At 49.0% G+C, this 70,293-nt stretch overlaps 1 protein-coding gene across 3 annotated transcripts; it reads left to right on the top strand.

The window, feature by feature from the left end:
* Positions 1 to 21,160: 21,160 nt before the first annotated feature.
* Positions 21,161 to 66,961, top strand: PMEPA1 (prostate transmembrane protein, androgen induced 1). 3 transcript variants are annotated; one of them, XM_054218524.1, is made up of 5 exons: positions 21,161 to 21,548; positions 36,851 to 36,889; positions 59,363 to 59,517; positions 65,851 to 65,904; positions 65,993 to 66,961. In XM_054218524.1, exons 1-5 carry the CDS (start codon positions 21,446 to 21,448, stop codon positions 66,533 to 66,535), a joined length of 894 nt encoding a protein of 297 aa, XP_054074499.1. In that variant the 5' UTR covers positions 21,161 to 21,445; the 3' UTR covers positions 66,536 to 66,961. The 3 variants fall into 3 exon arrangements, with proteins under 3 accessions (XP_054074499.1, XP_054074498.1, XP_054074500.1); XM_054218523.1 differs by having other exon boundaries at positions 21,163 to 21,548; positions 65,990 to 66,961; XM_054218525.1 differs by lacking the exon at positions 36,851 to 36,889 and having other exon boundaries at positions 21,169 to 21,548; positions 65,990 to 66,961.
* The last annotated feature ends 3,332 nt before the right edge of the window (positions 66,962 to 70,293 follow it).

Genomic DNA, 70,293 nt, shown 5'->3' with positions numbered 1-70,293 from the left:
GGGCTGGTAAAAATCCCAGCTATCCACATTTCACAGAGACAGGCTGGCATGGCTCAGAAGTGTTCTGTTACACTACCTGTTACATGGTAAGCCCCAAAATTCGGAGATTGTTTTTTAGAGTAATTTCAGAGCACCTGTTCTTAAAATGAACTGGGTGCCCATGTTGACAAGCGAAAAAGCAAAGCAAAGCAAAGCACATAAGGCAGTAGCTGGGAAGACCTTAAAAGGGTTTCCCTAGGGGAGCCATTGAATCAGGAACCTGCGTATCTCCATTAATGAAAATGATTTTGCTGATACAGGTTTTTCACAATAATTTGTTTGGGTTGGATTGGTATTTAGGAGGGAGAGACCTAAAGAACGTTACTGGAAATGATGCTGGGGAGCCTGCTGAGTCTCAAGGCAATACCAGCCCAGTGTCAGTACATTTTATGGACACTGCTATAGCTCCTCTAGTTATCTTCTGGGTGGGATTTAAGCAGTAGCCTGGAGGGGATTTTACAGACCTCATTGCAGGGGGGGTGGACTAGGTGACCTCTAAAGGTGCCTTCCAACCCAAACTATTGTATGACTCTATGATCTATGTCCCATTGCAGGAACAGATCCAACTGTTAGGAACCAGTGTAAGAAGCAAGCTCTGTTCAGCTGCACAGTCTGCAGGCGTAGCCCAGGCTCAGTTTAGGTCTGTTACCTACAAGTAAGGTGCCATTTCGAACTCACACAAGTAACATAGGGGTTTGTCAGACCAAGCAGCCCATCTGATGTTGGGTTTAGCAGTGAGCCATCGTGCCTTTATTGGGATCCTTTGTTCTTGCAGTACCTTATACCAAAGACATTTTTTGGAAATGCTAAGAATTTGCATGATATTAAAATGCATGTTCCGTTGGGCTTTCCAGTTAATTCTTTCTTTCTTTCTTTTTCTTTTTTTTTTAAACAAATAGTTTTACCATTGTTCAATTTTTTCTTTTATTTAAGCAAAATTTTCAGCCATTCAGTGCCTCTGTCGAGATTTTTTTCTTTCCTTACTTTATGGCAGATGAAAGTTAAGAGGTCCAATTACTAACATTTTATGATAGCACAGAATATTATTAAAGCACTTAAGAGGTTATTAACACCTTTTATGTACCTCATTATTTAAAAGCCTGCCATATTTAATCATTTTAGCACCATTAAATTGGCATTAACAACAACCCTATGACTTACACTCTGAAATGTCACCATTTGACAACACTAATGCAATAAAACATCTCACAGAAACCTGGAGGCACCAGGTGAACTATACTACTTACAAAAATTGGTCTTTTCCATGGCTTTCAACCCCAGAGAGCTGCAAGGAGTGCCAGGGGCGTCCCCACCTCGCCGTACAGGCAGTGCCTGCCGCTGGAGAGCCCGTGGGAGCCAGTACGACGCTTCTGGCAGGAAAGCTGGGCTTGGTGTAGGGACACCTGCAGCGGTGAGGAACACACGGCGCTGACGGGGATCTCCGAGCGCAGAGAAGCAGGAGTTAATTCAGCCCTCTGTGGTGCCTGAGCACGGGTCTCAGGTCTCGCCGGTGCAGTGAGTCCTGGGCACCCTTTTGTCTCCCCGTGGGTGCTGCAGCACCTTTGCTGTCTCCCAGTGTCCATGACAAGTCACGGGCGCAGACTTTGAGGGCCCTTAACCCAGTGACTGTCACACTCCTACCTGTGCCTGATGATGGATGAGTAACTTCGACAGATATACAAGGGAATAGTAGAAAAGCCCTTCATTCCCTGTCCTGCTGGGTCCCTCTCTTCATGGGAGCAGTTACACATGTGCTGCTCCCTCTGGTAAAGCTGTACAATTCCTTATCCCGTGACCCTCCTCTTGGGTCCCTTTCCTTGCTCTTTTTTCTCACTCCCTTTGCTGCGGGGGGCTGAGGCTGACGTACAATCTGGTGGTTAGCACTCACACACTCAGTATCAGCCTCTACCCGTTGATTATCAAGGACAAAGAACAACAGCCACGAGTGGCTAAGTGGAACATCATGTTAATCAAGTCAGAAATATTATTTTTACAACCTCCTGATTATTTCTAACAATCTGCTAAAAGCTAGTGGAACTGGGTGGGTCGGAAAAGCTCTGGCGACTTTGGGACTTTTCCAGCCCCTGGAAAGCTGAAACTCCAGGAGCAAGATTCAATTCATATGGGACTTTTCCCCAGGAAAATATGGGATGAATTGTGTTTTCTCTTTAAGGCTTACAAACAAATCCCTTTCCCATAATCATCATTTTCATAGATGAGCGTTACTAATATATTTTTGCATTTTAAAGCACATCCTTGAATTTAGTCTGGCAACAGTTATACAGCTGAACACGGAATCAGGGAAATGTATTCCACGCCTTATCTGCCCCGACTTCACTAGTCCTCCCTTTCTTTGTGATTGTCTAGCAGAAAAAAATGGAAAGGGTCACAAAAGCCTGAAGTTTGGAGCCATAAAAGGCCTCCTGAGTTGTTTTTCAGATGCTGGCACTCAGACAAGTGACTGTGTCAAAAACCCCAACAGGTCCATGTACAAAACATACCAGTCCCATCTGCTGGAAGGATGCCACCACCACTATCAGTAAATTAGTTCAGCCATTTGGGGAGAGTAAATGTCAGTATTTGTAACTCAGAATGGTCAGGGCATTATGCTGTTAATGAGGCTGCCTGCCCACGGCCAAATTCCCCCGTGTATGCGATCCACGGGCGCTTCCCTGTTTCCATTGCCCTTGGAGGGATGTATTAATATTCCAGGCCAGCCATGCTTGGGTTTGGTTTGCTGTTTGTATTACATCTATATCTGTAGCAGTTAAATGCTAGTAGGTCTTCAGGTCTGTTAAACAAATTACGGAAGCCTTTAAACATCCTGTGCTGGGCTCTAACCCCACAGCCAACTCGCCGATCCTCAGGTGCGAGCAGAAAGAAAAGAATAAGGCTTCCTGCCAATCCCCCTCTCCAGTGAAGCCAACTCCCTCGTTATCTGGAAAGGTGGGGGGGTTAATTAGCATGTATTAGTGTAGGGTTTAACAGCAGTGCTCTGGCCCTGAGGAGCATAACGCTATGTCTTGCTTTCTCCTGCAGGTCTAGTTCCTATCTCCCCAGGTGCCTCCAATCTCTCTGGAGTTCCCTGCCCCTCCTTCCTGCAGCTCCCTCACCTTTTATAAGGCATTCGTTCATTTTTTCTCTTTCGGTTGCTGTAGAACCCTTCACTGGAAGATTTCTGATAATAAATGGGCTGAAGCAAGAGAGGGAGATGTTTTATTTTTCAAAACAGCTTAGAAGTGAGTGCAAATTTTACTTGGATTTGAGCTCTTAACTCATTTGCCCATTCTGAGAAATGTCCCCTTGCTGGCCCTTTGCGCAGCTGAGGGGTTTCTCAAGCCTACTGCAGCGCTGGGTCTGCCGTGACCTTCTTCCCCTGCGCTGTTGCGATGTGGGAGCTGGGACGCGTCCTTGGGACTGCGTCCGCAAGGTGTGCACCCACTGTGCCCACCCCAGGGCCGGGGGGAGGAAGGCCATAGCTGCCTGCGCATCTCGTCCCTCCCCCTGCTCATGCCAGCTGAGGTGGACGGAGCGAGGACGGTCTCTGCGGGGTCAGCAGCAGCCCCCGCTTGCCGGCGTGGGTGGTGTGGCTGTGATGCTCCTCAGTGGCTGCAGCGGCAAAGTGAGTGATCAAAGTGGGCAAGGACGGGGCCCCAGGGGGAGGGAGCCTAGAGGTGAGGAGCTGCTGTATGTTTATATGTATTATGCTATATAATACTATTCTTAAAATGGCAAAACACAGATCCTGTCTATTTGAGAAAGTTTTATCTGTTATATCAATACAGTTGCAGCAACATGTAACTGTCCGTATTCAGTGCTGTAGAATAGCTCCCATGTGGCTCTTCCTGCTAAGCCTTCATTATCAAGAGGCGTAACTTTTATTTTCTGTATGGGCAGATAGCTTATATATGCTAACTGTTTTCCTGTAAAATCTGTAGCGGTGAGACTCAGTACCTAAAGGCAGTGTGGCTAGGTGAGACTATCCACGGGCCACTCAGCATTGCGCAAGTGAAATGGTTTAGTCCCTGTGGTTATTTCAGAGTGACTATTGCTCTTTACCTGCTGAGTTAACTTTAAAACCTGTCTCAGCACTTGTTCTGCGTGTGCAAATGCACTTCACTGGGATGTTCATCCCAGCCCAAGTAGCCAAGCCAGCAGAAGTTTCTAGTTTAGCCTGTCCTTTATCGGTCAAGGGGACTGTCTCCTCGGCAAGCAGAGCTAGGCAATTTGGCTGTGTTTGCACAGTATCAACCCGGGCTGGTGCAGACCCAGGATCATTTATCATCTGGGTGTATGATGGATGAGGTGATATGAATTGATGGCTTTGGTCCATGAGTGTTGGAACCAACTGATCTTCTTATTGGCAGCCTCAGCAGAAAGTCTGGGAGAGACTCTTGGTGCCCAGTGGCACCTTTCCCTCTGTGCGGGGAGGTGAGGGTCTCTGAGCAATCAGCACAGTGACCCCTGAGATTTTACTGCCCCTGCTTTGTGGAGCTCTTTTCCACCCTGCCAGGGCTCAGTGGACACTCTAGATTTCCTGCTGCGAGGCCCAGAAGCCGCCTCCCCGGTGACTTATTGCCCAGGACCCCCAGGCAGGTGATGCAGATCCCACAGATTTCCACCCTGAGATTTGCATGTCTGCTGAGCGGCCGGTTTGAAGCACCGAGGTATTTGCATTTGTGAGTGCATCTCTTTTTCTGCCCTAGATCCCACAGCGAGCTCTGCTCAGAGCTGTGGCGTTGCACGGGCTGGCTCGCTTGTGCAGCTCACTGGGTGCTTGCTGCAGAGTCGGCATTTCAAGTTAGTTAGCCCTGGCTTTTAAGGTCTATTCCAACCCATTTAACTCCTGTGCTTTTGGTGGAAAAAAACAAACAAAAAACCAACACAAAACCAAGATGGGAAATATAAAAGCTTACATCAGCTCCTGTAACTCACACAGTAAAGGGGAAAGCTGCAACAAATTTACAGTCAGAAAAAGAAGAGCTGTGCTTTATGTAAGCTCTCAGTTTGTTCAGAGACAGTTTATTATCAAAGGATAATTTTAGGTGGCAGTTATTGCTGGAGTATTTTGTACTGGTTTTTTAATTACTACTTTTTTGTTATACAGCATGATTCTTGAGCAGATACTCAAACAAGCAAGATTGGCTCATCATTCCTCTTTAATTCCACATCATGTCACTTTGGAAGGGAAATGGCTTGGTAAAAGCCAGAGAGTTCAGATATGATGCTGGCAGATCGTTATGAAATATTCACAAGACATTTAGTTTAACTTGGTGCTAATTGAACACTGACAGCACAAGTTACTCCTGCCTGCAGCAATAGTCTGTCACATTTAGGGAAGTGGCGTTCCTTCCCCTTTGATGCTGTGCTAGCGAGGAGCTGAGGGAGCACAGTTCACAACAGGCAACACCTGGGCGAGCAGCGCTGGAGATGGACCTGATCCTGCGCCCACCGTGCCAGAATCCTCCAGAGCTGGTGAAAGTTTATTTGCATGGGGGCTGTAATGAGACTTCAGCACTCTCTATGAAATACCGTGTTATGTGAGGTGAATTTAAATTGATACAGGTATTTTGGGGGATATCTTCCTTAGTGAAGACACTTGAAAGCAAGGCTGTTTGCAGATTAGCTGTTGTCACTTTCCTGAAGCCTGCCCCAAAAGCCTGCCTTGCCCTGAGATGAGAGGGTTTCCAGGGCAGTTACTGGTGTAACAGTGTGTTCCTTTATGGAGACACGGACTTGTTTACTTCTCTTTCATTTTTATTTCTATAGCTCAACATACTGTTTGCTGATATTGGTGAATTTGTTTCTTATTTGTCAGTCGAGCTTCCCTGTGGACATTTAATAACAGGAATTTTCCTACCATTTAGTTGTCTCCTATTCCAGAGCCAAACAGAGTTTGAAACAGAGTAGTAATGCCATCATTTTAGCCATCAGACATGATGTGTGGTCTAAATAGCTTGGATCAAAACTCAGTACCCAGCTCTGCCTGAAACCCTCTTCGCGTCTGTGATTGAGATGCAGTCATCTGCCTCGGGTGCCTCAGTTTCCCTGCTATGGAGAAAGGCCAAGTTGTTAATCAAGGACTTTTCCCATCTTCCCATGGGGACGGGCATTTGCTCCAGGCTTGTCCTGTGCAGTTGGCAGGGGGATGTGCGGAGGGAGCGTGCAGGGACGGCTGCCTCAGTAGGTGCATGCCAGCCACGCTTTGTCACTCTCGGCATAGTGGAAGGACTAAGAGACTTTACTTGTAGCAACACAGTAAGAAAAGTGACCCAAACATTTTTCATCCACTGGGGGAAGTCTGCCCAGTTTGCCTATTCCAGGCGTTAAACTGGAGATGGAATCACACGTGAGAAGGTGTTAACGTAACTGAATATTGAGGTGACAGTGACTTAGATTACAGGAGTTCATCGAGCAAATGGTGTGGTGCCACTGGGCTCTGACAAGAGCACTCGCTGGCTGTAGAAAGGCAGCCAGTGGTGCAACCACCAGAACTGACTAAAGTAGCAGTGGCACAGCTAGCAGTTACCATTTAAGAGCTCCAGCAGCTCAAAGGAGTGAAGACCCATTGCTCCGTGCTTGTACGAGTGTAGAAAAAACAGGCATCCCCTTCCCTGTAATCTTTATGGGAAGCTGTGGAAGATTAGGAAAACTGAGTAATATTGCATGGGCCGTAGTCACAGCACACACCAGTGCTGAGGCTTTGTTTTTCCATTTTATACAGAAATCATTGAAAGAGGGGAGTGTTAAGAAAGGGTTTAAAGGAGGCAGCTGTTACTTTTTCAAAGCTTGGGGTAGGGTGGAGGGTGAAGGAAAGTTTCTGAGCTGGGCAGATGGGATGCGGCAGCAGCTGAGGACTTATCTTTGGGGTGATCCTATTTCACTTGGCTCCAGCACCAGGACTGGCAGTGGAGGCGAGTGAAATGGGGATCACCCCAATGGAGCTTCTGTCCGAATTGGGGAGCGCCCACCTGGGATTGCAGAGAAGAGTGACCAGGTAAATGCAAGCAGCTGAGAAAAAGATCTTTTCAGTAGTGTTCTGCTGGGCCATGAGGGGGCAAAGGAACAGCTCTCAAAGTAAGAGATACAGATATTTCAATATGAAAAAAGAAAAGGGTGATTTTAACTACATTAACATCTTGGATGCTCTGGAGAATGAATCTGAGATGCCCAAGCAGAATCTAGATGTAAGGGCTGAGCTGAAAGCCCTAGAAACTGAGTATTTCTGCCCTAGAATTTTATATGGAGTGGCTAATAGCTGTAGATACCAATCTGCTGTAAAAACACACCTTGCCTTCAACAGAGACATGATCTTGGACATATTTTCAAAAGCTAAGGATGCAATACCAGACTAAAAGAGCTACCAGGCTTTCTTTTGGTGAATCTCCCACTCTTGGATCGCTGAATATCACTCTCCCAGTAATACTGTCCTTGGGGGGGTCAAGTAAACTTCCAGACCCCTGTGTCTGTATGAAACATCCTCACCAGAAGTGGAGGGAGGGACATGAAGTGTCCCATACTCAGCAGAACCCCGCTCCAACTGGCTTCCATAAGCATCACTCGTCAGGAGGGAAAATAAATGAGGCTTTCAAAATTGTTCTACTTGATTCATTTCATTCTGGGCTAGAGCAAGACAAATAGACGGTGGGAGGACTTCACTGATAAAGTTTTTTGTTTTGTTTTTTTCCAAAGCAGAGAATACCAGAAGATAACGCAACAGCAAATTACTGCATATTTTAAACACTTGTAGCTAAACATTCCCTTTTGGGGCTGCGCCAGGTATCTCGCAGTGCCAGTGAAAATGGGATACAGATGTTCGCTTGTTTGGATGGAGACACTGCAATAATTCATGCCTGCTACAAATGATAGGATGCCTCCTGCTCACAAACGAATACCCTCATCTTTTTGTCAGTAATAAGAAAATATCTTCCCTGTTCCTATACTAAGGAGAATAAGGCCTGTAAAAACTGTGAACGGGGGAAGCATGGGTTTTTTTCAGTTTCCAAAATGTAACTTCTGTTGTAGCGGCGCAGCCTGGGCTGCTAAAAGCGCTGCCACCACGATGCCAGCCCAAGGGTGTCATCGCTCCCAGGGGAGCGAGTTGGTGTGTGGGACAGGTACACGGCGCGTTAAATACCTGCTGCTAAACGTGTATGAACAGAGGCCTTGAGCTCGCGGAACAGTGGAGGTTCGGGATGTTGCGTCTGAGGCTTTTTTTACAACTTTACCTTTGAGTACTTGCTTATTTTTGTAAGATGAACTTAGGTGTTTTTAAAATGTTACCTCTGATTTTGAGCTTGCTTATGGTGAAAATAGTCTCATTGAAGTCCATGGTAACAGTGTTCAGGAATGTCATCTGTCGTTTTAATGGACATTATGGAAATGGGAGCTGACACCCTGAAACCCATAGGGATGGGACAGGGGCAAAGAAGAGCTGGGCCCCTCACGCTGCAACGTAACAGCAGGGCTGACGCTCCACTCGCCTCCTGCTGTTTCGTGTTGCAGACAACTGCAAAACTGGCATCTGCCAAAAGAATTTGTTAGCATACCCGAATACTCGCACCGCTGGTTTCCTGTGCTCCTGTCAGGAGAGGTAGGGACAGGTTCACGCCTGCAGCGTGGCTTCAGGTGGAAGGAATGCATGTGCAAATGGGGCAGGTAGAAATTGCGCTCTTTAAATTAGACTCCACTGCTTGAAATCTGAGCTCTCGGCTTTCCCTGCCCGCTGTCCTATTTTTCGCTTTCTTCTTGCAGTGCTGATATTAAAATGAAGATTTTTTTTTTTTTTTTTTTTAGTCTTTTTAGTTCATTTTCATGATGGAGCTGTAACTGAATCCAAAATCACACTTCTGGGAATCCAGCACCAATGTTGTATGAAGGTTTTAAAGGTGTGCACAGTCTTTTCTCTCGCTCCCCTGAATTTTACTTTCTCAGTAATTTTTATGAAGTGGGTTTGGGCTTGACACAACTGGCACAGTTTGGGATGTAATGACTTATTCTTCTGTTTTATTTGGGAGATGTTTAACCATTTGCTCACCTTTCTCAAGATGTAAGTTGACTTTTAACTGAAAAATCTCATTTTGAAACAAAAAGCCCTGAAAATCTTTTAATTCAGTAGCACTTAAATGCAGTGCTTTATTTCCCTAATTTTTTTCAACTGTTTTTCTTGGCTTACTCACTAGATTTTTTTTTTTCCAATTTAATGAAAAATGTTGGCATTCTGAAATGGCAACTTTTGCAGGACTAAGTGTTAACTGAATGTTTTGCCCTCGTACTGTTTACTACACTGAATTTTTCACATCACAGCAGACCATGGGCAACCTTAGCTAGCCCTGTATATTAGGGTAGTGATTGTTCAGTCCTTGTCAATATACAGACCATTCAAAACTTTTCAGAGGAAATGTGGGTGCCTGGATAGCAAATTTCAGGCTTCTAACAGTCGAATACCTTTTCTTATGTCTCTGTGGACTCCCTGAAGTCCCCAGGCCCCCAGAAGTTCACGGAACAAGCTAGAAACTACTTCAGGTTCGCTTCCGCTTGCTCACATAATGTAGTGGTTTAGCAAATATGCGCTGCCCCACTGGTGTTTCTTCAGTGGAGGTAGTCTCAGCCAGAAATAAAGGCAGGGTCTATTTTTTTCTTCTGTAAGTATGTTCAAAACATGAATTTCCATGAGTTTCCAACATAAGACCTATATCTGTATGGTAAGTAGAGTCACTTTCACTTGCAAATGAGGTTGGATCTGCTAAAAAATCTGCTAATTTGCAATAAAAATAGCATCCATCTTTGCTCTGCAAATATAGCCTATTTGAAAACTGTCCCATTTTCAGAACTGTAGCAGCTTGTAGGATGGGAGAAAGGGGAAGAAGGAAATACCTTGCATTTGAAGTCATTTCATATTTCTCCAGGACTATTTCACACACCTTTAGTCATTATGTTGCATTTTTGTGTTGTCACATTAATTTTCACAGCAACAGACTGATAGAAGCAGTGTGACTGCGCTGCAGAAGCAAGGGAAGCTGCATTGATTGGGAGGGAGAAGGATTTGTTCAGACATAAATATCTCCTGCCATATTGAGGGGAGTTTAAAAAAAAAAAAAAAAGGCCAGCCAAGAAATTGCTTTTTTGTAGGAACGTTCTGTTTCTTTTATCTTTTTTCTTTTTTTTTTTTTTTTTTCTTGTGTGCTTCAGTGTGAGAGACCCAGAATGAGGGGGAACCGAGTGGCTATTTAATGAGTCTGGGATGCTGAATTCGGATGCGCTTTCAGGTGGGTGAAACGGCAAGGAATGGAAGGCAAGGAAGGTGCACGTGTATGCAGAAGATGGTATTAAAGAAGGAGGCCCGGTCATGTAAGGTCTTGTTGGGGAAACTGCTGACTTTCTTGCAGGTTAAATGCTTGAAGGAATTGCAGAGTCGGGCTCCAAGAAAATAAGGGCATACATCAAAAAATCAGCACCTCAGCACACGAACAGGTGAAAATACCAGGTGCAGAGAGGAAAGCCAGTGCAATGCCTTCTATCCCAATCTTCCTGCACCCAGTGAAGGACACAGGGACTGCATAGAGAAGAGCAGGTATTGTTGTACCTATAGGGCAATGCCTGCCTGGCCACTGCTTTTGTTCCTGATTTATTGGGTTGCTGTATGTATGTTTCTAGGGCTCCAGACTTTCCAAAACCTTCCACAAGGGGAGGATGAGATGGATTTCTTGCTATGTAGTTTCCCGTCTCACCTGTTGGTGATGTTTCCCATGAGGAACTTGGAGCTCTGGGGACTGGGAAATGTGTGGCATCAATCTAGGATTTCAGGGTAGCACAGAAAATGTCAGTAGTATCTTCGAAGGTCACATTTGTAGGACTCAGACCTTTCCTGTTCTAGTGCCCAGATCTGCCTGGCTTGGCAATGCCGCTTCTGGCTTGCTGTGGCCAGTGTGATGACACTCAATGCTGGACACATTCCCTGTGCTCCCGCGGCTTTTCCTTTAAGGGAGGGGCTGAGAGATGCCTCAGCGTCGGAGCTGATGATTTGAGTTCTCTGTTGGCACTCATCACTCCTCAAGTATTTTGGGGTAGAGCTTGTGGACTGGTGCAAGAAAATAAGTCCGCCATTAAAGAGGTGTGAGGAAAAGTCCCAGTATCAGAGCAGAGGTTTTGCCAATAAGGATGGGGGTTTGCAGCTCTGAATGCCTTATTCTTCCCCCTTCTCCTGTGCTAAGGCCAGCTGTGGTGGGTGACACCGTGCCTCACACAGCATCTGAGTCTTGAACTGAGCTTTCTACTTGGTATGTCCAAGTTCCTGACGCCAAAAACATTGGGTGGAAACTTGTTTATGTCCGGATGGCTTGCAGCAGGCAAAGCTCTTAAGAGAAGAACAGCTAATTGCATATTCATAATGGCACATCCAGTACTTGAGAGGTGGCCTTAATTTCTACTGTGGTGGATCTGGAAATTTACCTCTGGCCATGCTCAGCAGCATCTATCCCCAGTCTCTGAAGAGCATGGATCAAGAGGAGCTTTTTGGCCCTTTTCCTCTGAGAAAGAACCACTAATTTCTTCCATTTGAGCACATTATTATTTTTTTAACAGCAGTGTAGATACAGCTCCATATACCAGTTGGAAGAAACGTGATGTGTGTCATGAATACTAATATGCATTTGACAGTATCCTATAAATTCAACACATTTTGAAGAGCGTTAACAAGAGTTGTAGGAACCATACTTAAATTCTTCCCCTATTTTTTTTTTTCAATTAAAAGAAAAGGAAGCTAGTGAGAGTCTGTATTTGTATCCAAAACAAATATGGCTTGGGTCACGGCAAGACTTCTGCACGCCGTGCTAGACCTGGGTCTACGGCAAATTCATTGATTTTTGTCTCCATGAATCACCCTAAAGCTATAGGCAACAAAAGCTGAAGCTATGTAGATGTGATTTCTAGTTCATTTGTTGTTCATTAGAAAGATTTTCTCCCTTTTATTTGCGGCACCCCTGCTGCTGCTTGTTCATTAGGAGAATGGAATGTATTCCAAATATTTCCTAGCTCTGGCAGGGCAGATGGTGGAAAGTAATTTTCCAAACTCTTCTGGAAAAGGGGGAGGGGGGAAACCCACTCAAATAACCCCAAGCCACCCCCTGCACACCGGAAGAATCCAGTATTTCTGAGTGCAGACGTGCTGTGCGCTTTCTGTCTCTTTGGTTGTACAGTGCTGTGCGTCGGAGCGGTGGGAAGTGTATGAATGGGAATGCATCACAGTACATGTGGGATGTTAGCAAGGGTGGGGTGTTTTTTCACAGGAAACTGCATTCGCAAAGAGCACATGGCAACATGCAGTACCCTAAAAGATGTGTGTGAAGGAGTGAGATCAATTTCCCTAAATCTTCTGGGTAACCCAATGCCTAAGGTAACCCCGAGGAGGGAAGACAGAGCCTGGGCCATGCTGCAGTTTCACCATCCGGCCCTGCACAGAGGCGTGAGGCAAACTGGAAGCTCCTCAGACATGCCGTCCCCATCCCCTGCCCGTCACCAGCGTGGGCAGAAGGATGTCCAAGTGCACAGACAATGGCGGAGGAAGCAGCTCTGGCTGCATTTCCCTTCTGCTCCCTGGGGAGCCGGGAGAGCACGCAAGCCAGGGCCAGATTTAGCTCTTGGATCCACATGAAACACCTCTGTGCCGGCTGCTCCCTTTCTTCGTGCTCAGCCTCTCGTCACGGGAGTGGAAGTCGCGCACACACACAAGGGGAACAGAAGAGCCGAGTCAATATTCAGCAGGCAGAGCCAGGAACACAATGCAGGGGAACAAAGAGCGGGGGCTGCATTGACTGCCTTCCCGGTGGCATTCACCCCTCCTGCCTGGAGCTGGTTCCCTCTTTTCATGAGCCTCTTGACCCGCAGATCCCTCTCATCGGCAGACAGACCCCGAAGCCCCGCAGCTGGGTCCTTATGCCTCTTCAGATCAAACCACCAAAACGCTTTGGACACAGAGCCTGAACTGCATGTTTGCATCGAGGCTTTAAGCTCCTTTGCGCTGGCACCCGGGGCTCCCGTTTGTTTTGCAGCTCCTGAGGACAGCAATGGTGCTCTCTAAGTCAATACAAACAAACCCAGGAAGGCCTGAGGCAGCACGGCGGAGCTGACTGAGCGCTGCTGGCCCCGGACTGTGCCGGGCTCCAGCCCTGGAAGATGCCTCTGGTGCCAATTTCGGCTGTCAGCTCAGGCCAGCGCCCCCAAAATCTCACACGCAGAAACCTGGCAGAACAAGAAACTTCCTCAAAAGCAGGGCATCAGCTGCCTCGTCTGTACCACTGAGACACCCAGCTTCGGAGGGAGGCACTTTGGCTGTAAAACCCCATCCGATTTTCAAAGCCTGCCATTAGTGATGGGTTGCCAAACCCCCTCTTCCTGCAGGCCCTCCAGCGTCGCAGAGTGCGTGGGGCATGTGGAGGGGTTGGGGCCTCTCCCTTGATCGTTCCCACAGCTGGGCCTTCGGTGCAGGTATGTGAATCAGCGGTTGAAGGCTGGGAGCGGGGTGTCCCTGCCAAGCAGGAGGCAGGAGCCCCCTCAGCCTGCGTCCAGCTTTGGGCCAGCTCTGTCCCGTGGCTCCCGGCCTTTCTGTGGGCTCGTGAAGCATTAGTGCGGTCGGGATGTGCAGTTGCGCAACGGCTCTGCGGAAGCAGCATTGTGAAACGGATGCTTTCTGTAGCTGCCGTGACCTTAAAACCCATTGCTTGGTCACCCAGCGGAAAAAATCAGGAGAATTCCTTCCGAAGAGCTGGTGCCGTGTCACCGACCGTGTTGCTGCCACTGGGAGCTGGCTTTTCTTCTTTGTCGAGCCGGAGCTGCCGCCAGCCGGGACCGTCTCACCACACCAAGTCAGCTGAGATTCAGGAATTTGTCTAAGCTACATGTAATACCTAAATACACATTTTTCACAGCCTGACAGAGTATTAAACTCCTCTCCGTCAGCTATGGCCGGCAGCCTTCAGAGATGAGCAGTGGCTATAATTGATTCATCAAGACTCCTGTTAATTTGTTTTTGCTCAATCGTAGCAATGTATTTGAGTCCCAGTTATTATGCTCTGGAGTCAAGCTTCCTTTAGGTAATTTACAATGTAGCCTACATATGTGTAAAAAAATTTATCGCAATCGTGTTTTTAATTACAGTGCATACGATAATATCAAAAGGAGAGAGGGGGAGGAAGGCAGGGAACCCAGACTAAGTTTTTAATTGTTTTAATAGTGAGATTTGGTTCAGTGAGAACAGGGCATATTGGTTTCCTTGGAAACACTGGCGATGTATTAACTGCATAAAATCTAGCATAAAAGACTTGCAAAAGTGAAGCCTTTACGTTTTAACTGATATTATAACTCTTTGCATTTGGAAAATCAGATTCACCCGTGGCCCCTGGAGTCCCAAAAATGTATATTTTTTGTTTTCTCTCTTAAGACTTAAATTAATAATTTCACAGATTATTAGAATCATTAGAAATCTAAAACTGCAATAACAACAATAAAAAAACCCAACACTTCAAAAACACAGTATCCCTGATTCATATGATTTAATTAGATGTGCCTGTAAATTCCCTTTGTGCCAAGCAGTACCAGACTCAGGCAAGACTCCATGTGATTTGAGAAAGAAGTGCAAAAATTTGGCTTTTTAAACATTCCAATTAAACTAGAGCTTATTGGCAATGGATGGGGAATGGGGGTTGTGGTCACTTCATCACACGTTGTCTCTGCTGCTCCTTCCCCCTCAGGGGGGGACTCCTCACGCTCTTCCCTGCTCCAGAGTGGGCTCCTCTCTCCATGGGGCCACAGGTCCTGCCAGGAGCCTTCTCCAGAGTGGGCTCTCCATGGGGTCACAGCCCCCTTCAGACATCTGGCATGGGGTCCTCCAGGGGCTGCAGGGGGATATCTGCTCCACCGTGGACCTCCAGGGGCTGCAGGGGGATATCTGCTCTGGTGTCTGGAGCGTCTCTTCCCCTCCTTCTTCACTGACCTTGGTTTTCTACATAGTTGTTTCTCTCCTGGTTGTTGTCACGTGATTTTTTTCCCCCCTTCTTAAACATGTTATCCCAGAGGTGCTGCCGCTGTCACTGATGGGCTTGGCGGTGCCCATCGGTGGGTCCATCTTGGAGCTGGTGGTGTTGGCTCTATCAGGCACAGGGGAAGCTTCTGGCAGCTTCTCACAGAAGCCACCCACGTAGCCACCCTCCCCCCGCACACTCCACTACCAAACCCCTGCCACACAGACCCAGTACATGAAGTCTTCGATGCCGCTATTTTTCCTGGCATATGTGTTAGGAAACAGAGTATCCCCAGAGAGCCTCTTCCCCTGAGGCAGCGTGTTGGGTTTGGGGCTACAGCACCCCAAGGCACCAGGTAAGGTCAAATGTACATTTTAAGGTTCTCATCTGAAGTTAAAACATTTTCTTTTCATTCTCTTTGAAAATAAGGCTCTCAAATTACCAACTTTGCCTTTTTTGTGTTACAAAACAAAGTCTTGTGAGGGAGGATTCGGCTTTCTGCAGTCAAGTGGGATTGAAACACCCGATTTTAGTATCTGTGATTCACCTCTGAGCCCAACCTGTGCATATATATATATATATATGCATATATATAGTGCATCTGGGGATCGAATACTACAGAAATTCTCTGTTAAACAAAAGGGAGAAAAAAGACTGCAGATAAAGTACCAGATGTAGGATTTTGAACTATCAGAGATGAGAATGGATGGCTTGGTTTTAGCACGTAAGACTAATCACTCAGTTGAAATCATCTCAGCAGCTGAGTAAATAGACTTACGGAAAACGCATTTATGGGAGCATTTGTGTTCCAGGATCCTCCCTCTTCCCCAGTCCTGTTTCTTTTCCTGTCTCTCGGGTGTTGAAGCTTCCCAGTTAACAGGTTTATTAGGCAGCGATGACGATGTCAAATGTGCCGCCAGGCCCGCGGCGGCTCCGCCGGGGCCGAGCCGGTGGAGCCCGGGTTCAGCGGCACCTTGTCCGTGGGCAGCGGCCCCGCCGCGGCCGTGGGGGGCTCAGCCGCGCCGAGCGCCCACCGCCGGACGCCGCGGGCACGGCCTCGGCGTGTACCGTCCGTGTACGGACGGACCGACAGGCGCCCACCCTCGCGCGTTCCTGTGGGTGTTCTCCCGGGCGCCGCGGAGCAGCACGTCCGGGGTGTGCAATACCCGGGGTCTAAAGGAACAGGGGCTCCGGGGCTCCGGGGCTCGGAGCGGGCAGCGCGGCCGCTGCCCCGCGCAGGGAACGGCCGAGTTCACGGGCGCAGGCCGGGCCCAGCCGCGGTTCCGAAGCGCCTGAGCGGCGAGGCGGTGCGATGGTGCCCGGGCCGGCACCCCTGGACCCCGCCGGGCGCACGCTGCCCCAGGCCTGGCCCTTTAAGGCGGCGGCGCGGGAGGGCGCGAGCTGCGCCTTTGTCGTGGCACAGGGTCACGGCGCGGTCACGGCCCCGCCCCACGTGGAGTTGGAGCCCACGCGGCCGGGCGCGCCTCGCCTCCCTGCGCTGATTGGCTGCTCCGCGCCCGGGGGGCGGGTTCCCCCGCCTCTGATTGTCGTTTACAGGCCGGGGGGCGGGGTAACGCCGCTCCGCGACACCGGGCACCTCCCGCGGGGATTTAAAGGGCCAGAGCCCTCCCCGCCGCCCGCCCGATTGCGGCGCGTTCGCGGTGGGTGACCCCCCCGGCCCCGCTTGTGCGCACGTGCTCACATGTGCGTCCGCGGGTGTGCGCGGCATCGCGTAAGTGCGAGGCGACGCGCGCGCCCGGGGCGGCCCGAACGGCGGTGCTGCGGGCTCGGTGCCGTTTCGCGTTCGTGCGGGTTCAAGCCCTTCCCCGGGCGCTGCCGCGTCCCCACGCGCCGCCCCGGTCTGCCGGCCCGGGACCGCGGCGGTTCCCCGCGGGGGGGGCCGGGGTCGGGCGGCTCCGGCAAGGTGGCACCAGCGGGGCCGTATCGGCCCCCGAACGGGCTGGAATGGGCTGCAGTGACGTGCTGGTGGCTTCGGTAAAAATATTCATGGGAAACAAACGCTCGCTGACTTTTCAGCCGTCCCGGCTGGGGAGAAACCCCCCCCGAATGGGGCAGAAGGCGGCGCTGGGCAGAGGTGGTGGGAAGCACCTGGTAGGCGGCGGGCAGGGATGGGGGTTCCAGAGCCTTTTGGGTGGGATGTTGGTTGAGGCTGTTGGTCGCTGGGTGACTCTTAGCAGATGGGATGAGGTCTCGGAAGGAAGATGCTTCTGCCGTTCCAAACAAGGGTGAGGGCTCGTCTGCCGAAGACTTAATCCGCAATATCTCACAGACTTTAAATCACGCCTGAGACGTAGCTGTAGTGACTTTCAAAGGCAAACAAGCCCTTAGCTAAAGCTGGTGAGCATCCGCCTCCCTGCCCAGCGTTGTTCTCCTGCTGCAGCAGAGGTTGGGCTCCAATTGTCTGGGAGAAAACTCGCATTTCTGGTACCAAACAGTTAAAAAAAATAAACTTAACCTAAGAGGTTAGTCACCAGAAAGTGGAAACCATGTCTGGAATTGTTAGAAATAAGTCTTGCTTGAAAATAAATATAGAATTATTCACCATGGTAACTATTGCCCTATTGTGTTAGTGCATATCGATTTAACATTAATCCAAAGACTAATGCTGTGAAATATTTGGTCTCTTTAATGGACAACTGTTTAGTTAATAAAGCTTGGGGGAGTTGTGGAGCGTTTTGTTTTGGTTTTCCTTAGATTGCCTCAACCACTTTTGGAAGAAAATGATTTGACTCTTAGGGTTACTTATTTCTCATGTTGTTCTCTCTTTCCAATTACATTTTATGAATTTACTCTTAGTGCTGCACTATAATGATTATGCGGGGTTGTTCAAATCTTTAACTAATGTGAATTGTTGCAGTGAGGAATAAAAGGAAAGATTGAAATGTGACTGCAAAGGGAAAGCCTGACTTCTGGTCTGGCAACGAGGGAAAGAAATTACATTATAGTCTGAAATCAGCCAGAGCAGACGGAGTTGTCCACGTCATTCCGTTTGTCCAATACCTCAGGTGTTGAAGCTCCCGTTGGCCCGAGGCCCCATGAGCAGCCCCGGTCACCCTGGAATTTTGTGGCAAAACCAGGAAGTGAAGGGAGATCTGGCAGTGCCAGACTCATCTTGGAGCCGTCAGAGGTGTCCCTAGGGAGAATGTAAAAAGCAACTGAAAAAAGCTGATCAGTGATAGAATAGAGGAGCCAAAATCAACAAAAGTGTGTTCTGGGAGTATCCCGGGAGCTGGGCTGTACTCGCAGCTGGTAGAGAAGAAACTCTGACAAACAGCAGTGGGCTGGAGGGTGGATAGTGTTATTACAAAGAACAGGGTGAAGCATTTAAGTTAGCTGATGTACTTTTAATTTTTACAAGCCCATCTGGGATGACTTTAATTATTTGTTCTTAAATCATGGTGGAAAAATGCTGATTGTTCTTAAAGCCACATGAGTCGTTCAGATGAAATCAGAATGGTGGTAAACAGTGCATTTTTAAACCAGCATCGACTTGCAAACAGTATTTTTCTTTTTCTTGTTTTTTTAAGGAAGGTTAGGAAGATGTGCAAACTTGCAGCAGCCTGCATCTGGAACTGGAGCCTTTATCCACCAAAGCTTTGTAACACCACCCCCCCACCCCCCCCCCCGAAGAAGTTGCTGATTCACGGGATGAGGGTGGACGCTCTCCCACGGCTCAGGCACAACCTGGGCCCCAGTTGCCCGGCCTGGGCCTGCGCGGCCACCGGTGCTGTTGGGCTCTGCCGGACGCCTCCTCTGCCCCGGCACCCATCCCCAGCACCTCCTGCCTGTGCCCCGGCCCCAGCCGGCACTGTGCCCGATGGCGAGAGGCTGCGGCAGCGAGTGTGGAGACTGTCACCCACCAGTCAGGGAATGGACCAGCCACAGAAGAACAATGTGTTACTTAAAGCTGCATCTACTAGCTTGAAGACCATTTAAGGATGTTCCATGTCTTAAAATACAAGAATTCCGAATCGCACATGAACTGCGGCTGCCCGGGGCTGGCAGCGGTGGCGGGGCGGCTGCTGGCAGGTGCCTCGTGTGACAGGGGGAAGCGCGTAGTGTCACTGCGACTCGTTTGTGGTGGCGCTGCCTGGTCCAAGTGCGAAGGAGTGTCAGTGGTGAGCTGGTGGCTCCCCTCCGCTCACAGCCACCTTTGCTGGCAATGCCTACTGGGAGAGGGTCTCTGATACTCACCTCCAAGTGTCTTAAAAAGAAAAAAGTATATTTGCAGCTAAATAATAATAAAAGTGTGCTGATTGATAAATCTCTATCTGAACTAGCATTTGTCTTCAGAGTTTTGACTGTGCGTATGCCTTGCTTTAACTTTCGGGCTGACCTTTCTGGGGCTTGTGGGCTCCCACTCACCCCAGCCCATGTCCTTGTAACAGGTAACGCTGCTCCATGTTTTCATTTACAGAAATTTGACTGTCACAAAAGAAACAGACTTCAGGACCAACATGAAGGAATGGGCCAGGAGGCAGGTAAGAATTTCCCCTCCCACACTACCCGTGAGGAAACTGAGGCTGGGATCAAAATATAAAAAAAGGACTGGAAATGCTTTATTTCCAGTTCTAGTGTAGATTTTTTTTTCCAGGTAATTGTCCTCTCCCGGGCCTGCGCACCATCCCCCGCTCCCCCCTGCGTTCAGGGAACGGCACTTGTACAATAACTCATGTCTGCTCAGTGCTGGGGAGCCCAAACTTTTCAAAGCTCATTTCTGTCCCAGCTGCGAGATCCTCTTCCGTGTTTCCTTTGGATTAGTAATTGTTGGGAGTCACCATCTGTCAAGTGGCAAAGAGTAAACGACTAAACAACCCAGCAATTCCTCCTTCCTTCTCTTTGGGCATTTTCACAGGACTGCATGGCTCCACAGGAGTAAAGCGCTGGCACATATTTAACATTAGTTTGTAAGTGGTCAGGTAAAAATAAATTCCATTTTTGGGGGGGGGAAATAAAGGCTAAACCTTACTCAGTGAGTGCCACCATGACCGGACCTGACCCTCGACATGATCCGTCCTGTGTGATTTCTGCAGCTTTGTACAAGATTTGGGTTGGTGGCCAGTGCCACTCTTGGTGCAATCTTCCCAGCACCATCTCTCAGGAGCTGGGAACTCTGGATCCTTCCAAATCCTGAATCAGAGCTATCAGGAACTATGGAAAAATAGGCTTTCTTAGAAGATAACTGAAGTTGTCTATCTCCCAGTAACAGGATTCACCAAGTATTATAGCAGCCACTTCACACCACTATAGTTAAGCTTGTTTCAGCATTTTCCATTATAAACCTCTGTTTTCACAGGTTTATTTCCCAAGGAAAATAAAATAAAAAATCTGTCTTGACTAAAACTTGGCACACTGAGCACTCGGGGAAGAGGTTTTTTCCCTTTTACCTGTCTAGAAAGTGAACGGGGTCGCTCTGTTTTAAAGTGGGTGGTTTGAAACAAAACCGGGAAATAGTTTCTGCGCGTGGCGGCGGGGCTCCCGGCGGCGTTTGCACCGGGTCAGCCGCGGCCAAAGCGCCACTTGCAGGTTCTCCGCCCCCGTTTCTTTTCCAATCGTTCTTGTCTTTTCTTTGAAACGCTGCGTTTGGGAACGCTCCGTGCGAAGAAAGCCCGAAGCTCGGCGGCTCTCGTGCCGGGGCGGGGGGGGGGGGGGGGGACGGGGACGACTCGGCAGCCGCCGGCCGGGGCGGGGCGGGCGCCGCGGGACCGACCCCACCCGGCGAGAGCCCTTCCCGCAGAACGGGCAAATCCGGGCGCTTTTGGGGCTGTTTGCGGGGCCGGGCCGGGCCGGGACCGGGGGCTGCGGCGATCCCGACGCCCTCCCGTGCCCCCCCCACGGCGCGGGCGGCCCGCGGCGCGCGCCCGCCGGCCCCGCCCCCGCCTGGCGGCGGCGCGAGGACAGGGCAGTCCCCGTCTGGCGCTGACGTCACGAAGCCCGCCCGCGGCGGGCGGCGGCGCGCGGCCGCGTCCCCGTGGCCGTGAATGAGCGCGGGGGGCGGGAGCGGAGCGGGCGGGCGGGCACCGCGCTCCCTCCGCGCTCCTCCGCGCTCCCGCAGCGCCGCGCCCCACAAAAGTGCGGGGCCGCCGCGGCCCGCCCCAGCCCAGCCGCCTCCCGGGCCGAGGGGGCGCGGAGCAGCCGCCGAGCCCCGCCGCCCCGCTGCGGGGGGCGCTGCGCCGCGCCGGGCTGGGGTTTTTATTTCCAATTTTTGATCGCAGCTGCATTTCCCTCCCCCCGCCCCCCCGCGCCGAGGAGGAGCCCCGGCTTTATGTGGTGCTGCCCGGAGAGCGCTCGGCGGCCGTGAAGTTCTTTGTGTCGCCGTCGCCGCCTTCTTTTTTTTCTTCTCATTTTCTTTTTTTTTTTTTTTTTAAATGTATAACTTCATGGGTCTGAACAGCACGGCCGTAGCTATTCAGCCCAATGTGTCCTGCACATGCAACTGCAAAAGGTCTTTGTTCCAGAGCATGGAGATCAGTAAGTACTTGTCCTGCCGCGGGCCGGCCCGACGCCGCGGGTGCGGGAGCGGGGGGTGCGGCGGCGCTCCGCCGTGGGCGGGGAAGTTCCTGGGGGCGCTGTGGCCAGCGCCGGGACCCTTCGCCGCGATGCGCCTTCGCCGAGCGACTGGGGTTGGGTTTTTCCCCCCGCCGTGCGAGCTCTGCCCGCTCATCTGTTGCTGTCGCGGTGTCCGGAGCGGGTGTGACGCGGAGCGACGGAGCCCGGGCCGGGCCGGCGGCTCCCGCGCTCTCCGCCCCCCCCGCGCCCTCCCGGCTTCGCTGCCTGAAATCCCGGCTCGGCCCCGTCGCCTCCCGCATCTTGCCCCTCCAGCCTCCGCGACGCTGCGGCCGCCCCTGCCCCGCGCCCCCCCCCCCCCCCGCGTGGTGATGCGGGGGGGCCCCGACCCCCGGCTCCTCCGGGGTCTCCACCAGCCCCGTGTGAATCCCCCTCCTCGCCTTACCGGGGGCTGGGGCGGGAGCACTGCGGTCCTGACACCCGAGTAGGGCTTATATTTGGGAACCTGTCCCATCCCCCCCCCGCCTCTCCAGCCCCTGTGGGCTTCTTGTTATGAAGGGCTGTTTGCCTTTTTTTATTAACATTTTTCAGCCCTTGCAGAGTAGCAGTGAGTTCGATGCCTGACCTAAATACCCACTACTTTTGTATGTGCTCTTTCGCTCTTGGAAATGAAGTGCATGGAGGTGAGAGAGAAAGAGTATTATTGCTGAGGAAAGAGAAATGAATTGGTTTCTCTGTCAATTTAAAGCAAGTGGTATTTTCTGTAATGGGAAGATTTTCAAGGCATGCTGGGCTGGGTGGGTTGTCAGGACTGTGCCCAGCTCAATGCCTTGTTCTGTGCCGTGAAATCTAAACCCTACACAGACTAATGCAAAATGGCCCAGAATGAAAACTTGGGAAAGAGTCTCGATTTTGCATATATTCCTGGCACTGTGGTGGGGCAGGCTCACGCTTGGTGCAGCAGGGGAAAGTCAGCTGGGCTGTGCCTGTTTCTGCTAGCACAGGATCAGCCCCGTTACCTCCAGCGGGGCTGCAGAGCGGTACTTTAGAGCCAGCATCTGTCCCTTGGTATTTTGGATGGCTTTTGTCCAGTGTCGTCTGCCTTCGCCTTCTCCAGTTTCATCGTTGTTTAAGTCAGGTGTCTTAAGTCCCGGGGAAGGTCTGTAGGCATTTGTATACTGAGTACTAAAAAGTCTTCATTCTGAATTTTAGCATAAACCATACCCTTTGTCCTGTATGCACATTTAATCTTGATTTAATCTCATTCGTGTTCAGACAAAACTAAGCTGGATTTGCCTGATTTTATTAACACTACCAGTACTGAATAGACTATTATTCTTTGCTGACTTTAACAGGCCGGGTTAGATGCGCATACCAATAGCAGTGTATAAATAATGAAGATACAGTTCTTCTTTGTGTCAGCCAGTTGGTGAACATAAACCGTGTCCCAGAGAATTGCAAGGATGAGAGACTTTACTTTGTGTCTGATCAAGGCTCATGGTTATGATAAAAGTTGTGAATTGAAATGTGTAATGTCTTTTGAAGAAAAAGCTTCTTTTCCAGTCTAACTCTTGGCATGAGGTTTTGTTGGAACAACTCAGGCTTTTAATTTTATTCTTTGACTTCTTAGAAGTAGCATATTTTGTAATTTTTTCCTATTTTTTTCAGCGTATGAAAGGCTTGGTAGGAGGCAGGTGCCAGTTATGGATGGGGGGCTGTGAGAGGCTGGGGACAGTGAAGTGCACGGGGGGACACCGCGCCCGTCCCCTGTGTCAGCTCTGGGGTCCCAGCACGCGGGCGCTGAGTTCCTATTAGCTCCCGGGAACCTTGGATCGGGCTTCCTTAATGCTGCCCTTCCTTATTTCGTTTTCGTCTGGGTTTCTTTATCACCGATGTTATTTATTTATTTCGCGCTGCGTTGGCAGTGTTGGCTCGCCTCCGTGGTGCAGGAGGGCTTTGGTTGCACTGCAGGAGCTGCTTCCTCCGCCTGGGGTTGGTGGAAAGGACGGTGTTCAGCCTCCCTGAGATAAATTATACAGTTTTTTTCCCCCTCCAGTCGCTTGATTTTATTTATCTTTCTAATATGACTCTGAGGGAACCTCAGAGCAGCTACCACCAGATGCTATTTAATTTTCTACCCAAAAGTTACCATGCAGGAATGCTTCAGGAAAATGGCATAACTGTAAACTCTTTAATTTAACCCTCTACTTAGGTTAACTGTACAAGTGATCCCCAAAAATATTTCTTTGCAGGCTTTATCCTGTGTGGCAGGCTGCGGCGCTGCGGTGGAGGAAGCAGCTGGTTTCTGTGTGTGGCGCTCCCAGATTAGGATTATGAAAGGGCTTTTTGGGGGCGGGGGTGTGGAGTCTCGCCCGCTGGGGCTGCAGTGCCGGTATGCCGGGCAGTGTGAAGCAGCCAGACGTCTGCGGCAGTGGTCTCCAAGCGCTGCGGCCGGGTGAGAGAGGTCAGGGGTGGCTGTCGTGGTGGAAGAGCCTGTAAATAACTAATTATTTGGTGCAGGGAGCAGAGTGAGGCTGCGTGCCCGGCTTCCCCACTGGCTGGCCCAGGGAGCTGGGCTCCTGCTGCCGGCTGGGCTGGTGCCTGCCACAGTGCCTGCTGCCCGCCCCGGTGCCACTGCAGCCACCGTGGCCTTGTGCTCGCTGTGTACCCACAGGGGCTCCTCCCCGGGCTTCGGGTGCCAGGGCTGGGACCCTGCCTCTGCCAGGCACCGGGTGTCTCCGCGAGGGGTGGCTCTGAGGGCAGGAGGCTCTCGGTGGCTCTGCGCACGGTGATGCCGGACGAAGCGCTGGGGAGGTGCAAGGTGTCATTACCTTGAGGCGAGGCAGGGAGGCCGATCCCTCGCTGGCAGCCATTCCCTGAGGCCAGTGTTGGAGCAGGGTCCCCGGGCTGGGCCGAGCCGGCCATGAGAGTGGGTGTCTGCCCAAGCGAGGACTTCTAGGTTTTCACATTCTTTGGTTTAATAACAAACCAAACGCAGATGGCTCAACCAGGGATCACATCTCCTTTCCACTTCAGAGTGCTTTTTTGGCAAATACTTTCTTTCCTGACACTGTGTCAGCAGCAGTGGTGGTGTTTTCCGGGGCAGAGTAGGTAATAGCCAGGTACTTCTTGCTTGCCCCCCCGTTTTCCTCCAGGAGGCAGGGGCACGGAGGGAAGCCAGAACTGCTACCAGTGTCTCGGCAAGCCGGAAAGTGTTTGCACAGAGTATATCCAGTTTGTGGCGTCTCCGTTTGACCTCCGCCATGCTGGGGAGGTCCCCATGTACAGCTCTGGACATGTCTCCGTGACAAGTGCTGCTTTTTGCCATGATCAGTGTCCCAAGGTACGACCCAGGGGAGCAGAGCACAGGTGACTTCTTCTTACAGTGGCCTGAGGACCATCTGTGGGTGCCCTTGGCCATCCTGGGAACCTTTGCAGTCCATGGTCCCAGCTCTGCACGTCCCACCTCTCGTACCGAGGGCAGGGGAAGTCCTACTTCCCTGAGCCTGAGAGCATGGGGGTCTTAAAATTACAGTTTATTTTGTGCCCTCAGGCAGTGATTTTAATCTTAGTGTTTTATAATCAGTGTTAAATGGGAGAATGAAAAGACACAGAGGAGGAAATGGGAGGAAAATAGTCAAACTTTTTTTTTTTCTCCTCTGGGTGAACACCTGGATTGCGTTGTGCTGCACAGCGGGACCGGCACACACACGCGGCACCAGAGGTGATCCTGTAGAATCGGAGGTGATCATATATAATGCAAAGTGGAGACAAGATACGGCTAATTCTTTTTCAGTCGGTAGCAGGGTATATTCAGAGGAGAATGTCTGACCTTCTGCCATGGAGGCATCCTCTGCCCCCTGAATAAGTCATTGGTTTGCCTTCGTTTTATTTAGTAGTATGTTTTCAGATCCTGGTTGTGAGAGGTCCATCACTGAAGGGTGTGTGGGAAACAGCAACCATATTCCTTTCCTTAAAGCCAGGAATTCCCAAGGTAGGGGCTGGGATCACCTGTAAATTTTCAGGATGTTGAATTAGCTGAACTACGGCTGCTTCCTTTGCAGGTGGAGAGAAGAGTAACAACAAATATATGTTCTTACTTATTTTTATTGGCTGTTGTTCACCAAGTATACTAATATTTTTGGATTTCCCAGGCTGAGAGTTGCTGGCTAGATAAATCCAATTTTAGAATGCATTTGTAAACCTAAATTATAAATGGATAGACATAAGGAGACCTTTCCAAGGGAAGTACAAAAATACACGGTGTCACTACTAGTAATTACAATCCAGCTTCTTTCCTGAGTAACTCATTGTACAGTCATGTCTGTTGGGCTTGTTTCAGGTAATAGTAACCGTCAAAATTTGGTAACCCTAATTAGCTAAAAAAGGTCATTTATTTGCAATGGTGTTTCATGTGAAAACTGACTACCAGTTTGCTTCCTGGAAGGAGATTCCATGTGTGGTGTGTGGTTTGTCTTACCAGATCCCTCACGTTCTCTGATACATGATGGCTCTGTTGTTGGCGTGTTTCATCAAAGTAATAAAGCCTGTCTGGAAAGCTTGCAAGGAGAGAGGTACGAGGGCCACTTTGCTGCAATTACATGGAAACTTGGTTCACACCATGAGCACACTCCCAGACATCCATAAAGCAAAGGAATCATTAATGTCAATGGGGATGCTTTACGCGGTGTTCTTCCCGTCTGTGTGGCGAAATTACTGGATGATTATTTTATAATTACTTTGGGTGGCAGATGGGCACTTGGGCAGATCCCAGGTGAGGAGACACATCAGAGACCTGCTCTGGGTGTGAGCAGCGCGGCCGAGTCCATCCTGGAGAGGAACAGGGAGGATTTCGGCACAAGGGTCCCCTCCCTGAGGGCAGGACCTGAGCCATCATCCGTCCTTCAGAGCTGAGGGTGTGGGGCTGCTGCGTTGCCGCTTCCTCGCTGTGCTGGATGCGGTGGCGGTGGTGGAGCTCCTGGAGGAGCGAGGGGCGAGCGCAGGGTGCGGTGCAGCGGGATCACGGCAGTGCTGGCCTCGGGCACAGTGCCGCCGCGGCAGGAACGGCCACCTGAGCCCGTGGCACCGCAGTGCTGCGGGATGCGGCCATAGGTGTCCGCACCTCGGAGAGCTGACGAGTTTTCAATACCCGAAAAAGTATCAGAGTGCTCTGTATGTGTACAGGTATAAACACATTTGGGAAAGTTAATTGATTGAGTAATACAAGAAAGTAGTTCAAAATGAACTGGTTAACGAAGCAGTCAGTAACCAGAGAGAGGAGTTGTGGAGTTTGGGTTTTTTTGGTTTGGTTTTGTTTTGTTGTTTTTTTTAAAGCAGATAAATTTCAGCTGTAGGAGTTTATCATCCAAATCAGAGGATTTGGGGAGCTATTCAGAGTAAAGAGAGCTTTGATGATTTGGCAAGGAATACAGCTTCTAAGGCAGCACTTTGATCTGTGTTTTAAATGCTTCTTTGTAATGACAGTTTCACAATTTCTTTTCTCGTTTTAAGTCAGTTTTGCAGAGGTATGTTTTGAGAGAAAATAGTAACAGCACACATTATTCTTGCTGGCTTTGGAGCCAGCTAGAACTTGTAGCTCATCCCAGATCTTTTGCCTACTATGTTAATTTTATGATTACACCAAAAAGGAAATTAGTAGAGATGTTAAATATTATCAAAGCTTTGCAAATCTTTTGAAATATCTCCAGTGTGAAACCTAAATTTGCATTAGCATTTTTGCTGCAGTATGTTGTACAGTGTTTATCTAAGTAGCCACCTAATATTGCAGGTTCCTTATATATCTTTTTTTTTTTCCCTTCTAAAAGACATGTTACTGTTTAGCATGTGCATCCTTTTAGTCTTGCGTTGCACCTGAAGACCTTGATTCTAGTGACTCGAGCTTTCTGAAGATAACCCGCTGCTGCTGTAGTGGTGCTGTTGGGAACCTTTTTCTTCCCCTTCTGGCTACGGCACAGATCAACTCTCGTTGGAGGGAGAAGGTTGTTGTCACCTACATATTCTTGTACGAGAGAGCTTGTTGCATTAATTTATTTAGTATGGGTAGAGTAGGAGAGAGAGTAGGAACTGGAAATCCTGCTTTAGCAGGGGAGTTGGACTAGATGATCTCTAGAGATCTCTTCCAACTCTGAAATTCTGTGATTCCATGATTAAGATTTTCATTTAAATCTTGTGTAGCATCTTTCCTTCTTGTAGCCAGTTTGGGGTAGAGTTTATACCTCCCTTGGGAAATGAGCAGCCTTAAGCCTGAGGGAAAACTAAGGAAGTTTTCCCAAAATGATATAGAGCTCTGTGTTAGCTCTTCAGGTGCTGTTTTTCACCTCTGTTGAGCTGTGACTCTAAGCTGTACAAGGCTGGCAGCTCTCTGCTTGTGGACCAGGTTCAGCTGGTGTGTAGAAGAGGGCACACATGTCATTTGCAAGCTAAATTAGCCCGTGAAGTTGGGTCTTCAGTGACGTGTAGAGGGTGGCATTGCTGGAAGGCCTTAAACAAATAGCATCATGTATACATTTAACTTACCTCCTTTTCCAAAATGTCAGTGACTTTGTTCAGTTGGACTTTATCCTTGTTATTCTGCGTATCTCTGTGGTATGGGATGCTGATGTGGAGCGTGTGAGGCTGCGTTGTCATGAGACTTGTAAATTCAGCCGTTACACTCAGGGATGCAACCAATGCACCGATACATATCTCAGGCTCAGGTTGGCACCAAGTCCCCCATCACCTTTTGATTTTTTTTTAATTTTTTTTTCCACCGCATACAGCATTGCTGTGGTTGTAGTTGATACGGTATCTCTTTTTTTCTCCCAGTGTTCAGACTTCCAGTTTCTCCTTGCTACAAGAGGAGGCTTATGCTCCACCTAGAAGAGGGTGTGTTTTTCTCTGTGCGTGATGTGTGTTGGTGTTGTCACAGGCTGTGGCGTTATACAGAGGTACCTGGCACATCTTTTGAAACTTGCCTCACAAGTTGTCGGTGTTAGTGGATGTCCACAGTGCTTTGAAATGGTTCACACAGTTGTGTTCAGTGTATTCAGTCTCACACTTATCTTCAGTAAAATGCCTCAGACTGGCTAATCTTTTCATTTGCAGTATACATTCAAAATGTGCATTTAGAAGGGCAGGTGCTTTTGCCCATGGCAGTTCTCTGCTCCGCTCGCGAGCCCCAACTCGTGCCCGTGGGGATTTGCTGGCACGAGGTGCGCGCTCCAGCAGGGGCAAGAGCATTTCCCACGTTCGCAAACTTGGCCCAAGCAACTCAGCAAAGCAGAATTCAGCCTTGGAGAATCAAAGTTGATTAACCCTCAGGCTTGGAGCATACTAAGAATGAAAAGAGGTACTTGCACAAAAATCAATAGTACTTTTAAAGAATATATGCAGGACGTGGTTTGGGGATTTTTTTTGATCTCTTCATTCTGTCCAATATGTTAAGTAGCTGGTTTGTTACTCTAACCCCCTACAAATGTTTGTCAGTAATAATTCTGTAAAACTATGAATCAACTCTGCATGACTTTGTGCAAATAGACTGAGTAATTTCTTTGTTCTTTTCTTCTTACTTTGTAATTGGATTCTGTAAAAGCCCAAAGGTTTGGTCTTGTGGAAAGCATGATTCATTTATTGGTGTCTGTGCCGACTAGTTATCTTTCAGTAATTCCAGAGTGCTGCTACAAGCCAAGAGTGATTCATACATGGCTAAGTGCACAAACAAATGGGGTCATGGCCATCTGCAGAAACTTTTCTAATCTATTTATGGTATCGGAGAAAGAAGTGGGTGTATTAAGGATGATGGAATAGGTGTCAATTACATTAGTGAATATAACCGGTTAAGTAACACTAACCATTACTCAAAACCACATCTGCTCATTGCTAAAGATCACAACAGTAGGTCCTATTTAAACGTTAACATAGGTCTGATATGAGAGATGGATTGAGCTTCTAGCTTGCCTCCTGAGGAACTCACCATCATAACTGCTATGGTAGTCTCTTCTAAATTCCTTAAAATTTAGACATTAACTTGCAGTATGAGTATTTGTAGTAGCAAAGTCGAGCTCTTTGATGTTGCAGGCCTCAGACATTATATACTTTACATGCAGAATTTGGCCTAATACTTAATTAACTTGCCGTTGATGATCAGTGGTAGGATTTTTCCTTTGTATATTGGGCAGGATGGCAGTGCACCATCTTAGTAGAGACAGCGGTGGTCAGCTGAGTCGGTTTTCCTTCCAAATGCATCTTCAGTGCTTTAAAATCCCAGGCGTAAGGTGACCTTCATCTTATGAGGTAGCCTCCCTCTATCTCCGTTCCATTTCGCTAGTGTGAGAATTCATTTTCCTCTTGGTAACTCCGCTAACAAAAGCAGCCCTGGCTGCAGCCGCCTCAGAAGTGCTTTGTTCAGGTTTTAGTCTTTTGCTCTGGGGGGAGGCAGTTTGCCCCTGCCCTGCTGGCTACGGGGCGGGGGGAGCTGGGGCCCCAGGGCTGGCGCTTGGGTTCCCCGGTGGGTGGTGAAGAGGAGGGGGTTTGGGACTAGCGGGAGGGGGTTTGGGACTAGCGATGGAGAAGAGCCGGGGCCTGCAGCACTGCCAGGGCGCAGGGTGGTGGACCCGGGGATGGCTCCATCCCGCTGCCACCTCCGCACCTCGTGCTGCAGCTGGGCTTCGCCTGTGGGAGAGGGGGATCCTGCCAGGTCTTGCAGAGCGCAGGGCTTCAGAAACAGCCCGCATCCACCCGATGGATGAGCGTCACTCTGGGGGTGAGCTGGGGCGGTGCCACGAGGTTTGGGGTGGCTGTGGCCCCGTCCCCCGAGCCCGGCAGACTCGTGTGGTCACTGCTTGTTTGCGTTTCATTTCTAAAGGGCTCGACTGGAGCACAGAGCTCATGGACTCAAATTTCTGTAAATTAAATTTGAGCATTGGCACTGGCAGAAAATATGGAAGAATTTGGCAACATGTTGTCGTCCTGCTCCTGACACTGTGAAGGCTGTGGCCATCCCCACTGCCCTCTCGCTGGGGTGCTCCCACGGAGGGGGACGGGCCCTGGCCAGCGCACCGAGCACACGACGTGGGGGAGGACGTGACCCAGACTTCTGCCCAAAGGACTGATGAGCCTCTCCTGATGTCTGAACAGGTTTCTTCGTATGCCCTTGCTTTATTTAAGTCAACAGATTGTGTAAGCCACATGCTAGATTTACCTGCAGGGCAAGTGGGAAGGAAACAGTGCCATTTGGATGAATTCCCAAAAGACATCTAACTGCTCGGCATTAAAACTTAACATTTCCAAGCCCGAGTCTCTACAGCTGTCCTGCTGAATCTGCTGTCTGCCTCCTCCATCCTTGTGCGACACATCCGTGGCTCCAGCTGCCGAGGACAGTCCTGGGGAAGCTGCCTGGGGGTCTGCTGTGGGCCGGGCTCTGTGCCGGGCCAGCTTGGAAATTTTTCCTCTTAGTGGTTTCTGTTTAATATTGTGATTAATACTGTTATTTCTAATAACACAAAAAGCACCGCCCCCACAGCGAAGCTGTGCCCCGAGCCTCCCACACCTTCCCATGCTGTTTCTCACCCTGCTGAGGGCAGTGGCCGGCTGTTGGAGCCCGGAGGATGAAATCCACAGCTCAGTAGCTTACGTGACCCAAGGTGGGACTGGTCACCTTGAAACCAGGATGGATTTCCTTGTGCTCTTCACAGGTATGGGTGTGATGAGACCCGGTTCCTCGAGGGTCGGAGAGCATCGATGTCCCCAGCGCTGGCCTGGGCGGCAGGGGCTCAGCTTTGCTGAAGGCAGACATCTCTGATGCTTTCCTGGAGGAGCAGGTCCTGCTCTTTCTATGATTTTTTTCATTCTTTCCATCGGTATTCCACCTTACCAAGGGTGGTCTCTTGACTTCAGTAACTTAGACCAGCATATGCAGATTAGGCTCTTTAGGACTGAGCTTTGAAAGTACCTTGGCCTGTTAGGTGCTTCCTTCAGGACACTTCAGGGACAACATGATTTATGGACATTTGCTTCACACAATTCAAAGTAAAATTACCTTAATTTGCAATAATTTCCCGTATAATAACAGGAATCTCACTTCTGTTGTTTCATTTATATTACTGTAATGGGACTTTGCTTGAATGGGAAGATGCGCTCTCGCGTTCAGTGTCTTCTCTCCAGCATGCTCAGACACACACATGGGGTGTGTAGCGCTTAATGATACCGATCACTGGCGTGTCGTGCAGTTAACATTTTATATTTGTCTAGTGTGAGTTATTCATAGCAGTATGTACAAATTGCACCTTTTTCAGCTTTTGCAGGGAATGCAGGTGATGGCTGTGCTGTCAACTGATGTGCCAGAGATGGGCTCAGGAACTGGGGGTGCAGAGGTTTCTGGGGGATCCTGCGTGCTCCCAGCAAGGCGCAGAGCAAACTATGGGGTTACATACGCATCTGGTCTTGCTGATAGCTTTTAATCTTCATAATTCTCATGGGTTTTCTTGATAAATACTTCTCAACATCCATTGACTTGCCATCCAGGCCTGAATTGTAAGGAACAATAAACATAATGGACAGCCTCAATTTAATAGATTCACTATGAGCTTTTTATTAGTGCAGCTTTTTTTTTTTAAAAAAAAAAAAAGCAAAGATGACTGCATTTATTTAATTTAGGTTCAGAAAGTAGCTCTTTGAAATCCGAGGGAGGCACGCCTGCGTGGGCTGGGTTGTGCAGCACGGGAAGGGTCTGTCCTGCGGGCGCTGACTGCTCTCGGCTGGGTTAACGGCTGCCTGCGGATGTTCAGGAATTTCTCTTTTGAGTTGACCGCGGGGTTTTGCTGCTGTTCAGACCACAAGTGCACTCCAGTCTCAGCAGGTTCATGGCTTTGGGAATGCTTTTCATCCCCTCCTCTTCTTTCTGTTTGCTCGGGATCACACTGTATCTTGCAGCCATGTGTCTTCCTTGGTTACGCTTCCAGAGATTTGCAGACCCACATTAACCATCTATTAAATTAAGCAAAATGGCCTTTAGAAAGCTACATTTCAAGTGGAAGAAATGCTTTATGTAATATAGGGGTATGTGAGGGGACCTAAATACAAGCTTAAATTGGCTGTTACGAAAATAGGTATAATTGGTTTTTTGCACAATGATTTTACATCTTCTGAGTTTAATGTCCTGATGAAATCCTGCATCCAGTCCACCGGCAGCCGAGATGGGAGTTGGGGAGCCTGAGTAATGGTTCTAGGAACAGCCTTGCCCTCGTTTGCAAAGTCAGACCTAGCTGCTGTTTGGGGCTCTGTGTGGTGAGGAGGGGGTTTGCCCCGCGATCGCCCTGTGGTCTCCCCCTGTGGCCACCCAGGGCTGGGCTGGGCACGGGACCGGGCATCCCTTACTGGGGTTGTAACTGCTGTCAGGCAGAAGATGCAGAACTCTTGCAGACGTCCTGTCCTAACTGTGCACGTGCCAAGGACTGCAGCTTTGTTTTCCAGCCCGGTCAATGCAGTTAGGTGAAGTCGTTGGGTCATTTAGTAGCTGGAGGCACTTCTGTGGGCTTGGCCTGAATGACTGTGTCGCTTCCCTCTGGGAGGCTTTCCCCCGAACCAAGGCTTCCCCGGTCGCGACTGGGGCCAGGGGATGCTGTGGGGGCTGTCACCCAGCTGCTCAGGGATCGGGAGCGTGAGGAAGTGCAGGATATCACGTTTTGACCTTGCATCCTCGTATTAATCCAAATAGTCTTTCCTGTTTCTATATTTAAAGCCTTTCCATTCTTCTGTTTGGAGAGGTAGAGCACTGGCTCTCTTGGGTAAAGACTGACCTGTCTTCTTTTGGAAAGCTGGTCCCCAAAGCGCTTTTCTCCACAGAAAACCTCTCCTGCTCATTGCAGGGGGTTTGGACTAGATGACCTTTAAAAGTCCCTTCCAACCCAAACCATTCTGTGCTTCTGTGAAAACAAGGCTCCTCCAAATCTTCTTGGCAGGAACTGAAAGAATATTTTTTTTTTTATTTGGTGTATCTTCCACCAGTTAGGACTTAGAGCTGGTTTTTATTCTAGCTTAGTAAAGGTCTTGCAAGGATAAAAAAAACTCTGTTGCTTTCCTAAGAGTGTCTTAGCCAGCACATGGGAGGAAGGCCTGGCACTGTGAGACAGGGCAGAAAAAGCTGAGATAGGGTTTGTTGCTTCTTTGAAACTGTCCTTTTTTCAATTGTCCAAACAGCATTTCAAAGAAAATCTCAGCTCTCCTCTACCTTCTTCCAGCATTATAATTCTATATAATCACTTTTCTGTCTCAAAAAGAATAGGGAGTGATTTCCACCCCCCCACCCCCCCCCCCCCCCCAGAAGAAGGGAGGGATAAATTCCAGATGTTGCTAGGATACACTTTTTGCCTCCATTTAATGTTTAGTGGCTTTTGGTAAATAGGCTGCAAGAGATGGGGCTGATGTTTTATGCCAGGACAAATCATCTATGATAAATCCCATCTGCCGATGGGGAGCATATCTTGGGTGTGACTTGGTGTGGTTTGGAGCTGGTCCTGGCGTTCCTGCCTTGCAGAAAGGCTGCAACTGGCCTGGGTCCTTTGGGATCTTCGCCCTTGGTCCTTCGGGGTGTTCGCCCTCCCCTGGCACCTCGCTGCCCAGCTCCGGATCCATGGTTGGGAAATGCGGCACGAGAGTCCCTGCCCGCAGAGACCCTGGCATGCGGCGCGGTGGGAGCGAGCGTTTCTGCTCTCAACTGGCGTTTCAGGGAGCAGCTCTGATGGGCAGCTGGCCCTGCGAGCCGCCCTGGGTGGGATGCCTGGTCCGGCAGGATTCCTGGCCACGCTGCTGGTGGGCCAGGCTCTGTTGGTGCTGGTGCTGCCACCCAGCAAAGAGCATCCCTGGACCCTGCCCTGTGTGAGGCCAGTTCCAAGAGCTGGGCTCTGGGGACGGGCAGTCCTCTGCCCTCCTCCCACAGCAAAGACTTGTCTTTTTGGTGCATGCAATGCTTTTACTTGCTTTTGGAGACTTCTTGCAGGCTAAACCAAAAATCATTTTCCAGCACGTGTTGCACAGGTGTCGTGGGACAAACATGGCATCTCCATTCCCTGTTTCATGTTTTCACCTGTTTAGACTAAGTACATCTTTGTTTTGTTGGCAGACTCTTTGGTTGCACAAACAGTGTAAGACAAAACCACTGACAGGTGTTGGTCCAGCCAGTATAATTACTGGTTCCTCGCTGCTGCTGGTGGGCAGGCAGCATGAGCCACCCTTCTCTCGGAGACGTCTGGCGGGACAGGGCTGCAGCAGGGCTCCGGGCACTCATCTGCAGGGAACACACGCCCGCTGCTCAGACACTCCTGTGCCTCTTCCCTGCTGCTGATGGCATTAAAACAAATGTTACACATATGGAGGAAGGGAGGAGGACCGAGCGTCAAGTTTAAAGCACTGACTTCAAGTGCAAATTCTTGTGTGCATTTTAAAGTTGGCAAGATTCATGGCTAAACCAAAAGGGCAAACGTGAGCAGGTGAGAGCCAGGCGAGCCCTGAGAGGCGAGCAGCAGCATCCTCGAATCCTGCCTGGCTTCAGGGGGTTCAGGCTCAGTTCTCCCGTGCATCCCGGGCTGTTGCCAGAACGTCCTGGGTGAGACGTGGCATGAGGGGAGGATGTGCCCACGTGGGCATTCCCTGTGCTGCGCAGCAGGGTGTTGGGAGAGATGGTGCCTTCTGGAAATTTAACCAGAGAACAGCCGATCTTGATCCAGTCAGCGGTAGGCACGGAGGGTTTTTCTCCACCTCTGACTTTCATTTGGATTCCCACACCTTTGGGGCCTCCCAGAACTTTTTGGGCCTCCGCTTTTTCTCAGCCTCTACTTTTCCCTTGACCTCCTGCCCCTTTTTCGGTCTCCGTTCTTCTTTTGGCCTCCCACCCCTTTTCGGGCTCTGCAGCAAGCCGGCTGCGGAGGAGGAGGAGGTCACAGCTTGTTGCTGCCCATTGGCGTGTGGCTCATCAGAATTCCTTTCTTTCCTGTTCTGTGAGGCTTGGTGCTGGCAGTGCACAGGCCTGCGGAGGCCTTTGGCTCCCGTGTGAGTGCAAGCAATGCCACACGTTTGCACCATCGCTTTGGGACTTAAAATCAGCGAGCTGACTCCGAGCCTATGGAGCCCGAATTATTTAGCTGCTGCCGTAATTTACAGCCGCTCTCTGGCTCTTAATCTTTTCCTGGGGTGAAAAATTTTCTCATCTCTGTCCTCTCAGGTGCAGGAAGTAACTTCCTAAAGCTTTATTTGAGAGGAATGATGTGTTCCTGTGGCCCCTCGAGCCTCCCGGCTGCTCTCCTGCACTGTGAGGTGAGGAGCAGGCAGCATGTGAGCACCCAGGACTCAGTGTCTTGAGAGCCTCCCCCTCCCTGGGTAAAGGACACTTTTATGGGCCAGTAGGGCTCCTTTGGCATCACGCTGTGGCAGGTGCTAATCAGTACCAATTAACTGTTATCAGTGACAGACAGTTCTTATGGGCTTCATAAAAGAGCCCCGTACACAGGTTTTCTCTGGTGAAATCCTTGTGGGACTGCAGAGTGCTGGCCTGGCCTGCGGTGGTGCTGGGAGGGTCCATGTCCCGTCACCCCACCTGTTTTGCAGCTAGTAATGCCCTGCTTACTGATGGGCCAGAGAGTAGCCATGAGCTTTCCTCACTTGAAAATGCATCTGCTTGGCATTGCATCTGGGGTTTTGAACTAGATTTTGCTTTGGGTCTTCCCTTCCAGCACCCCCCAGCCTCTGCCCCCCACTGGGGACTGGGTGTCAGGAAACCCTGAGCGTTTGCCAGGGCTCAGCTGCATGTGTCTGCAGAGGAGATGGCACAGGACATGTTACCCATGGCACAGTGTTGCCGGCCACGCACAGGTGGTCTGGCACTACGGAGGGAAGGTCTTGGGGTGGGCTGAGTCATCCCAAACTCTTTAGAAACCTTCATAAGGCTTCAGCGTGTCATTGGGCAAGTTGGCCACAAGTGCTGCAGGACAGTGGTCCCGGGGAAGTGAAGAGGCACAGATGGGGAGGAACGGGACCTCGTGCCGCAGCTTCCGGTGTGGGAAAAGCATGTGGGGTTGTTACTGGCAGTGGTGAGACCCAGCTCACAGCGTGTTGGGTACTCCTGGCCACTGCGGAGGTTATAGGTTTGGGCGCAGGTGCCAGCCACGGTTGGCTACAGGGGGGCTCGTGGAGGGTGAGTCCCCCAGAGGGGAGCTGGGGGGATGTGGCTCGCATCACTGACGGATGCTTTCTGTTTTTCTTTCAAATGTCTCCAGGCACTGAATGTTTAGGTCGCACCTTTCCAGGTAAACTGGGTAAGTGAAGTATTTCAAGAGTTGCCAAGATCTAATTATGAAGGCTGATTGCATGATTGCAGCTGCTGTACTATAAACACCCTGGTTACTCAGTTGACGAAATGGGTGGTTCATTGCCTTGCCCCAAGAGCGGCGGTACCCGCTCTTTGGAGCACAGAGGGGGATGCAGTGGTGCCTTCAGAGGCTGATTTTGCAAACCTGATGGTTTTTGTCTACCGATAGCTGGCTACATTTTGGTAATCCTGAATGGGATTTTTTCTTCCACTGTTCAATATAGAAGCATCTTCAGAAGCTCTAGGTCTTTTTAAGCGCAAGAACTTTTCCATTTGCTGTTACTCTGGCAAACTAATGAGCAGCATTACGTTGAGGAAAAAAGCTTTCACTGTATTTTGTGAAAGTAGTTTGACAATCTGAAGCTTTTTAAGTCATGTTATGTTAGACTCCTGTTAAGCATGGCAGGAGCTGCTCGTGTTCAGGATGGACAAAACCAGGCATCAGGAGCCCTGGTGAACCAGTCTGCTGGATTTGAGCTGAACATGTCTGCAAAAGAGCCTTTGCTGGTTTAAAAGACATTTTCGTAATGTGTATGGGTCTCTCTCTCAATTTAGAATTGAGTTTATGAGAGTACCTCAAAAGTAAGGCGTCTTTGCTCAGATGTGGTGTCCTGAGCCTGCTGGGGAAAAAACAACTAAATAAAGTGTTAACAAGTGGTGAATAAATGATTTTAATAAATGGCTAATCAGTTGTTACAGAGCCTGGGAAGTCAACAGAGCTTATGGCCTTGGCTTATAACCACACTCAGATCTTTAACATGCTCATAATACCTACAAGTCATTCGTTAGACCTTTATTAAGTCTCTATCAGTAAAAGTCATGATCTAAATTAAGACAAGAAATAATTATTTCAGTTGCTTTATTTTGAGCCTGATGGCACAGTCTGGTTGTACAGCAAGATAGTCCTCGCTTATGCACGAAAGCTGTGGGGCCCCTGCCATCCCCCCGGCAGCGTTGCTGTGGTGGGAGCAGCTCCAGGCTGGGAGCAGCCGGGGCGTGCGGGGCCAGTGCAGCCCTGCTGCCGGAGCGCTGGCGCAGGCCGCAGGGGAACCGTCCCGCAGCACCAATGACTTGTTTATATTTATTTTATATTAATGCCTTAAACAACAGATTTCAGCAGATAAGCCAGGTGGGCAGAGGGAGCCCAGTATCACGCTCCTCTGAGCAGCATAGCTTGGAGCGTTTTCACTCTGGCAAAAGATGTTTGCTGTTGCTCGACTGTTGTAAAACTTGTACCCATTTTTTTGTCCTGTGATTTAGGAAAGCATGTGCGCAGGGATGTGTTCTAGCTGTGCTGCTCTTCCTGCTTTTCCTGGTCTTCCCTGTCCCATTTTGTGTGTATGTTTGTGCCTCAGGGGGGAGGCAAAGATGCAAGTGAAAACACGTGGTTTTCTTAGAATATGAATAACAGAAAATGAAATATAAATATTTTTTTGTTGCAGAGTTGTTCCCTGCAGTCTCCAGTTGCTTGCTCCTTTGCCACACTTCTACTCTTTCGGGTTTTTTTATTCTCATTAGATGGATAGTATTTGGAGTATGGTGTAGGACACTTTAGCGATCTTGCTGTTAGCTTAATTGTGCACCCAGCGAGGAGCGGTGTTTGCAGACATCAGGGCATGCCTAGAAAGTCTCCTTGCTTCTGAAAGCCGTGGTCTGCCAGACATGTCTGCCTCTATCTGATGGCGTTTTGCCTCGGCTTTGTTGTCTGGGTCCTTGTCTGCTGCTACAGCCTGGGCTGCTGTTGCCAGACATCGCCACCTTCGATGGCCGCATCCTCCCAGAGCGCCCAGTCCTGGCTGCAGAGCTGGGACCCCCGGGGAGAGATGCTCCTGCCCATCCCCATGGTGTCTGGGCTAAAGCCCTGCACATGTGGGGACGTCAAAGCACAAACCCTGAGCAGGGAGCACCACTGCACCCGAGACCAACCCAAGGGAGATTTGTCTTTCATTGGGTTTTTTTCTTACGTTTTTAGACTCTTCTACTGTCTTATGGTAACTCCTGGATGTCTCCGGTGTGGATGCCAGACCCTTAATTTTTGTTGTGGAACTCTCTCACCTGCTGCGGGGAGGTCAGTTCAGCTGAGCCCCAGCCCCTGCCCAGAGCTGTGCGCTGGGGCCACGTCAGGCACCGCCATCTGCCCACAGGGAGAGAAAAGGGGTGCAGTTCCCATGGGTCTTGTGCGGGCTCTCTGCTCCTCACAGAGTGCGGAGGGTAAAGAGGAGGAGCCTTCACCAGGGAGCCACTCATCTGGTTTAGGAGGGGATGCAGTCCTTGAACTCTTTAAAATCAAAGAGCAGGGTGAAGGGTTTGCACAAAACAAAATTCACAAGGCAAAATACGTAACTAGATGAAAATGTGTGGTCTACTGATTTCTCAGAAGTTTGAATAAATTCTGAGTGGACACACAAACCTCCTCTGCTTCTTAGAACCTGGGTCATGCTCTGTATTTGCTGCCATGCTCCCCTGTATTGTTCTTTAGTTTATTGTTGTGGGTTTGGGCATTTTGTTGTGGTAGTCTAAAAGGATTTGTTCCCATAACTGCATACTGCTGATAAAATCCCAGTGTAGGATCTGTCAGTCTTCCTGTGCCTGTGTACCAAAGATAAATCGCAGGCAGTTGTCAGAAGATGAGCTGCTGCTGTGGCCGGTGCCCGGCTGCAAGGACGTTTGGGCTGGACCTTGCCGAGAGCGCGGGTGCACGCCACCAGTGCCACCAGTGCATCCTGCTGCAGCTCCCTGCTCCGCAGGCAGCGTCAGCCTGGAGCACCTGGGGAGGGAGTTGCTGCAGGAGGGATGATGTTTTGGAAATGGGGTAGGAAGCGATGGAGGCAGGGGGAGAAGAAACTCCCCGTTCTCTTTTCTCTGAGTAGAAAGGTATGGATGTGGTGCACAGTGTTCTGGGGAAGGATTGGCATCAGGTGACTGCCAGGGTAACAGAAATTCAGCTGTTTGTATTTTACCTCCAATCAGAAGGGGATGGGCTTTTAATGGCTACATAAACTGTCTCAGCTGCTGGGGGTGCCTTTGCTTGTCTTCAGGCAATAATTCTGAAGGTCCAGCCTGGGAGCAGACACCTGCACTGGCCGAGGTCCCACATGAGCAGCGCTCCCATGCCAGCAGGCACTGCCGATGCCTGGGGTGGTGCCACCAGCTCTGCACGGGCCAGTCCCTCTGGTGTCAGTGTCTGTACGGCTGATGTGGAACACGTCTTCTGGCAGAAAACACGGCTTCTGAGAGGTAGTCTTTCCTTCGGGAAGAGTGAAACTAACAGCTTTTGTTTCATGTCAGTTTTGCCAAAAGTTCTCATCCCTGGATTGTTGGCGATGGTGCTTTTTGGTGCAGGACCAGCCCCACCGTCTGCCGGGAGTGCTGGGGGCAGGGGCTGTTCTCGCCCCCCATGGTAGCATGGCCAAGGGCACAGCGGGGGCCTGGCACTGCCCCATCCTGGGGTGTGTGGGGTGGCTGGCCAGGGGCTCCCTGCTCTGCTGGGGCATCCCTGCACCCCCAGCTGCTCTCCTTTAATGTGTCTTTTTAAGTACTGGGTAATAGTGTTTTCCTTCTGGCAGAGATGAAGGAGGGCTTTTAATAGGTCTTTTGTCTTCTCTTCATGCTTAGCTATAGCATTTTTAGGGTATTTGTATTTTTATATGCAGGGACCTACAACGCAGAGAAGCCAAGGGGCTTGCCCAGGGTCACACACGCAATACATGTTGGAGCTGGGTCTCAAATTTGGCTTTTCTGAATGCTGAGCTGGTCTCCAGGCTTGGTGGAGACAGAAAACCTTGGTTCATCTGTTTTTAACTGAGATGGACAGGGAAAGCAAAATGTAAAGGCTCTGTGGAAGGAAGCACGTCTTTTATTGTTTCCTCCTGTGGTTGAGCTGGAAGACGGAATGGCTGTGTTTAGGAGAGTGAAGATAGTACATGTGAAATACATGGAGGCGTAAGGAGACTCGGGGATGGTCAGGATGGAAATCCGTGATCTCCTCCATTTGCGTGGGGAGCGGGAGCTGCCCCAACAGCCACAGCCTTCCTGTGCTGGCGACGAGGGGTGGGCTGCCTGGCTCCCTCCCCTCCCTGATGACCCGGTGCCTTTTGGGGTGAAACCTGTGGGTTCTGCAGCTGGGGCTTGCGTTGCTGACCTGTCCCGCGGTGCGCCAGTGCCTCCCTGCTGGAGGCACACAATGCTTGCCTTCACCCGCCAGCAGACTGTGGGTCTAGATGCTCTCCCTGCCTTTTGTTAGGGGGGTCACAGGTTACGGAGCCTTCCTAGCTCCTTTCCCCCCACTGGTCAGGAATGCTTCCCAGAACTGGGTGCTCTGCTTGGGTTGGCAGCAGGGACCCTCTGGAGGGAGTCCCCCCTGCTACCCAGACACACTTAGATTTAAAATTCTTGTGGCAGCTCCCAAAAAGAAATGTGCTTTTGAAATGCAGTCAGGATCACCCCCACTCCAGTTCTTGCAGGCGCAGATGCTCAGCTGACACCAGCTAAATAGAATTCTTTTAGCCCTTGCCAGTAAGTCTAGAGCAAACTGCCAAAAAGCATCGAGGACCAAGATAGGAAACGAAGTCAGGCCTGAGCGAAGTACTTAGAAATGAAGGATGGAACGGATGTGTTCTGTCTCTTGATTTCTAGCACATGAGATGCTTCAGTTTCAGGGTTTTCTTAAAATACAATGGTGGAATTTTAAAGGTTTTCAGCAGATACAAAGCAAGTAAGTCCCCTAGCAACAAAGGAAAGTTTTGATTCCCCCCCCCCTTAATATAGACTTTTTTGACATGAAGCATTTGTGAAATCCCCACCTCCCTTCCCCTCCCCCTTCCTTAAATCAAAGATGAGTTTTGCTGGAGGAGACATTTTTAATGGCGTTTAGACATATTCAGAGATAGGACTTGAGCTCTTGGTGTGCATCTGCCTGTCCCCCCTGTCCTAGGTGATGCTCCCGCAGCCTTCACCCAGCCCTTGTGCTGCGGCCCCAGAGAGCAGCCCCTGCCTGGGCTGGCAGGTAAGGGGGTAGAACTGTGCGATAAGGAAGTTGGTAGCAAGTTTCTTGTATGATTTTTTCTTTTTTTTTTTTCCTGGCAATAAGATGTAACAAAAAAATTGGCAGATTCATACTTTTTGTTACAGAATTAAAATCTATTAAATAGTAACAGGGACCCAAACCCTGAAATAGCTACCAGGCAGTGCTCTTGATGAAGTGAAATGCAGCAGGGAGCCAGATCCAGAAGCATTTTGTGTGTATGTGCACATGTATTATGTGTGAAGAATGAGTGTATGAAGCTCAAATAGAGATTTTTAAATAGAAATAACATGGCAGCTCTTTCTCTGTGAATCCAAGGCTATTATGTGTCTGGCTCTCGCCAGCATGAATTGCAGAGGAAGTTCATGTGAACTCCATGGCTGATTTGACAGCTGTGCAGCCATGGTGGGTTCGTAGCCTGGACACTGTTGAGCAGAAGCAATGACATTTCTCTGTGTCTGGTGGTTTCCCTCTTTGCAGAGGGTGAGGGGGCACCGGAGGAGCCTGTTCCCCACCTGGTGTGGGGATGAGCAGTGGTGGCATTGCCTCCTGCCCTGCCAGGGTTTGGTGCTCCCACATCTTGCCAAGGGACATGGTTCTGGAGTTGCTGAAAGCCATGACGATGCAAGCACGCAGGGTGGCTGCAGCCAGGAGTTCACTGGGGATCTTTTCTATCCTTACAGCAAAACCCACAAGTTACAGTCGGGTCGAGGCAGTACAGCAGCATGAACTTCTTCCCTAAAGCTTTGTTGGTGGTCTTGGTTACTTCCCCTCTCAGGGGAATGTCACCAGCTTGCACTGCCTGGGGGACACAGGCCATCCTGCCATGCGGTGGGGACATGTCACTGGGCAGGGTGTCAGCCACCGGCTCCTCTCCTGGGACAAGGGGCTGCTGCGGGGCTCTGCTCCGGCACCTGTGGAGGGGCCATGCTCTGCAGTCCAGTGGGTTGGTGGCCTCAGGCCCCCCGGCCCTAGTCTGCTGCCTCCAGAGCCAAACCTGGCTTTTTTGCCCCTGGGGAAGCCCTGGTGCCGTGTGGGGAGCAGGGCACACCTCGGCAGCGGGAACAATCCGGGTTAATTCCTCTGTGAACCCATGATGCACTGAATGATGCTGCTTTTACAGGGTATGGGGGGAAATAATGTTAAATTAAACTCTGCATAAGGGAAGAAAGGCATCCAGCCCCATTCTTCACTGCTCATTTTAGTAATTTTTTTCCAGATAACCTACACATCTGTGTCAGTGCAATTAAAGCAGAAATTCTGTCTAATGAACAGTTGTAGCCCTTGGGATATTGCGGAATGAGCAGTGAAGTTAGAAACAGTCTTACTAAAATAATAATTAAGAAAGAAGGGTGGGGAGAGAGAGGGAGGTGCAGGCGAGGCGGTGGTGGGATGCCTGTGGGACGAGGAGCAGAGAGGAGCAGCAGTCAGCCTGGTTTTGGACTTCCAGGGGTGACTCTCCCCACCGTCCCCCCGAGAAGCAGCCGTATGGTGCGGTTGGACCCAGGGCTGGGCACGTCCCAGCCCCCTCCCTCGCCGGGGGCTTCTGGTCATGCCATGTCACAACAAAATAAAGTCTTTAGAAATCTGTCTTGCACTTTGTTAGAAATGGATGGCTGTAGACCTGCGGGGCACTTGCTCCATTGTGGGCAGCGCCTGCTGTCCTGCCAAGCCAGATCAGCTGTTCTGCATATAAACATTTTTTGAGATTTCAGTTCTCCAACAGCTGATAAAGCTCAGGAAGGGAGGAGAATGTTTCTTGTGTTAGACAGGATTATATCTGCCCTTGCTTTTCCTGCTAAATGGTCCTTTTTCAGTAAAAAAACACGCTGTGCACACCCACGTAGTTTGCTTTAACTTTTCTTTCTCTCACTCTCCTGGGGACAGCGACTGCCCAGGCTGAACCGTATCAGTGATGGAGACTGGTTGCTTTCTCTCATGTGAGATGGTTTGTTCTTTTGCTTTTAAGTAAATTAAAAAAAAATACATCCTTTTCAATTTTAACCCTTGGAGTTTTAATACTGTCTCTCCACAAGTCATTATTTTATATCAATAAATCAATTAATACGTGGATCTGGCCCTTTCAGACCTAATACACTCCTATTTAGAAATGCATGTGCTGCAGAAAGCTAGTGATAGCTCAGATTAACAAAATAAAAAAAAATAAGCAAATGCGATTTAAGAAAAAAAAAAAGGCCAAACAAATTCCACTGGTATGATACACTGGAATGATTTTAGTGGAATTTATATCTATGAGCTGTGGGGTTTTTGTGGTTTTTTTTTCTTTTGAAATGGTTGTGAACCAGAGTGATTACTTATCATTTTCATTTTAACTCCATCTGACAAATCGTTTTAGATGGAGAAAGCAATACTGCATCTTTAAATGGCTACTCTGTCAGCGCATCTTGCAGGGCTTTAAATGCCCTTTGTTATCGCAGTCTAGACAGGACGCAGGCGGAATATTTGATATGTTATAAGGCAAAGATTTGACAAGGTTGAATTAATTTACTGGCTTACTTAAAACTGAATTTCAAAACATTTTTCCTTATAAACTTGACTTTCTCTCTTTATCCTATATGGGTTTTTTCTAACTTAGTACAGTGTGTTTCAACTGTTTAGACTGGGAAAGGAGACATTAGCTTAACTGCAGCCTGCAGTACTTTAATTGCCCTTTTTATGACTGTCTAGACATCATGCAGATGCATGTTTGTGGTGAAAAGACATTTCCCCCTCTGGTTATACGATAGTCTGAAACCTTTACGTTGCCTATCTCCTTACCCCCTCTGCCTTGGAATGTGCTTTACTTCCTCCATTTCTGAAAATCACTTTTTCCTCTGTTTTATTTTTTGGACGCTTCAGTCCCCCTTTTTCTGTTCTTTTCCATGTGCTTATTTGCAAATGCTAATGGTTTCTGGGGGAATAAAGGTATGTGGAGCAAATCGCTCTTGGAGCCTCGCCGGCAGGTCACGCCGCAGAAGCCGCAGCTGAGGGGTGGCTTTGTGCACGGTTTCTGTGCGATGTCCTGCGTGTACCTGCATCTCTCTGCAAGTGGAGCAGTACGTGTGGATGGCTGTGTTTGTTTGAGTTCCCCTTGCCATAAGAGCACAGCCTTGTAGGCCAGGTTTAAGAATGAAAATATCAGCAAGGTTTGAATGGGTTCAGAGTTTTAGTTATGCAAATCGGATGCATTAATTAACGCTGTTGCTATAGCTACTGCTTTATTGTTAAATGCAGTGAAAAGGGCAAGCTGTGTCCATTGATAATCTTCCCCCCTTCCCTGTCCTCCCGACGTCACCCTCCGCACGGGTGCAAGGGCAGCTGCCGCTCTCCTCCTGCTGGCTGGGGGGCAGCCCGAGCATCCTTGTCCCCGGGGGCCTGCCAGAGCATCCGCATCCTCGTCCCCAGGAGGCCGCCCAAGCATCCTCATCCTTGGGGTACCACTCAAGCATCCTCATCCCTGGGGGCTGGGGGGCTGCCCACCACTGGAGCATCCTTGTCCCTGGGGGCAGGTGGCCCACAGAGGTGGCATGAAAAACCAGGCTAGAGATCACCTCTGTGGAGGGAGTGGGCGAGCTGGGGGCCTCTCCCTTCCAACTGCCTCCAAAACCTATTGTTGGGACTGACCTCGCGGGTCAGCTCTCCACTGCCATTCAGTGTCATCAGTCTGCTGTGTGGGGACAGGATGGGGGTGCTGGGGACAATGGGGTGGGCTTGAGAGATGCAGATGTGCCAGGTGATGGGGATTGGGATGGGGAGGCTTGGCTTGTCCTGCCATGGCCGGGCAAGGGGAGGGCATGGGAACCCAGCCCTGTTCACAGCTCCAAAAACTATCTCTGCTGAGCAAACGCTGCTGGGCTTTACATGGGAGAGCAGCTTCTCTTTTTGTGCATGCTTAAAAACTCACAAATTGCAAAACACTACAATAAAACTTAGATTTTTCCAGCATATCTGCTGTAGGAGTTAAACCCTTTCTCAGGCTGTTGCTACAGCTGAGGTCAAAGTAAATTTATTACCTTTAATTTTGTCAGCTTTGGGGTGTTTTTACTCACCTCCCCCATTTGCTCTGGTGTGTGTATATATAAAATATTTTTCACATGTCTGTGTGAGAGTACGTGCAGGCATTTGCTCCCATCTGGTGGTGGTCAGACCAGTTCAAGAGCTGAACTTGACTATTGCAGTGACCAAACAGCAGTGTGTGTGTCTGGGCATTTGCATGCTTTTTTGCATATTTTGTTCTGCAGTGCATAATTATGTCTAACTTAAGATTGTCCTTGTTCCATGGGAGTGCCTTACCTTGTGGAAGGTCGCTCCTTTTGTAAGCAAAAGCTGCAAAACAATATAGATGATAACAGCGCTTGAGGAGAGGGGGAGAAGGGAGAAGTGTCCTGCTGGACGGCCTTGGACAGGGCTGAGGAAATCTGGTCGCAGTTGCAGCCCTGCCGTGACCCGTGTGGCTTTGGCCAACTTGCTCAACCCGTGATTTCAACACTCGTCTGTGGGGCGGCTGGTGCGGCACCATGGCCTGGAGCCTCGGGATGGGGCACGGGGCATCCCCAGCACTGCTCCAGGTGCTGATGGGCTCCTTGGGGCTGCGCCGGGAGGGTGAGCAAGGCTGTGCTGATTCACGTGGGGAAGGTGCCGGAGGAGCGGAGGTTCCCTGGGCACAGCTCCTTGTTTTTTCCGGCTTCTCCACACCACAGCCCTGGGCCAGTGCTGGGCACCGGTCAGTGGGTGTTGTGCTCAGCACAGGTGTTGGTCCTCATGCCCATGTCCCTCTCAGGGTGCCCATGCTCCAGCGCTGGTCCTACAGGACCAAAGCCTGTTGGGAATTTGCTACGGAACAGTTTTCCCAGGAATAAGTGGAAATGGAAACTTTCTAGAAGACAGCTGGGGTGGAGGGAAGTGGAAAGGGAGGGCACTACGGAGGGAGACTTGGTAAAACCTGGTATATTCAGCATTCAGCTGGGAGTGGCTGTGGTCTGTGCTGATGACAGCCATAAACCTTCACCTTGACACCCATGCACCGTCACCGCTGGCTGTTCTGCAGCGGGGTGTCCCGCGTGGAGCAGGAAAGCCTGTGACATCTTGCTGCCTTGCAGTGAGGAGAATGCTTTGCTGCTGCTTCCTTTCTGTGCATAGAACAAGTACAGCATCACGGATCCTCGTGACCTGCAGAATTAAAGTTTCCTTGTTTTGATGGGCCTGGAGACTAATGAAGTGCCTGTTCCTGGGTGCCTCCACGGAGCTGGAGGGGAGCCGGCTGCGGTGGTGCCAGTGGCAGTGGGTGTGGTGCTGGCGGTGCGGCCGAGTGTGGAGCTGCAGGTGCCCCGTCAGTGTGAGGCAGCTCCGCTGCAGCAGGAGACGAGTCTCACATGAAGCTGGAATCAGAAACCCAATCCCTGCAATTGCTGTGAGCTTTCTGGAGAGGTGGCAAAGCCCTTCCTGGATGGAGCACTTGCTCTCCTCGGAGTGTCCGTGACTGGCAATTTGTCTGTTGGAACAGATGTGGGCAGCAACAGACATCTATTTCTATAACTAGAAACAAATTTGGTAATTGCCTCTTTCAACAGGACTTGCTCAAGCAGGAAATGAAATTCCTAAATGGCAGTTAGCAGAAGTATTTATAGCTAAGTTCATAAATGAGATGTGCTTTCCTTTGTCATGAGTTTCTGCTGGGTGGAAGGAAAGTGGTACCAAGCCACATATTGATTGGGAGTGTTTCCAGGGTGTACAAAAATACTTATTTATTAATGTGTTTATTTTTACTAGCTGTAGAAATACCCCTGACAAATAAAACCTCTTTGGTCTTTCGGGGTGGGCTGGCAGGGTTTGATCCAGATGTTGCATACTGTGTTTTTTCACTCATTCTTTGGTAGGTCTTTTTTCTGGTTCATGCTATTTATGATTGCAAACTGTAAACTGTCATTCCCATGTCCCTCTCTGGATGCTCCTGTTCAAGGGGCGGGTAATGCACTGCCCTTGCTCCTGTCCCGGTCATTGTCCAGGCTGGTGCTGTCATGCCACCTCTCAGGGAGCAGGAGATGCTCTGGTTGTTCTCAGCTTGGTGGGGGCCATCAGCCTTGCTCAGCATTTTCTAGTGAGTGAGCAAATTTACCTGTCCTTTAAGCGCAGAATCAAAATTACTTTTTTCCTTTAATCTAGTTTAGCTGTCCTTACCCTTGGGAGTGACTTCAAAAGCAATGTACTCCCAGTCATCTCAGTAGACTGTGATCGGGCTTACTGTGCACAAAATACATTGTCTCAAAATCCTTGAAATGGGGAGGGTGAGAGAAATAGGCACAAAAAGGGAGGGAAGTGGTTGGCATATGCAAGATTTTAGAGAGTTTGAATGTCCCGAAGAACCTGGTTAGTTCTCATTGCTCTGAGGGAGCTTTGGGAGTCTTTAGGAGTTTCTCTAAACGAGTCTCCAGCTGACAGGTCTCTCCCCAGAGCTGGGGGTGTCCCAGCAGAAAGAGTGGATTACCCCAGCTCTCAGGTTGGCAATTCCCATGTGAAAGCCATGCTGATCCTGCCTTCCTGGCCCTTGAGTGCAGGTCCCACTCCCCGTAACCATGGCCATGCTAGTTTGGGAAGGTCACCTTTTAAAAACAGTTACTGTGTTTTAAGGACTAAAAAAATTTCTGAGGCCCAACCAGTCTGATATTTCTATGGCTATAAGCATGGAATGTGGTCATTTCCTTTAAAACAAACAAAAAAAGGGGGTGGGCGTGCAGAATGAGGCCATTATTTGCCAGTGACTCAGAGGATGTGATGCTTGATTACCCGGGGTGACAAATGAAGAAAATGAACTAAATTAAATGCATAGTGATGGCCCAAGGATTGACACTGTGAACATGACTTCTTGGGGCCCCATCACCCTTTTTCCAGCAATGTTTTTTCTTAAACTGATTCCTTTTCTGAGTCCCACTTGCTCTCTGCCCTCCTGCCCCACTCTTAGCATGCCATGACCAGCTTGCACAGCGTTATTTCTGCTTGCTACCTCAGAACTGGCCATATTGAATCTGGAAATGCAATTTAGCTCTTAACTGTACTGATGATGCATGAAGCGGGACCAAATCCAACGGACTCTTCCCAGCTGTCCTGCCTGTTGTCATGGGCCAGATCCTGCTGTCTTTGATGCCTCAATGTTGCTGCTGCAGGTCCAAGATGCTGCTGATTAGTGCCCACAGTAGCAATATCAAGATCGTATTCTGTGTCTGTTTCCAGTACTGCCCATGCTGCCTTGTAAACAAATACAATCGTTAGCAGTATGATGGGGCCTTTGTATGTGGTTTTATGGAGGTATTATTTAGAAGATAAATATAGCAGATGCTAATACACGAATATTGCAGTACTGACTTTGCCTGGTCTGATTGTTTCTAAGATGACCTAACAGATGAGTGGCGGAAGGCGAGTAATCTGCCATCTGAAGTTCTTTGTTCTTTTCATCTCTTCTTCCCTGTCCACAGTCTCCAAGAGGGAGAACGTTGGTCTCTTTAACAAGTGGAGCTCGGCATCTGGTGGATGAAATGGCCTCTGTAAACCAGGAGCAGTGTTCAGTGCTGCACCCTCTCTGGCAGCCTTTGGATTCCAGCTGTTGCCTGGAGCTGTTTTGGTTCTTGCTCAAATTAGAGCAGTTCAAATGTAATGTTTAGCATAATGGGCATGTCCCTTTTCCAAGCAGGGCTGGGAAGGTTGGGCTGGGGCAGAGCTGCTTGCACCAGGCTGTGCTGCTGCTGTTCCAGGGTATTTTCCTCCGTGGCGTATGTATGGACAGGGGAGGGCAAGGGACTGTGGCCAGACATGGTCCCAGCACTGACCCCATAGGATGCTGCAGAGTCTGGGTCCCTGCAGCTGCTTACTGAAGAGTTGTGAGTTTATTCTTTCCTAAAATCACAGCTCAGAAGGGTGACTAGATTTAGATGGCTCTTCTCAAGTTCATGTTCTTTAGCCCTGAGCAGCAAAAATGAAGTCCACTCTTTGGCTACCTTGCTTAACCCACATCCTTTTACAGAGGCTTTGATGAGCATCTGGCATAACAACAGCACTTTGGCTGGACTAGATTCTGCTGCGTTTACCCTCGGGTCCTTCCAGGGAGCCACATGCTGCTCCAAAGTGTGCCCAAATTTTGCTGTAACATCTGTCTCCTGCTCTCCAAAAGTGTGCTCGCCCAGCAGGCACCAGTGCAAGCTCTTGGGGCAGGCAGGGCGCTAAACCGAGCACAAGGACTGGGCAGACCTCAGGCCAGCTCTACAGACCCCACTTTGGTCCAGGCCTGCTGCAGGCTAGTTCAGTAATGTCAGCTTCTGGTTCTCTGCTTGCAAAGGACAGCTTGTCGGTACGCATAAGGCAGGGTGGTGTACAGGGTGTCCTCAGCTTTCATTTTCCAAAAGTGATTAGGACTTGTTTTGTGCCCTAATTATTGGGTCATGCAAAGTAGTGGTAGGCTCTCAGCTGTTCGTGGCAAGGACGGTCCTTGTGTGTCTCTTTGCTCTCAATGGTGCCTCTGGGCACTGCCAAAGCTGTGGTGCTCTGAAATGTCAGTGCAGACTGGGGAGGGGAGAGGGTCAGGCTGTCAAGCAGCAGGCAGAATGGATAAGGGATGCCTCTCCTCCTCCTCTGCATCCTGCTGGTGCCCAAGTCCCTGCCCTTGCTGCTGCCTTCAGCCAGAGATGTGGGTGTTGAGAACGGCTGAAAGTCAGACCCATCACTTCTAGTTTAGGGCAGTGTCTCTGCCTACCTGTTGGCAGTAAGTTTTGCGTGAAGAAGGCAGCCCATGTCTATTGGAGAAAATGGTGGGTTGTATCTTTCTTCTGTCTGTCAAAGGCCCGGGGTGGGTAGGGGAGCAGGCAGGGACCTCTGGACCAGCGGCTGAGAGAATGCTCGTATAGGATGCTAATGAAGCAGCCCAGATTTTGGGTGCTGACAGACACCTACTGATGTAAGGCCCGCCCCTATTCCAAGAATTGTTTTCCATTTGCTCTTTGGGGAGCTGCACAGGCTTGCTGAGAAGACTTTAAGGTTACTGGCCTGAAACCGTTCTGGGCTGAAATCTTTGAGCGTCCCTGCTTGGCATCCCACAGAGCTCGTAAGTGCAGAATGTGGGGAATCATGGACAGGGAGGAAGGATGCATGGACGCTTTTCAGCTCCAAGCTTCAAGTTATTGCCCGTACCAGTGTGATTTGGACTTCCATTTCTCCCTGCCACCTTCCTGATTACTCTTGAATAGCCTCCTCTGCACATGCTCAGTCGAAAAGTATCTGTACCCTTATTTGTGTCTTTTACATGCTTTTTTTGTGTAACTAGAGCACTGCGATGAAGGGCTGCAAGGAACCTGTTTAAACAGAAGAAGCCCAAGGGTGGCAGTGGATGAAAAGATGAGAAAATTGGGAGGAGAGGGACCTGCAGTCAGAGCCGTGCGCATCTGTGCTGCATCTTGCTCTGAGTCATGCAGCCAGGGCAGCTCTGTGGATATTGGAGGTGTTAATGGAAAATCAGGGATGAAAGTGATGGCTGCAGGTTTGTGAACGCTTTTCATTAATTCATCCGGTTAATTTTGCCATGCCTGGAAAGACTCGGGGGGGGAGGGGTGTGTGTGTAGAGACCCTCCTTTCCGGGGTGTGTGGGGGGTGTGCTTGGAGGACAGAGTGTTGCAGTCAGTTGAATTTAGCCTAAATCCCCAAGGATTATGTAAGAAGCTGGGACATGTGGTGTGACATTACAGTGCCACCATATTTAGCTGAGGGTAGGCAGCAATTCACTTACGGGTTTCATAAGCTTCAGGATGGGATGTGGCCCGGCTGTCCCCAGTCCCTGGGGCCGTGCCGGGGGCTGCTGTGGGACCGTCCCACCAAGATACCCAGTCCACGTCATTGCAGACTCTCGGCCAGGATCTGTTGAATCCTGGTGCTGAGTCACTGGTGTGAGCCAGGCTTCCCAGATAACTGTGAAGCGGAAAGGGGTGGAAAGTGCTGCTTCATCATTGGAGCAAGGGCCCTGAGAGCAGACAGCAAGGTGCTTTTCTCAGCCTTACTTTCTCTAACCATCACCTACCTCTGTGCATGGTGCCGACAGGTATCCTGCTGCTCCCCCACCCCCCCAGGAGGCACATGTTCACCCAAGGGCCGGTTGCTAGCAGAGGGCTCGGGTGCCCTGTGCGATGGGTTCGTTGTTCATGACAGTAGGTTTGTGCCCAGTAGTTGCGTCCCATTGCTCGTGAGCTCTTTGGCTCCATGCTTGTGCCAAGGGCTGTGCCCCTCCTGTGGTCGCAGGAGGGACGGGGTTCCTTGGTGAGGCCAAGTTGGTGGTGGGTCTTGTCCTGGGCTGAGTGACCTGGGGAAAGACTTTGTCCCTCTGCGGTGGATGGGCTGGGAGCCTGGGCTGATCTAGGTGCCTGGAGACAGCACTCCTCCGCTTGCCGTGCTGTGTCTCCCATGCCAAGCATTGCTCCAGCTATTTGCCCTCTTTGGTTTCCCTGGGACCTTAATTCCGTCGTTGCCCACTGCCAGCCTCCACTGTCTGCATCAGCGTCATCCACAGGCTGTGGCTCTGCCACCTGAGCAGGGCAGGAGGCTGCGGTGGGCCCATGATGTGGGCGAACCTGTGCTCTGAAACCCTGTGTGGGCATCTGCGGGCCCTGCTGGGGTGGTCAGGGGTGCTGCAGGGGCAGGACGGAACCAGGGAGTTCAAACTGCCTGCCATCTTTAGCCTTTGTTCTCTGGAGGGTAGAGAGGTGCTGCCCAGGTTTGTATGAGACCTGATTGCATCTCCTTGTACTTCAACAGGAAAGTTAGAAAAGTCTCAGTCTGTTTCTGTGCATTTTATTGAGGCTTGTTAGGCAGCAGGAGGAATCTCTGTACAAAACTATCCTGTTCAGTCTTGGTGTAAAAGTTGTAGTGTGTCAGAGAAAGCGAAGGCCAGAGGTGAAGGCACAGTACGTGGTGGGATTCCTTGACTCTTGCATTCAGCACTTACAGGATGTTGCTCTGGGAACATAAGTGACGTCTAATTAACAGTAGTCCCTATGTATGGTGGAAAATGGCCAGCCTGGAAACTTCCATATGGCTGGGGTGCGGAGTAACATCCCAGCATAGACAAGGGCTCTGTTCTGTCAGATCGCAGGTGTTTGTGGAGGGTCTTCAACAAGATGGTCCTTGCGCTGCAGTGGGCTAGAACCAGTGGCCAGCCGAAACACCCCTCTGCCCAGCCAGGAGCTGGCTGCTGGCGAGCGCCCGCGTGGGCAGCGGTGGCACAGCAGTGCTGTTTCCACAGTTCTCTGAAAAGTCCTGAAATAGCAAAATCTGCATTGTTCTCAGCTTCTTTTTATTCTCCCTGACTCTTGTTTACTTTTAGATTTTTCTGTTACCCAAATTCACGTCAGTTTCTAGATGAGGGGAAACCACTGGAGTTCAGTTTTCATTTTAAAGCCACTTTTTTGTCTTTTCTGTGACCTGTGCTATTGCAGATGTTGGAGCAATGTTGGAAGTTTCCCTGTAGCGGTGAGGCTGTGCCCAACACTCCCAAAACCTGATGAAGGCTTTGCCTGCCTCTGTTACTAGATTTCCCCTCTGTTAGGTGCACGGAACAACCTTAAAACAGGGTTTTAGATGTATTTTTCCAAAGAATACTAATAAAATGAGTGATAATGGGGCTCTGATGCTGAGGGACAGTCATGTCAGTATCCAGAAGCTGAGGTGCATATACCGTCCATCCTGGCTAAAATTTAACTGATGGCTCATTAACTTTCAAGAGCGAGGCTTGCTCGGGAGGTCTCCTGTCCTGACTGGGGTGCAGCAGGGAGTTGGGTTGCCTCACACCAGGCTGATGTCCGCCAGAAGATGAAATCAGCAGCAGGAGTTTGTTTTTAATCTGTACCCTTAGGAGCATATTTTTGATAGTCTGTGTGAGCTTGTGACTGGACTGATCGTGCTTGAACTGTCCCAGCAATCTGTTTCAAGTCAGAACTAAGGGGTTTTTAATGATAAAAATACCCAGAGGAAGTGAAAGTGAACATAGGAGAAGCAAAGTATTCTGCAGGGGATTCTCTGCTTGCTTTAATTTTGTCTCAGCAGAACAGACTTGGGTTTTAGCACAGTGCACCACAACATTTATGATGACTGGCATATTTTTTAAAACTTTTTTTCTTAGGAATTGTGGCTAGTGCAACTACATTTGTTCAGCTTAGCCATTATCTCCTGAGTAATTTCACTTCTTCTCATCACTTCTCTCACGATATGCAATTCCAATATACATAGAAATTATAATTGAAGCTTACAGATAACTGTTTTGACCTGCAGATGTGTATTATAGGTGGCTGAACGCAAAGGTCATCTTGGCTGACACCCTGTCTGAAAGCTGTTCTGTCCACTTGTAAATGATAGCTGGAGTACCTGTAATTACTGCAGCAAAATGCAGGTGTATATATATATTTTTTTCCTCCTCTTTATACTTGCCAGCGCTTTGGATCATTTGTCTTCAGTGGTGATACTCTTATGTGGAAGGAAGAGCATTAATAATGTTTATAGTAAGCATTTTATGAGCTGTAGTATAGCTGTAAAAAGTAAGGAAATGCATTTAAAGAATATCATAGCCTCGCCTCCCCTGCAGCTGTTGTGAACTGTGTGTGTGTGTGCAGAGGCTCAGCGCTCCATTGACTCAAATAGCTCTGCCTCCATGCAAAAATATGTATAAATTTTTAAACCAGTGGGTGCTGAGCATTTTGTTCATAGGCAGTTGAAGAAGCTCTGAGATATACCTTTCTGCAGCTGCTCTTATCGAGCTGTGAATGTGGTGCTGGTGGGAGGAATGGGGCTGGGTGCCACATTGGCCGTGCCGGTGCGGTGCCTCCACATGGGCACCACCTGCAGCCACCTTCCATTTTCATATGTTTCTGACACTTCAGAGCCGTAACGTCATGGTGGCTGGGCAGCAAAGGCATGTGCCGCTTTCCTCCAGCGAGCCTTCTGAGCAGAGAGCAGCCTGCGTGCTGCGGAGTCTGCTGGTGTTGGGAAGCGATGGAGTCTCCTGGCATTCCCTCACAGAAATCTGCTATGAAACACTTAGGGCCCTGCGTGGTTTAAAGTGGCAAGCGAGTCACAAACTCGAAGAATGGGACATGACAAGTGATTTTACTTGGTCACGAATATCCAGTTTCAGGATTGTGAGAATCTGGGGGAAAAATGCTTAGTTGCAAAACAGTTGCATGTGTGCTGATCGACTCCCAGAGCTGCCGCGTCTAGACAGAAAACACAGAAAAGCAGGTTGTGTCACTTCAATGTGATGTCTGAACCTGTTAGTTTGAAACGTATTCTGGAGTAAAAATTATGCAAAATCAAATTATTGTGACCTTACTTTGCATTTGCAGGCTGAATGTGCCCGTGTTGTAAAGCTGAGTGCATTTATAATGCTTCCCTTGGGGAAAATTACAGAGAGAAATGGAATGAGGTCCCTTCTAATTGAAAAGTGGCAATGATTAGGAAGACAAATACAGAATGTGTTGAGTATTTTTTTTTCTTGTTTTTTTGTATGTGTGTTTTTAAGAATACCAGTGGAATTATAAATTATGTGCTTTGCAGTTTGTCTTGTTTTTCATTCCCCAAAGGCTTTTTATTAGCATAGCAGCTGAATTGCGCTTGTATAATAACATATTAACTCCAAGTTTGGGGTTTTTAATGATCTTTCTTCATTAGTTTGACTGAACTGCTTGGATGAAATCTTACCGAGTGTATCCAGCTTTCCAGCATGTTGGGGTTTTTTTTCCCCCTTCTGCAAATGAAGCCGATGGAGACAAGTTAAAACAGAGGGAGAGTTGGCTGGAACTTTGGCGCCTCGGATGGGTATGAATCTCTTGAAACTTGAAAAGCAGAAATTGAGTTGGGGTTGATTCGGCGCGCGCACACACACCCCCGAAGGCCAGATTTGGCAGCATGAGCGTTCTTGGGATTAAAGCTCATCTCAAGGTACCTGACGCTTTTGCTCCTAGTCTCTGCAAGGCTGCGCTGCTCCACAGGCCAGGCCCAGGTAGAGCAGGACTTGGGCACCGCGCGCGGCTCCCCCAGGGCGAGGCCTCCTCGTCTGTATGTACGCTCCTAGTGTGAGCGGCACAGGGTTAACTTCTAGTGCTTGGGAAGACTGCACTTTAGAAGACTCCAGTGTCTGAATTTGTGAAAATATTTAATTTATAGCCAGCTACGCTACGTGGGTTTCAAGGCTTCAGTGTTTTCAAGTTTAGCCAGGTACAGGGATGAGGTGGAGCAAGACCCAGGCACTTGACCCAAGCTCGCCAACAGGATCATTTCATACCACGAACGTCACATTCAATATAAATTAGAAAGTTTGCTGCAAAGTTCTCTCTCCCTCAATGGCTGTGATCCTGAGAACTCCTTGCCCCGGTGAGCCCTTCCCTGCCCTCGGACGCCGCAGCGCTCGCAGTGCCCAGGGTGTCATGCTGCTGGGAGTGCACAGGTTCCTGCTGACAGAATGGGCTGAGTATGATCCTTGTATATTTCATACTGGCATCTGGATCAATACTGGCTCTTTAGTGTTATTAATGTTAATTACCTAGCCTCATCCCATTAAATATGTTTATATTTCAGCCCTCAGGTTTCCTCGTTTTCACCCCGATTCCTCTTCCTGGGTGGGGAGGGGTCATTAGTTGATAGAATAATTGTCTAAACGACAATAAATTGTTGTGAGTTTCTCAAACCATAACAATGTATAGCACTGGGAAGAAAGTTTAATTTCAGCAGCACCACCAAAGAAGACATGGGGGCAGGTGCATTTCTCATGTATGATACTTAAATGTTGGAGCCCTCATCTGTTTGCAGGACAAGGACAGACGTGCTCCACTGCAGCAACTGAGCTGTTGCTTCCCTGTGCTGTTGAAGGAGATCAGAGAAGAGCAAGCCATTGGCATGAAAAGGCCAAAGTCTGAATGGGGGGAGCTGATCAGGTTTTATCAGTCAGATGTTTCACCAAACCCGTTTGCAGCTTAATTGTTCTCTCTCCTCCCACAAAGAAAGATATTAAAATCCCTCTTCTATTGATAACACCAGTGTGACTGCTGTAGCATTAGACTAGATTCCACACAGAAATAACCCAGTTTAGAGTTTGAAGAGCAAGGTGTGATGCATGGCCGAACCCCCCATCACCCTGCAGGGTCGAGCCTGTCCCAAGCACCAGCTCCAGGAGAGCATTGATAGAGAGATGGGTCAGGAGGAGCCTCCCTGGCAGAAACCGGCATCCCCTCCCTCCTGGTAGTCACACGGGGCCTTGCTATTGCACCTCTTTGCGACTGTTTTTTGTAATACCCCAATTGCAGGAGTCCCAGAGCCAGGGATGGATGGGGATGGATGAGACACCGGTGTGTTGTCCCAGATTCTGACGGAATTCCTACCCTTTCTTCTGCTTCAGGCTCTGCTCGTTATATGTCTGTACACGTGTGTAGGAAGCTTGGTTTAGGTCGTTTGTAAATGACACGTGTGGTTCCCACAGGCGAGCTCTGACGCTGCTTTGGGGCTGGGCCATAAATTGTTGGGAACGTGTGTTTTTTTCCAGGCTTTTCCCGTCACAGTGGCATTTAGGTACCTTGCTGGGGTTGCTGGAAAAGACCCAGAGCTCCTCTTTTAAGAAAGTGCCTTTAGTTAAAAGGCATTTTTAAGGCAAAACTCCTTTGCAATGATCTCAATAGCTTTTAATCCCTTTCTTCCCTCCCCATGTGCAGTCTTGCAGTGTAGAGGTAGTGGTGTTTTAGGGGTGCTGTAAGTGTACGGGCTCCAAGTCACTCATGCATCTAACTTTAAGTGACAGATAAAGCTCCTGATTTCAAGGCATAATTCAGCTTTTTGAAGGTGGTGGGCAGAGCTGGTTAAGCATTTTGGGCAATGGCAGAAATAGCTGCTGTTTAGCAGAATGAGCTCCAAGGTTACTGGCAGCACTTACCACCTGAGCCATTTTCTTGACATTTATTTGCTCTTACTGGCACTTAAATGCCACCTGCCAGGAGAAAACTTTCCATAAAAAAAAATAAAATTAAATTTGCCTGACTCAGCAGAAGTCACCCCAGCTGGTACAAACAGTGTGATGCTGTGCTTCGAGGCGTGATGGGTCGTCTTACGTATCTATAGATACATATGTGTGTCTGTATAGGTAAAATACAGATGTCAGCATCCATTCTAGCTGAGGGCACAGCTTTCCAAAACTGGATTTTATAGCTGTCCCTATTGAGATGAAAACAAAGTTTAAATCCCCAGAATTATTGAATTTTATGACAAGCACTGAAGTTGCTGCTGCCCTGTCCTGGGTATGGCGAGCCCTGGGCACTGCTGGCACGAGGAGGCTTGGGGGAGTGACCGAGCAGTTTGGGGATGGCATCTGCTCTGTGTGCTAAATCCATGGAAATAATGACCCCAGCGCTACATTTGCCTCCGATACTCCATTTTCCTTAGACTAAGAGAGGTGTGAGGAATTATTTCCTTAGGAAATTTTAGGAATAGCTTCTTACTGCCTCCTGCCAAGTGTCTCCGGAGTTAACTGGATAGTCTGTTGTTTGCTTGTTCTTCTTTGGAGGATTTTTGGCAGTTTTCCTTTATGCCACTTCAAGCCACTCAAGCTGCTGGTGTCAGCTGGCTGAGCCCTGTGCTGAGGGATTTCTGGAGCTCCGGGACGTGGGCCCTGTGGGCAGCCGCATTGTTCCTGTCTGGCGTCTTGCTGACATGCAGGAGGTCGCCCCACCTGTGCCTTGCGGCTGATGAGCCGGCGCCAGGGAGAGGGGTCTGCCGGCGCCAGGGAGAGGGGTCTGCCAGCACCGGTTCCTGCCATGCCATGCTGTGGGCTCCCCGTGCCGCTGTCCCACCTCCATGACAGAGGGGACGATGTGTGCCTGGTGCAAGGCTGTGCTGAGAAGGACTTCAGTCCGATCCTCCCTGGAGGAAGGAACAATGGTGATGGGAAGAGAATTGCAGAAATTGAGCTTGCATTTAGCTAAATTGTTTCATTAGGATGAATTGTGCTGGTTCATAGCTCCATGGCCCTGAGCAAGGCACATGAAGCACTGAGATGCTGCTGGTTGTGTATCTGGCGGTGGGGGCATTCCAGCACACTGTGATGGGAGGGCTTTGGGATGTCCTGTTTGCATTGTAGCTTGGAACCACTCTGCTTCATAGAGCATCTTTAAAGATCCCTCCTAGAGACTCTTCTGTGTCACTGAAAAAGTGAATTAATGAGGTTTTATTAAGTAGCTGGGTTCAAAGCCGGTAGAGTCCAGGTAGGTGTGTGTGAGAGCTTTACTGGGGACAGATGCAGTGGTGTCATTGGCGTCTTGGCCACATTAGTCCTTCCTGTGCTCTATTACATGCTGCTTTTTCTGGTGGCTTAAAGTCTGTCTCTCTCTTTTGCAGCGGAGTTGGAGTTTGTACAGATAATCATAATCGTGGTGGTGATGATGGTGATGGTGGTGGTGATCACATGTCTGCTGAACCACTACAAACTCTCTGCGCGATCCTTCATCAGCCGGCACAGCCAGGGGAGGCGGAGAGATGAAAACCTCTCATCAGTAAGTCACCCCGTGCTCTTACAAGCCACATCGGCCTGTGCTGTTTGCCAAATGATGTGACACTGTGGAAACATCAGAGCCAAAGGCATTTGTTTGGGTCAGGTTTGCTCATGTGGCGCTTGACACTGCATGAAGAGACACCCTCCAGGTTGGGTCTTGGCATTGTCTTCTGTCTCTCAGTTATTGGGGAGGGGGCCCTTTTAGGGATGCCTCTGGCTCTTCAGGTTCCTATATTTTGTGATATATGGATAGCTGTAGCTTCTGCCTTTGCCCTGAGCTTTGCAATTCAGACATTACGTTAGTAAAGTAACTGCACAAGGCTGTTCTTGGCACGTCCTGTTCCTGAAACGACCACGTACCCTCAGCTGGTTGGGGTGCACATGCCTTACCTTTAACAGCCCCAAACTATCGAGTCCTTTGGAGGCTCCAGTTGGAGACCCTCAAGTGACTGCATAAAAACTTAGTGCCTGCCTTGAAGAGAATAGGAAATTTTGAAAGACTTTCTCCAGTTTTCACCAGTGGTGCTGCCACTACTGTAGTGGAGGGGTCAGAAAACACTTGTCAGCCAGACAAGCAAAAATCTCTCTGAGGGGATGCTCAGGGGATTCCCTGCGTAACCCAGGCTCCCTGCTTCATAAAAGCCCAAGCAGAAACATGTTAATTGTACCTCTGTCAGGGACTCGAGGGGCAGCCTCTCCAGCCTTGAGGCAGATGTTGGTTTATGCTATTTGCTCAAATGCAGCATCTCAGGGACTTACGAGAACCTGTAGAGAAAAGACTTCATGTTTTTGTGGAGGGTGAGCAAGTACTGTTCACTGCTGCCTACATGTCTCTGTCTTCAGTGCAGGGTTATCTTGTACTGATACTTCTTTTTTTTTAGCATTCACTCTGAAGGATCTTAAAGCTCTTTAAATGATAGGGATTCTTCAAGGTCGCTGCTTTGCACGCTCTCCACTTCAGGCTTCAGGGCAGGCTGAGTGCACCGGGGCTGCCTTGGGGTGGTTGGTGTGGAGCCGTGCTCTGTTCTATCAAATCCACGCTCGCTTCAAAAAAGTGCAAGTACTGGGATTGCTTCCTTTTTTCTTTTTTTTTTCTTCTATTTTTTTCTTTTCTCTTTGTTTTCCTTTTTTTTTTTTTTTTTTTTTTTTTTTTTTTTTTAAATCCGAGCGATTTCTAACACTTCCTGTTAAATAAGTGTTTGGTACGGGGCTGTCAAAGGCTGTCCAGCCAGCAGGTGCCCAGGGCGCAGGCTGTCCCTCTGCTCCGCAGCGGCTCTTTTTGTCACGCATTATGCACAGCAGATGATGGTCCCTTACTGACGCACGGTGCCGAGGTGAGGAGGACGACCTGTGGGAAGGGGAGCTGTGCAAACCCTGAGCGCAGTTGAACCACGCTGTGTTTTGTGGGCTGTGGGCACAGGGGTGAGCTTGGCCTCCGGCCGTTTACCAGTGCTGTACCGGGAGTGCGTGATCCCGCATTCAACCATCTGGCGAGGGCAGCGGCTGCTCAAGCGCCTGCCTGTGTCGGGATGGAGCTGAACTCCCCTCGCATGTCCTGGCTCCTCCTGCACTTAGAGAAATCCTGCGTCTCTTCTCACCATCCTGTGCCCCCGCTTCCAACAGTAGCAGAATGTGGGCATCTGAGCACATGAGTTATTAAATATAGCAGAAAGATTGTTTTCCCATTTCCAGATTTTTTTTTTACTGTTTTATCATGTCTGGAATGTCTTACTTGAACAATACCAAAATGTTTCATTTTACATTTTCAAAGCAAGTATCATATAAGGCCTTTTTTATTTTAATATCCTAATTTGTTTTCTTAAGGGGCCTGGTTTTTATTTTCTTTAAAAAGAGGAAAGAAGGCTAACATGGAAAGAGAAGAGAAGATCACATGGAGATTGAACAAAAATTTCAGGTTGAATCATCAAAAATTGTTGACTGTTTAAAAAATAATGCCTTTTTTCCTTTCTTCTTTTTTTTTTAATTTTTTTTTTTTTTTAAATTTCACCATAACAAAATTTCCAGTCATTTTTCAGCCCAGTTCCCACACCAAACCAGCTCATTTATTTATTCAGCCTTCAGACACAACAGCAATTAAACAGCTTTTCAGCAAAGGTTTACCTCCGTGCCTCTGCTGGACCTCGGTGGGGATATGGTGTCTTCAAAACCTTCCTCAGAGCTAAGGAGATAAAGGCGAATGCACTGTCTTGGGGGTTTTCCCCACGAGATTCCTGTATGATTCTTGCCCTTCTCCCCGCCCCGTCTGTGCAAGTGCCACGCTGATGGAGTGGCAGCTGAGCTTCCCTGTGGCCCCAGCGCCCTCCCGATGGGACAGAGGAGCCCCTCGTGTGCTAAGCAAGAAGGTTGTTAACAGTGGAATCAGTCATCATAAAGATCTTAAAGGTAGCTCTGTTTGTATTCAGCACAGCGTTTCTTTTTGCAGAAAACAGCTCTGGTCCAAATGAGCATGAAAGGCTGGGAGGTGGAAGCTGCGCTGAACTGGATACCAGTTTATGTAATCCATTAAACCTGTACTGAACTGGTGTTGGGCTTTTTAAATCCCAGACTTCATTTTGCTGTTGCAGACAGGCTCCAGAGCTGCCTACATGCTTTTCATCTTTTAAAATATTAAAGTAGTTCATCCCATGGTCAAGATGCTGCTAGGTCTCCTGGAGTTGTCCTTTTTTGTTTTTGTAGCTCAAAAATTACAACTGAAGGAGAAATTAATTTCCCTGAAGGTTTTTTTTTTTAATGCAGTTCTTGCTAGCAAGGAATTTTTGTATTACATCATGTGTTTTTCCATTACCATTCTTGCTGTACTTAAACTCTGTCTCCTTGTAACAAGTACCTTTATTTCTTCCAGAACTTAGAGTATTTAAGAAATGCTACTAAAAACTTTGTTGCAATAATAATGGCACTGACTCCACGCCTTTGGAACACTAATATTCCACTCCACCAAGACGAAGTGGTTTAAATGCAATTTCCAAGCATACCTTTGTCCCCCAAAATGGAAAATACAAGTCCTCCTGAAGGCTCAGAGACTTAATCTGTGCCATGCAGCTTTACAGAGAAAATTCTCTGACATCAATAAAACAAGTAGTTCTATAAAAGTCAAAGACTGATCTCTTAAAAAGAAATTAAAAAGTGATTCTAGGTTCTGTAGTGAGTCCTGGAATATTTGTGGAGGCTTTTACAGGCGTATTGCTCATCAAACAGCAGTGTCTCGGCTCTCACTTCAGAATGGCTTTCTAGACTCAGCCATTGTTGAGATGAATTCAAGTTCTAAGTATTCCAAAAATCAGAGGTGAGCAAGGAGAGCTGGGAGCCCTCTGATCATCTTCTTGGCCTCCTCCGGCCCCACTCCAACGGCTCTGTGTCCTTCTGCTGTTGGTGCCCCAGCGCTGGAGGCAGCACTGCAGGGGGGTCTCCCCGAGCGGAGCAGAGGGGCAGAATCCCCCCCTGGCCCTGCTGCCCACGCTGCTGGGGATGAGCCCAGGCTGCGGGGGGTTCTGGGCTGCCAACGCATGGTGCCGGCTGATGTTTTGCTTGTCATCAACCAACACCCCCCAGTCCTCCTCAGGGCTGCTCTCAATCCATTCTCCATCCAGCCTGGATTTGTGCTTGGGATTGCCCTGACCCAGGTGCAGGACCTTGCTCTTGGCCGTGGTGAACTTCATTGTCTCTCTGCCGGTCCCATTTTAATGGTGTTCCTGCTGGTTTGCTACTCTTGCATCTGTGTGTTGCCCAGAGCATCGTTCTTGGACCTCATCTGTGCAAACAGATGAGTTAATGTGTGAGTCAGGGCCCTTCCTCTGAATGCCTGGGTCGTGTACTGGGTGCAGGCTTTGGGTGAGTGGGTGCTTAGAGGTGGGGGTGTTTTGGGCAGCTCAGGTCAGGGGGGTGTGTGTGGGTGCCCCTGGTGCCTGCCGCGGCAGGCAGCCCCGTCTGTGCACAGTGATGCTTCGCGCCCTGGGGAGCGCTGGGCTGCATCCACTCTCGCGGGAGCCACCTGACATCGCTCCCAGGAACAGGGGAGCAGATGGGATACTGCCATGGCACTGACCACTGCCAAGTTAAATATAAACATCTAGCAGAAGGCAGTGGGGTACTCGCTGCTCAGGAAGTCTGCCACAGGGGCATGGCAAAGTAAACAGGATTTTCGGAGTGCTTCCCGCTCCTGCCCACTGCTTCAGCCTCCTTTGGGATGAGGTGAAGGGCTGGAAACCCTCCCCATGCCCTTGGTGCCAGCACTGTGGCCGAACAGGGGGTTAGAGGTGAGGATTTGATCTGTGGCAGATGCAGTTCCTCTTGGGTCTTTTGGCTGCTGGGGGAATTTGACTGTAGACATCCCTGCAGGCAAGAAACACATGTAAAATAGACCAGACTAAACAGTTGATGCCTGTGTAAACAGTTGCATACTGAAGTCTCAAGGTCTGTATAAAACTGCTGAGGAAGGGCTATGTGGCACATGGCTCAACCAGCGCATACATCAGCTGTAGCTGGGGAGGGTGCCGGTATTGCGGCACTTAACCTCTGCTCAGAGGAGATGCTCCCTAAAAAACACTGAGAAGTGGGAAGAATCTGGGCTGTCTCATTTCCATATAAATCACTGTTTTCCTTGCACTGGCAACAGGACTGCCTTGAGGTTTATGTGCAGAGCTGAGCTTCAAAAACAGGAACCCGATGGGATTCTCTCCATATCTGATACCACGTGCGATGCCACAAGGGAGAATATATTCCCAAAAACATGGGAGGGATGGATCTAATGGGTGTCTCTGCCCACAGGGGCACCCCTGGTCTGTCCACTCTCCAAGACACTTCTGGGGGACTGGAGATGCTGCTCAGCTGCCTACTGGGATAGATGGAAAGGTTTGCAGCAGTGTTTCCCTTGCATGCTGCAGCCTGGTATGAGGCCAGATGTGTTTCACAGCTGGAGGAGGTCCCGGGAGCACGAGACAGGCAAAATCCCTTCTTGACTTGTCAGCGAAGGTGTCTGTGGTGCTGCGGTACCACTGCAGCTTTTTACAGGCTTTCACTGGGGCATCAGGCTGCCCAGACCAGCCACCACGGTTACTATAGAAATAGGTATTTTCGTAGTAGGAAAGCTTGTGGTTTGCTCATCTGAAAGTCCTGCTGCGTAGGCTGGGCCCCAGAATGGCCTTCAGATGGGACACCTTAAAGGGAAAAAGAAACACCCTTGGTGGGTTTTTTTTTCCCACTGGTGGTGAATAGTTCTGCCTGTGCCTGGCTTACTAGTGCCAGAACTGGAGACTCACCTGCAAGGAACTGAGAAGTGCCAGCTATACCAGGTTTTAATTATGAGCCTTTTGGCTTGTTTTCCTCCGGCCCTGCCTGCCGGGTGGATGTTGCTATATGTGAATATCAGCAATATTTAAATATTTTAGTTCTTAAGGCAAAAGTGTCTAGGGTGAACTGTGCAAATGGGAAGAACCTTTGTTTGTTTGTTTTGATCATGAATCGTAAACTAATCTCATGGTTTGGGGGAAATTGGCTTGTGGCTTTCTCATGCCTGGGGTTGTTGGCATGTGGGATTGGATTGCAGGATCAGGGCGATGTGATGCTTGCAGCATAAGGAAGACTCTAGACCACAGTTCCTCAGTCTCTTTAAGCCAAGGACGACACATCCTTTTGAGGAAAAAATACTCTGAAACCATCCTGTTGCTATAGATTTCTTTTTTTTTTTTTTTTAGCCAAATCAAAATTAGGCTTAACATTTGGTTATTAACTTATTATCTTTATTTTTACATGATTTCCTTGATTGTGTGCATCAGAATGTGGGTGTAAGGTTTTTCTTTTTTTTAATTTTTTAAAATCTTGTCATTATTTCATGGAGCATTTTGTGATGTCTTGTGAATCACCCACGGCTCATGGATCACAAATTGAAAAATACTCCTCTGGCGTGTTTGAACCAGGGAGAGAAACATGCTGGGTGAGCGTGGGCGGGAGGGGGGAAGTCTGCAAATGGGAGAGCATTGTTTGCTGGTGTCATTCTCATCATTCATTCTGCAAGCGATCTATTAAATATAAACAGAGGTGAAAATTGAGTGTAACTTTAACCAGAAGTGTTGTTTTTCAGTGGTAATATGCTAATACCCCTAGCATATACCCTTAGGATTCCCCTACTAGAGCTGGCTGCCCAGGTAGAGGAGGGCACGTGCCCTGCGTTGCCGCTGGGACGCACTGGCGACGGCGGCAGCAGCAGCATCTTGCCTGGGCTTCGGTGAAGGGTGAAAGCAGGCACCAGCCGTTCGCAGGAGCAGAGCCCCCACTGCAGCCGGACTCACTCTGCGCTCTCTTCTCCTTTCCAATGCAGGAGGGGAGCCTGTGGCCTTCGGAGAGCACCATGTCGGGGAATGGAATAGCAGAGGTGAGGGCGACGCGGGTGCGGGTGCCGCTGCCTCTCCTGCGCCCCTGGGCTGCGGCATCTCACGCTTCCCTCTTCTCCCTTTCAGCAGCAAATCTACACCCCGAGACCCGGTGACCGCCTGGCAGTGCCGTCCTTTCTGCAGAGGGACCGCTTTAACAGGTTCCAGCCGACCTACCCCTACATGCAGCATGAGATCGACTTGCCACCCACCATCTCGCTGTCGGACGGCGAGGAGCCCCCTCCGTACCAGGGACCCTGCACGCTGCAGCTGCGGGACCCCGAGCAGCAGATGGAGCTCAACAGGGAGTCAGTCCGGGCCCCCCCCAACAGAACCATCTTTGACAGTGACTTGATAGATAACTCTGTGTACGGGGGGCCGTGCCCCCCCAGCAGTAACTCTGGGATCAGTGCAACCTGCTATGGGAGCAACGGTAGGATGGAGGGACCGCCGCCAACCTACAGCGAGGTGATAGGGCACTACCCCGGGTCGACTTTTTACCAGCACCAGCAGAACAACGGGATGCCCTCCCTCTTGGAGGGCAGCAGACTCCATCATTCACAAATCAATGGCCTTGAGAGCACAACTGCGTGGAACAAAGAGAAAGAGAAACAAAAAGGGCATCCCTTTTAAAAAAAAAAAAAAAAAAAAAAAAAAGGCAAGAAAGTAAATGAAACACACTGCACTTCTCGTTAAAAGAAAAAGGGGAGAGTGAGTGAGTTGAGGAAGATGAGCAAAGGAAAAAAAAAAAAAGAAAGCCCTTCCCCATCTCTCCATGTATAAATATTTACTTGTTATGTCTGGTCTGAATGCACAAGCGTACCAAGCTTGCAAAAACATTTCTTTATTGAGCTGTGTCTAGACGTTTAAAATGGAAAAAAAACCCACACCAACTGTAGTCCTTTTTTGTTTGTTTGTTTCTAGTTGAGCTGTGTGTGAATGCTTTTTCTTTTGTTTATTTCACTTATCTTTAAAGACAAAATATTTGCACAAAAACATTTTGTTTAAAGATCTGCAATATAAATATATAAATATATATTAAAAATAAGAGAAAGTGTATGTGTAAGGAGCGGGAGTATTTTTGTATTAGAAGAGGCCTATTCACAAAAAAAAAGTTGTTTTCTGAACTAGAAGAAAAATGGCAATTTTTTGAGTGCCAACTCAAAAAACGTGTATTACATTGTAAAAAAAAAAAAAAACAAAAAAAAACAAACAAAAAAATCAAAAGCAGGGGTTTAGAGTTATTTATATAAATGTTGAAATTTTGCACTATTTTTTAATATAAATATGTCAGTGCTTGTGTTGGTCAAAGCCTCTATCATGTCTACCATGAACCTGTTAAGGGATCTGTGTTGAAGTGAAGAACAAAGTAGCTGGAAGGGGGTGGAAAATGCTGAAGTGGAGATGCCAGCCCGGGGAGGAGCGGTGAGCGAGACTGCATCTTATGCAAATCCGTAATTTCCAGAGTCCTTGCGCGTGGCCACCAACAGTCACGGCTCTATACATTCCCTACAAAGCAAGAGGAGTCGGTGTGTATGTGTATGTTATCCGGTAGGATTATTGGAGTAAAAAGGTAAAATGAAAACTCCCTGCTTCTAAGAGTCAGTAGCGACTGAAGCAGGCAAAAAATACTTGATTTTTTTTTTTTTTTTTTCTTCTGGACAGCCTCTAACCTTTTGGGGGGGGTGAGAATAAACTTCTGTGTCTGAAGGAACAAAGTGGTTTTTGGTTCATTTCTTTCAATGTTCAATTGAAGGGCCATATTTGAAGCTAAAGCAGTGATTATGGAAGTTCATCTGAGTAAATGATAATGTACCCACCAGCGGCCTTTCAGCTGGGCTTTAAATATCTCATTGAAAGTACGAGCTGAAAAGTGTGGTTGGTGGTGGTGAAAGTAATTTTCCTTTTGTATTAACCTCCCAAACCTCTGCTTGGGATAAATGGGTGCAGCCATGTCTCGCAGCTCCACCATCCCCTGGGCTGCCTCTGGTCTCTGCTATTTTTTACTTTATTATCCTAGCTAAAGAGGCGTCAGATACAGTAGGTGGAAATGAATCTGCTCCTGTGATGTATTAATTAAAGTCTAAAGAAATATGCTTAACGCTTTAGAAGCAAACCCCTTTTACCTCTCCTGAAGATGTCCTCATCCACAGCAGCACAGTCCCTCCTGCCCGCTGGGCATTCTGTGACTTTAATTTATCTTGGTTTCGGAAGCGTTTTGTCTTACTATGCTATTGTTTACATTTTTATATTGTGTAGGTGTCTGGTATGTGTTTTACCCTCACAGTGAATTTGTATGTGACGGAGTGAGCAAGTGAGGAACCTGAGTGCGCGCGTGAGAGAAAGCAAAAGGGAAGAACCTGTTCTCGGCCCCATCTCTCCGAGCACGAGGAAGGGTCGGTAGGGCAACCACGGAGCGCGAAGATTTTTACAAGGAGGTGTGATTTAATTTTCTGCAGGATGCTATCTAGTAGAGTGACATAAATGAAAGATATAAAGGCAATAACTATCGTTTTTAAGCAACTTTTCTATTACTTGAAAAAAAACACAAAAACCACGAGAACGGTTTTGAAGTTCTGACCATTTGAACAATATTTATATTTTAAAGATGATGATGAATAGCTGAACTTGAAGTTTGATCATTATTTTTTGCTTTTTTTATTTTCTCCTAGAAATAGTCCTGTACCTTCTCAATATTTCAGACTGCTTTTCCACAGCTCTTGAAATCTTCATAGCTTTACAGTCATGTAACCTAAATTTTGATGACCTAAAAAAAAAAAAAGCCACAAAAAAAAGTAATGCAAAGGAATAATCTAGTTTGTCATGAAAGGTACAAAACTGATGAATTTATACGAGTTTTTAATATGTATCTTTCCTTTATGTAACGTGTCTATTTAGTGCCTTATTAAAAAAATGGTAATCCTCCCTTTTTAGAGAGGGGAAGACAAAATCATCGTTAGCGTCACAAGTAACCAGTGTCTGGTCTCTTGCTCCTTTGGACCTTGCATTCAGTTTTGTGGTCCCTCCTTTCCCGGCAGCGCTGCCCGCGCCCTGGAGACCCCGAGAGCCCTGCACCAGTGGCTGCCTCTCCGCTGTCTCCCGCTGTTCTGAGCGAGCTCCAACTCAGCGATGCCTATTGTCCTGCCGGGGAGGTAGGAGACTGTGGTGGATATTGTAAATGAGATACCAACCAAAAGAGAAACCGAAATATAATATCTGCTGCCCTCTTGAGCCAAAACGTGTGAATCGTGGTGTTGGGGTTGGGTTTTTTGGGGAGCTCGGGGTGGGGGGTGGTGTTCTGTGATCTGAACTGCTTTGTTTGCTACAAAAAAAAAAATGGTTACCTCCGCAGGTTTTGGGTGGAATATGCATCACACATTTAAAACTGAGCAGTGAATAAGGAGGTGTCATGGGGACCAGAAGTTGTTAAATAATGGGTTTGTCTTGTCACGTGCCGCCTTGTCATGGCCACCAAACCCCACAGAGAAGTCAGGGAGGTGGGCAGGATCTGGAAAGGCACAGAGGGGTAGTGGGGGAGGGTCTAAAAATGCAGTGCAATTAAACCCAGCTCTCACGGTTTGAAGTCCTCAGAATTTCAATCTATTCTCTAGGGTTTTTTCCCTACTTTTTTTCTCTCGTTCCCTAATCCATTTCCAGTGTGAGTTTTTATTTCTCAAACATCACCTTAGGCATCTGCAGTTGAGTGACCAGTTTGTTGAGTTCCTGCATCAGTTTCATTTACCGCTTTCTCTAGTTCGGTGAACTTAATGAGCGTGAAATGGGGTGGCTCATCAACACCAAATTTCTGTTGCAAATTATGCCTTTCAGTCCATGCTGTGCACAAAAACCAAGCTGCCACCTTCACCACTGCTGGTGCAGGTCCCCTGGGTGGGGGGAGCCCTGGGTCCCAGGCAGTGGGTGCAACTTGAGTCCGCCTCGACGGAGCCAGGTTGTCACCTTTTGTCTTTCTTTTGTCCATCCCTCTGCTTTGCAGTCCGAAGAACTGTATTTCAAGCGCAGATATCAGATCTAGGGCCCAGATCAACTCCAAGTTCTGAATGGGTGTTTAGAAATAATGGTCTGTTCTTTTTTATTATTATTATTGTTGTTGTTGTTGTCATTATTGTTATTATTATTATTACTATTTAATGTTACTTTTGGCCTCGGGGTCCATTTCTTCCCAATTCCCACGTCCCGTATTGCCACCAAGGCAGAGAACTTGCTTTGCACACCCTTGCTGGTGTCTCCACTCGTTTCCTTCTGGCCTTCACGCAGCTCAGGAGAGAACTGCGCTAGAAGCCGGACTGCAGTCCTGCTCCGGAGGAGTCTCTAGCATCTTGCAGCCGCCAGCAGATTCAGGCCCCTTAAGAATGAAGAAAGAAGGCATTGCT

The sequence above is a fragment of the Rissa tridactyla genome, chromosome 12 (genome assembly GCF_028500815.1).
Source record: "Rissa tridactyla isolate bRisTri1 chromosome 12, bRisTri1.patW.cur.20221130, whole genome shotgun sequence".
NCBI lineage: Eukaryota > Metazoa > Chordata > Aves > Charadriiformes > Laridae > Rissa > Rissa tridactyla.
Note: the sequence above shows the minus strand (reverse complement) of the source record. Positions and strands in the feature narration are given on the sequence as shown.

Coding starts and splice junctions, on each gene's coding strand:
- PMEPA1 (XM_054218523.1), top strand. CDS start 21,446: ATGTATAACTTCATGGGTCTGAACAGCACGGCCGTAGCTATTCAGCCC. Junction 21,549..36,850: donor GTTCCAGAGCATGGAGATCA/GTAAGTACTTGT, acceptor AAATGTCTCCAG/GCACTGAATGTTTAGGTCGC. Junction 65,905..65,989: donor CGGGGAATGGAATAGCAGAG/GTGAGGGCGACG, acceptor TCTCCCTTTCAG/CAGCAAATCTACACCCCGAG.